Here is a 72,089-nt window from a genome sequence, read left to right as displayed (position 1 = left end):
TAAACTTCACGGGTAGATAGCAGACAAGGTGTAAACTTCACGAGGACATAGCAGACAAGGTGTAAACTTCACAGGGAGTGAACAGACAAGGTGAAAACTTCACGGGGAGTGAACAGACAAGGTGGAAACTTCATGGGGAGGGAACAGAGAAGGTGTAAACTTCACGGGGAGTGAACAGACAAGGTGTAAACTTCACGGTGAGATAGCCGAAAATGTGCGGGGTTCACAGTGAGGTAGCAGACAGGTTGCAGCTATCACGGGAAGATAGCAGACAAGGTGCACAGTAGACAGGGATGGAATAGACAAGGTGCAAATTTCACGGGGAGTGAACAGACAAGGTGTAAACTTCACGGGGAGGGAACAGACAAGGTGTAAACTTCACGGGGAGGGAACAGACAAGGTGTAAACTTCACGGGGAGGGAGCAGACAAGGTGTAAACTTCACGGGGAGTGAACAGACAAGGTGTAAACTTCACGGGGAGGGAGCAGACAAGGTGTAAACTTCACGGGGAGTGGACAGACAAGGTGTAAACTTCACGGGGAGAGAGCAGACAAGGTGTAAACTTCACAGGGAGTGAACAGACAAGGTGTAAACTTCACGGGGAGGGAGCAGACAAGGTGTAAACTTCACGGGGAGTGAACAGACAATGTGTAAACTTCACAGGGAGTGAACAGACAAGGTGTAAACTTCACGGGGAGTGAACAGACTAGGTGTAAACTTCACGTGGAGGGTGCAGACGAGGTGTAAACTTCACAGGGAGTGAACAGACAAGGTGTAAACTTCACGAGGAGTGAGCAGACCAGATGTAAACTTCACAGGGAGTGAACCGACAAGGTGTAAACTTAACGGGGAGGGAACGTACAAGGTGTAAACTTCACGGGGAGATAGCAGACAAGCTGCAACTTGACGGGCAGGTGGTATACAAGGTGCAAACTTCTGAAGAGGTGGCAGAGAAGGTGGAAACGTAGCAGGAAACTAGCAGACAAGGTGTAACCTTCATGGGGAGCCAGCAGACATGGGGCATACTTCACAGGGAGGGAGCAGACAAGGTGTAAACTTTATGGAGAGTGAACAGACAAGGTGTAAATTTCACGGGGAGGGAGCAGACAAGGAATAAACTTCATGGTGAGATAGCCGAAAATGTGCGGGGTTCACGGTGAGGTAGCAGACAGGTTGCAGCTATCACGGGGAGATAGCAGACAAGGTGCACACTAGACAGGGATGGAATAGACAAGGTGCAAATTTCACGGGGTAATAGCAGACAGTGTGCAAACGTCAAGGGGAGGTGGCAGACAAGGTGTAAACTTAGCGGGAAACGAGCTGACAAGATGGAAACCCCATGGGGAGGGAACAGACAAGGTGTAAACTTCACAGGGAGTAAACAGTCAAGGTGTAAACTTCACGGGGAGGGAACAGACAAGGTGTAAACTTCACGGGGAGGGAACAGAGAAGGTGTAAACTTCACAGGGAGAGAACAGACAAGGTGTAAACTCCATGGGGAGGGAACAGACAAGGTGTAAACTTCACAGGGAGAGAACAGACAAGGTGTAAACTCCATGGGGAGGGAACAGACAAGGTGTAAACTTCACAGGGAGAGAACAGACAAGGTGTAAACTTCACAGGGAGAGAACAGACAAGGTGTAAACTCCATGGGGAGCCAGCAGACATGGGGCATACTACACAGGGAGGGAGCAGACAAGGTGTAAACTTGACAAGGATGTTGCTAACAGGATGTAATTTTCACGTGGAGATAGCAGAAAATGTACAGGCTTAACGGTGAGGTTGCAGACATCACGGGGACATAGCAGGCAAGGTGCAAACTAGACTGGCAGGGAGCAGACAAATTTCTCAGGAAGTGGCAGAGAAGGTGTAAACCTCATGGGGATTTAGCAGTTGAGCTGTAAACGTTACAGGGACATAGCAGACAAGGTGTAAACTTCACAGAGAGGGAACCGACAAGGTGTAAATTTCACGGGGAGGGAACAGACAAGGTGTAAATTTCACGGGGAGGGAACAGACAAGGTGTAATCTTCATGGGGAGGGAACAGACAAGGTGTAAACTTCATGGGGAGGGAACAGACAAGGTGTAATCTTCATGGGGAGGGAACAGACAAAGTGTAAACTTCACGGGGAGGGAACAGACAAGGTGTAAAATTCACGGGAAGATAGCAGACAAGCTGCAACTTGACGGGCAGGTAGTAGACAAGGTGCAAACTTCACAGGGAGTGAACAGACAAGGAGCAAACTTCATGGGGAGGGAACAGACAAGGTGTAAACTTCACGGGGAGATAACAAACAAGGTGCAAATTTCAAGGGGAGGTGGCAGACAAGGTGTAAACTTCACGGGGAGGGAACAGACAAGGTGTAAACTTCACGGGGAGATAGCAGACAATGTGTAAACTTCACGGGGAGTGAACAGACAAGGTGTAAACTTCACGGGGAGTGAACAGACAAGGTGTAAACTTCACGAGGAGTGAGCAGACAAGGTGTAAACTTCACGGGGAGTGAACAGACAAGGTGTAAACTTCACGGGGAGTGGACAGACAAGGTGTAAACTTCACAGGGTGTGAACAGACAAGGTGTAAACTTCACGGGGAGTGGACAGACAAGGTGTAAACTTCACGAGGAGTGAGCAGACAAGGTGTAAACTTCACGGGGAGGGAGCAGACAAGGTGTAAACTTCACGGGGAGGGAGCAGACAAGGTGTAAACTTCACTGGGAGAGAACAGACAAGATGTAAACTTAACGGGGAGGGAACGTACAAGGTGTAAAATTCACTGGAAGATAGCAGAGAAGCTGCAACTTGACGGGCAGGTGGTAGACAAGGTGCAAACTTCACAGGAGGTGGCAGAGAAGGTGTAAACGTGGCAGGAAACTAGCAGACAAGGTGTAACCTTCATGGGGAGCCAGCAGACATGGGGCAAACTTCACAGGGAGGGAGCAGACAAGTTGCAAACTTGACAAGGATGTTGCTAACAGGATGTAAATTTCACGTGGAGATAGCAGAAAATTTAGAGGCTTAACGGTGAGGTTGCTGACAGGGTGCAGACATCACTGGGACATAGCAGACAATGTGCAAATTAGACTGGCAGGGAGCAGACAAGGTGTAAACTTCACGGGGAGTGAACAGACAAGTTGCAGGCTTCACGGGGAGATAACAGTCAAGGTGCAAATTTCAAGGGGAGGTGGCAGACAAGGTGTGAACCTAGCAGGAAACTAGCTGACAAAATGGAAACCCCAAGGGGACACAGCAGACATGGCACAAACCACCAGGAGATTGCAGACAAGATGGAAACTTCACAGGTAGGGGGCAGATAATGTGGAGGCTTTATGGTGAGGTTGCAGAAAAGGAGGAAACTTCATCAGCCGAGCGCAGACAAGGGTAAACTTCACTTAGAGAAGGTGTAAACTTCAAGGTGAGGTAGCAGACAAGGAATAAACTTCATGGTGAGATAGCCAAAAATGTGCAGGGTTCACGGTGAGGTAGCAGACAGGTTGCAGCTATTATGGGGAGATAGCAGACAAGGTGTAAAGTAGACAGGGATGGAATAGACAAGGTGCAAATTTCACGGGGTAATAGCAGACAACGTACGAAAGTCAAGGGGAGGTGGCAGACAAGGTGTAAACTTAGCGGGAAACGAGCTGACAAGATGGAAACCCCATGGGGAGACAGGAGACAAAGTGCAAACTTCACAGGGAGTGAAAAGACAAGGAGCAAACTTCACACGGTGTGAACAGACAAGGTGTAAACTTCACGGGGAGGGAACAGACAAGGTGTAAACTTCACGGGGAGGGAACAGACAAGGTGTAAACTTCACGGGGACATAGCAGACAAGGTGTAAACTTCACGGGGAGGGAACAGACAAGGTGTAAACTTCACGGGGAGATAGCAAACAAGGTGTAAACTTCAAGGGGAGATAGCGTGCAAGGTGCAAATTTCACAGGGAGTGAGCAGAGAAGTTGTAAACTTCACGGGGAGTGAACAGACAAGGTGTAAACTTCATAGGGAGTGAACAGACAAGGTGTAAATTTCAAGGGGAGGTGGCAGACAAGGTGTAAACTTCACAGGGAGGGACCAGACAAGGTGTAAACTTCATGGAGAGTGAACAGACAAGGTGTAAAGTTCACGGAGAGGGAACAGACAGGGTGTAATCTTCACAGGGAGTGAGCAGACAATGTGTAACCTTAGCGGGAAACTAGCTGACAAAATGGAAACCCCATGGGGAGACAGCAGACAAGGTGCAAACTTCACAGGGAGTGAACAGACGAGGTGTAAACTTCACAGCGAGTGAACAGACAAGGTGTAAACTTCATGGGGAGGGAACAGACAAAGTGCAATCTTCACAGGGAGTGAACAGACAAGGTGTAAATTTCAAGGGGAGGTGGCAGACAAGGAATAAACTTCATGGTGAGATAGCCGAAAATGTGCGGGGTTCCCGGTGAGGTAGCAGACAGGTTGCAGCTATCACGGGGAGATAGCAGACAAGGTGCAAAGTAGACAGGGATGGAATAGACAAGGTGCAAATTTCACGGGGTAATGGCAGACAATGTGCAAACGTCAAGGGGAGGTAGCAGGCAAGGTGTAAACTTAGCGGGAAACGAGCTGACAATATGGAAACGCCATGGGGAGACAGCAGACATGGGGCAAACCACCAGGAGATTGCAGACAAGATGGAAACTTCACAGGCAGGGGGCAGAAAATGTGCAGGCTTAATGGTGAGATTGCAGAAAAGGAGGAAACTTCATCGGGAGAGCACAGACAAGGTGTAAACTTCAAGGTGAGGTAGCAGACAAGGAATAAAGTTCATGGTGAGATAGCCAAAAATGTGCAGTGTTCCCGGTGAGGTAGCAGACAGGTTGCAGCTATCACGGGGAGATAGCAGACAAGGTGCAAACTAGACAGGGATGGAATAGACAAGGTGCAAATTTCATGGGGTAATAGCAGACAACGTATGAAAGTCAAGGGGAGGTGGCAGACAAGGTGTAAACTTAGCGGGAAACGAGCTGACAAGATGGAAACCCCATGGGGAGACAGGAGACAAGGTGGAAACTTCACGGGGTGTGAACAGACAAGGTGTAAACGTCACGGGGAGTGAATAGACAAGGTGCAAATTTCACGGGATAATAGCAGACAGCGTGCAAACGTCAAGGGGAGGTGGCAGGCAAGGTGTAAACAGCGGGAAACTAGCTGACAAGATGGAAACCCGATGGGGACACAGCAGACATGGGACAAACCACCAGGAGATTGCAGACAAGATGGAAACTTCACAGGTAGGGGGCAGAAAATGTGCAGGCTTTATGGTGAGGTTGCAGAAAAGGAGGAAACTTCATCAGCCGTGCACAGAGAAGGGTAAACTTCACGTAGAGAAGCTGTAAACTTCATGGTGAGGTAGGAGACAAGGAATAAACTTCATGGTGAGATAGCCAAAAATGTGCAGGGTTCACGGTGAGGTAGCAGACAGGTTGCAGCTATTATGGGGAGATAGCAGTCAAGGTGCAAAGTAGACAGGGATGGAATAGACAAGGTGCAAATTTCACGGGGTAATAGCAGACAACGTACGAAAGTCAAGGGGAGGTGGCAGACAAGGTGTAAACTTAGCGGGAAACGAGCTGACAAGATGGAAACCCCATGGGGAGACAGCAGACAAGGTGTAAACTTCACAGGGAGGGAACACACAAGGTGTAAACTTCACGGGGAGGGAACACACAAGGTGTAAACTTCACGGGGAGGGAACAGACAAGGTGTAAACTTCACGGGGAGGGACAGACAAGGTGTAAACGTCACGGGGGGATAACAGACAAGGTGCAAATTTCAAGGGGAGGTGGCAGACAAGGTGTGAACCTAGCAGGAAACTAGCTGACAAAATGGAAACCCGATGGGGACACAGCAGACATGGGACAAACCACCAGAAGATTGCAGACAAGATGGAAACTTCACAGGTAGGGGGCAGAAAATGTGCAGGCTTTATGGTGAGGTTGCAGAAAAGGAGGGAACTTCATCAGCCGAGCGCAGACAAGGGTAAACTTCACGTAGAGATGGTGTAAACATCATGGTGAGGTAGCAGACAAGGAATAAACTTCATGGTGAGATAGCCAAAAATGTGCAGGGTTCACGCTGAGGTAGCAGACAGGTTGCAGCTATGACGGGGAGATAGCAGACAAGGTGCAAAGCAGACAGAAATGGAATAGACAAGGTGCAAATTTCATGGGGTAATAGCAGACAACATACGAAAGTCAAGGGGAGGTGGCAGAAAAGGTGTAAAGTTAGCGGGAAACGAGCTGACAAGATGGAAACCCCATGGGGAGACAGCAGACAAGGTGCAAACTTCACAGGGAGTGAACAGACAAGGAGCAAACTTCACGGGGAGGGAAGAAACAAGGTGTAAACTTCACGGGGAGATAACAGACAAGGTGCAAATTTCACGGGGAGATAGCAGACAATGTGTAAACTTCACGGGGAGTGAACAGACAAGGTGTAAACTTCACGGGGAGTGAACAGACAAGGTGTAAACTTAATGGGGATGGAACAGACAAGGTGTAAACTTCAGTGGGAGTGAGCAGACAAGGTGTAAACTTCACGGGGAGAGAACAGACAAGTTGCAAACTAGTCAGGGATGGAATAAACAAGGTGCAAATTTCAAGGGGAGGTGGCAGACAAGGTGTGAACCTAGCAGGAAACTAGCTGACAAAATGGAAACCCCATGGGGACACAGCAGACATGGCACAAACCACCAGGAGATTGCAGACAAGATGGAAACTTCACAGGTAGGGGGCAGAAAATGTGGAGGCTTTATGGTGAGGTTGCAGAAAAGGAGGAAACTTCATCAGCCGATCACAGACAAGGGTAAACTTCACGTAGAGAAGGTGTAAACTTCATGGTGAGGTAGCAGACAAGGAATAAACTTAATGGTGAGATAGCCAAAAATGTGCAGGGTTCACGGTGAGGTAGCAGACAGGTTGCAGCTATCACGGGGAGATAGCAGACAAGGTGCAAAGTAGACAGGGATGGAATAGACAAGGTGCAAATTTCACGGGGTAATAGCAGACAACGTACGAAAGTCAAGGGGAGGTGGCAGACAAGGTGTAAACTTAGCGGGAAACGAGCTGACAAGATGGAAACCCCATGGGGAGACAGCAGACAAGGTGCAAACTTCACAAGGAGTGAACAGACAAGGTGCAAACTTCACAGGGAGTGAACAGACAAGGTGTAAACTTCACGGGGAGGGAACAGACAAGGTGTCAACTTCACGGGGAGGGAACAGACAAGGTGTAAACTTCACGGGGACATAGCAGACAAGGTGTAAACTTCACGGGGAGTGAACAGACAAGGTGTAACCTTCGTGGGGAGGGAGCAGACAAGGATTAAACTTCACGGTGAGATAGCCGAAAATGTGCGGGGTTCACGGTGAGGTAGCAGACAGGTTGCAGCTATCACGGGGAGATAGCAGACAAGGTACACACTAGACAGGGATGGAATAGACAAGGTGCAAATTTCACGTGGTAATGGCAGACAACGTGCAAAAATCAAGGGGAGGTAGCAGGCAAGGTGTAAACTTAGCGGGAAACTAGCTGACAAGATGGAAACCCCATGGGGAGACAGCAGACAAGGTGCAAACTTCACAGGGAGTGAACAGACAAGGTGCAAACTTCACAGGGAGTGAACAGACAAGGTGTAAACTTCACAGGGAGGGAACAGACAAGGTGTAAACTTCAAGGGGAGGGAACAGAGAAGGTGTAAACTTCACGGGGACGGACAGACAAGGTGTAAACTTCACGGGGAGGAAACAGACAAGGTGTAAACTTCATGGGGAGGCAACAGACAAGGTGCAAATTTCAAGGGGAGGTGGTAGACAAGGTGTGAACTTAGCGGGAAACTAGCTGACAAAATGGAAACCCCATGGGGACACAGCAGACATGGGGCAAACCACCAGGAGATTGCAGACAAGATGGAAACTTCACAGGCAGGGGGCAGAAAATGTGCAGGCTTTATGGTGAGGTTGCAGAAAAGGAGGGAACTTCATCAGCCGAGCGCAGACAAGGGTAAACTTCACGTAGAGAAGGTGTAAACTTCATGGTGAGGTAGCAGACAAGGAATAAACTTCATGGTGAGATAGCCAAAAATGTGCAGCGTTCACGGTGAGGTAGCAGACAGGTTGCAGCTATCACAGGGAGATAGCAGACAAGGTGCAAAGTAGACAGGGATGGAATAGACAAGGTGCAAATTTCACGGGGTAATAGCAGACAACGTACGAAAGTCAAGGGGAGGTGGCAGACAAGGTGTAAACTTAGCGGGAAACGAGCTGACAAGATGGAAACCCCATGGGGAGACAGGAGACAGGGTGCAAACTTCACAAGGAGTGAACAGACAAGGAGTAAACTTCACAGGGAGTGAACAGACAAGGAGCAAACTTCACGGGGAGGGAACAGACAAGGTGTAAACTTCACGGAGAGCGAGCAGATCAAGGTGTAAACTTCATGGGGAGATAGCAGACGAGGTGTAAACTTCATGGGGAGTGAACAGACAAGGTGTAAACTTCACAGGCAGTGAGCAGACATGGTGTAAACTTCACGCGGAGGTAGCAGACAAGGGGTAAACCTCACAGGGAGTGAACAGACAAGGTGTAAACGTCACGAGGAGTGAGCAGACCAGGTGTAAACTTCACGGGGAGATAGCAGACAAGGTGCAAACTAGACAGGGATGGAATAGACAAGGTGCAAACTTCGCGGGGAGGGAACAGACAAGGTGCAAATTTCAAGGGGAGTTGGCAGAGAAGGTGTAAACTTCACAGTGAGGGAACAGCCAAGGTGTAAACTTCACGGATAGGGAACAGACAAGGTGTAAACTTCACGGGGAGTGAGCAGACAAGGTGTAATCTTCACGGGGAGGGAACAGACAAGGTGTAATCTTCACGGGGAGGGAACAGACAATGTGTAAACTTCACGGGGAGAGAACAGACAAGGTGTAAACCTCACAGGGAGTGAACAGACAAGGTGTAAACTTCATGAGGAGTGAACAGACAAGGTGTAAACCTCACAGGGAGTGAACAGACAAGGTGTAAACTTCACGAGGAGTGAACAGACAAGGTGTAAACTTCACAAGGAGTGAACAGACAAGGTGTAAACTTCACGAGGAGTGAACAGACAAGGTGTAAACTTCACGGAGAGGGACAGACAAGGTGTAAACGTCACGGGGGGATAACAGACAAGGTGCAAATTTCAAGGGGAGGTGGCAGATAATGGGTAAACTTCATGGGGAGTTAGCCGAAAATGTGCAGGGTTGACGGTGAGGTGGCAGACAGGTTGCAGCTATCACAGGGAGATAGCAGACAAGGTGCAAACTAGACAGGGATGGAATAGACAAGGTGCAAATTTCACGGGGTAATAGCAGACAGTGTGCAAACATCAAGGGGAGGTGGCAGACAAGGTGTAAACTTAGCGGGAAACGAGCTGACAAGATGGAAACCCCATGGGGAGACAGCAGGCAAGGTGCAAACTTCACAGGGAGTGAACAGACAAGGAGCAAACTTCACGGGGAGTGAACAGACAAGGTGTAAACTTCATCGGGAGATAGCAGACGAGGTGTAAACTTCACGCGGAGATAGCAGACAAGGTGTAAACATCAAGGGGAGGTGGCAGGCAAGCTGTAAACTTAGCGGGAAACTAGCTGACAAGATGGAAACCCCATGGGGAGACAGCAGACAAGGTGCAAACTTCACAGAGAGTGAACAGACAAGCTGTAAACTTCACGGGGAGATAGCAGACAAGGTGTAAACTTCATGGAGAGTGAGCAGACAAGGTGGAAACTTCACGGGGAGAGAACAGACAAGGTGTAAACTTCACGGGGAGAGAACAGACAAGGTGTAAACTTCATGGAGAGTGAGTAGACAAGGTGTAAACTTCAGAGGGAGTGAGCAGACAAGGTGTAAACTTCACGGGGAGAGAACAGACAAGTTGCAGGCTTCATGGGGAGATAACAGTCAAGGTGCAAATTTCAAGGGGAGGTGGCAGACAAGGTGTGAACCTAGCAGGAAACTAGCTGACAAAATGGAAACCCCAAGGGGACACAGCAGACATGGGACAAACCACCAGGAGATTGCAGACAAGATGGAAACTTCACAGGTAGGGGGCAGAAAATGTGCAGGCTTAATGGTGAGGTTGCAGAAAAGGAGGGAACTTCATCAGCCGAGCGCAGACAAGGGTAAACTTCACGTAGAGAAGGTGTAAACTTCATGGTGAGGTAGCAGAAAAGGAATAAACTTCATGGTGAGATAGCCCAAAATGTGCAGGGTTCACGGTGAGGTAGCAGACAGGTTGCAGCTATCACGGGCAGATAGCAGACAAGGTGCAAAGTAGACAGGGATGGAATAGACAAGGTGCAAATTTCACGGGGTAATAGCAGACAACGTACGAAAGTCAAGGGGAGGTGGCAGACAAGGTGTAAACTTAGCGGGAAATGAGCTGACAAGATGGAAACCCCATGGGGAGACAGCAGACAAGGTGCAAACTTCACAGGGAGTGAACAGACAAGGAGCAAACTTCACGGGGAGGGAACAGACAAGGTGTAAACTTCACGGGGAGGGTGCAGACAAGGTGTAAGCTTCACAGGGAGGGAACAGACAAGGTGTAAACTTCACGGGGAGGGAACAGACAAGGTGTAAACTTCATGGGGAGGCAACAGACAAGGTGTAAACATCACGGGGAGAGAGCAGACAAGGTGTAAACTTCACGGATAGGGAACAGACAAGGTGTAAACTTCATTGGGAGGGAACAGACAAGGTGTAAACTTCAAGGGGAGATAGCAGACAAGTTGTAAACTTCACGGGGAGTGGGCAGACAAGGTGTAAACTTCACGGGGAGATAGCAGACAAGGTGTAAACATTACGGGGAGTGAGTAGACAAGTTGCAGGCTTCACGGGGAGATAACAGTCAAGGTGCAAATTTCAAGGGGAGGTGGCAGACAAGGTGTGAACTTAGCGGGAAACTAGCTGACAAGATGGAAACCCCATGGGGAGACAGCAGACAAGGTGCAAACTTCACAGGGAGTGAACAGACAAGGTGTAAACTTCAAGGGGAGGGAACAGACAAGGTGCAAACTTCACAGGCAGTGAACAGACAAGGTGTAAACTTCACGAGGAGTGAACAGACAAGGTGTAAACATCACGAGGAGTAAACAGACAAGGTGTAAACCTCACAGGGAGTGAACAGACAAGGTGTAAACTTCACGAGGAGTGAACAGACAAGGTGTAAACTTCACGAGGAGTGAACAGACAAGGTGTAAACCTCACAGGGAGTGAACAGACAAGGTGTAAACTTCACGAGGAGGGACCAGACAAGGTGTAAACCTCACAGGGAGTGAACAGACAAGGTGTAAACTTCACGAGGAGTGAACAGACAAGGTGTAAACCTCACAGGGAGTGAACAGACAAGGTGTAAACTTCACGAGGAGTGAACACACAAGGTGTAAACCTCACAGGGAGTGAACAGACAAGGTGTAAACTTCACGAGGAGTGAACAGACAAGGTGTAAACCTCACAGGGAGTGAACAGACAAGGTGTAAACTTTACGAGGAGTGAACAGACAAGGTGTAAACCTCACAGGGAGGGAACAGACAAGGTGCAAAACTCACAGGGAGTGAACAGACAAGGCGTAAACTTCACGAGGAGTGAACAGACAAGGTGTAAACCTCACAGGGAGTGAACAGACAAGGTGTAAACTTCATGGGGAGATAGCAGACAACGTGTAAACTTCACGGGGAGTGAACAGACAAGGTGTAAACTTCACGAGGAGTGAGTAGACGAGGTGTAAACTTCAGGGGAGATAGCAGAGAAGGTGCAAACTAGTCAGGGATGGAATAGACAAGGTGTAAATTTCAAGGGGAGTTGGCAGACAAGGTGTGAACCTAGCAGGAAACTAGATGACAAAATGGAAACCCCATGGGGACACAGCAGACATGGCACAAACCACCAGGAGATTGCAGACAAGATGGAAACTTCACAGGTAGGGTGCAGAAAATGTGCAGGCTTTATGGTGAGGTTGCAGAAAAGGAGGGAACTTCATCAGCCGAGCGCAGACAAGGGTAAACTTCACGGGGAGATAACAAACAAGGTGCAAATTTCAAGGGGAGTGAACAGACAAGGAATAAACTTCACGGGGAGTGAACAGACAAGGTGTAAACTTCACGGGCAGTGAGCAGAGAAGGTGTAAACATCACAGGGAGTGAGCAGACAAGGTGTAAACTTCACGGGCAGTGAACAGACAAGGTGTAAACATCACAGGGAGTGAGCAGACAAGGTGTAAACTTCGCGGGGATGGAACAGACAAGTTGCAGGCTTCACGGGGAGATAACAGTCAAGGTGCAAATCTCAAGGGGAGGTGGCAGACAAGGTGTAACCTTAGCGGGAAACTAGCTGACAAGATGGAAACCCCATGGGGAGACAGCAGACAAGGTGCAAACTTCACAGGGAGTGAACAGACAAGGTGTAAACTTCACAGGGAGTGAACAGACAAGGTGTAAACTTCACGGGGGGATAACAGTCAAGGTGCAAATTTCAAGGGGAGGTGGCAGACAAGGGGTAAACTTCACGGGGAGTTAGCCGAAAATGTGAAGGGTTCACGGTGAGGTAGCAGACAGGTTGCAGCTATCACAGGGAGATAGCAGACAAGGTGCAAACTAGACAGGGATGGAATAGACAAGGTGCAAATTTCACGGGGTAATAGCAGACAGTGTGCAAACATCAAGGGGAGGTGGCAGACAAGGTGTAAACTTAGCGGGAAACGAGCTGACAAGATGGAAACCCCATGGGGAGACAGCAGACAAGGTGCAAACTTCACAGGGAGTGAACAGACAAGGAGCAAACTTCACAGGGAGATAACAAACAAGGTGCAAATTTCAAGAGGAGATGGCAGACAAGGTGTAATCTTCACGGGGAGGGAACAGACAAGGTGTAATCTTCACAGGGAGGGAACAGAGAAGGTGTAAACTTCACGGGGAGGGACAGACAAGGTGTAAACGTCACGGGGGGATAACAGACAAGGTGCAAATTTCAAGGGGAGGTGGCTGACAAGGTGTAAACTTCACGGGGAGGGAACAGACTATGTGTAAACTTCACGGGGAGTGAGCAGACCAGGTGTAAACTTCACGGGGATGGAACAGACCAGGAGTAAACTTCACGGGGATGGAACAGACAAGGTGTAAACTTCACAGGGAGGGAGCAGACAAGGTGTAAACCACGGGGAGGGAACAGACAAGGTGTAAACTTCAGTGGGAGTGAGCAGACAAGGTGTAAACTTCATGGTGAGGTAGCAGACAAGGAATAAACTTAATGGTGAGATAGCCAAAAATGTGCAGGGTTCACGGTGAGGTAGCAGACAGGTTGCAGCTATTATGGGGAGATAGCAGACAAGATGTAAAGTAGACAGGGATGGAATAGACAAGGTGCAAATTTCACGGGGTAATAGCAGACAACGTACGAAAGTCAAGGGGAGGTGGCAGACAAGGTGTAAACTTAGCGGGAAACGAGCTGACAAGATGGAAACCCCATGGGGAGACAGCAGACAAGGTGCAAACTTAACAGGGTGTGAACAGACAAGGTGTAAACTTCACAGGGTGTGAACAGACAAGGTGTAAACTTCATGGGGAGGGAACAGACAAGGTGTAAACTTCACGGGGACATAGCAGACAAGGTGTAAACTTCACGGGGAGATAACAAACAAGGTGCAAATTTCAAGGGGAGATGGCAGACAAGGTGTAATCTTCACGGGGAGGGAACAGACAAGGTGTAAACTTCACGGAGAGGGACAGACAAGGTGTAAACGTCACGGGGGGATAACAGACAAGGTGCAAATTTCAAGGGGAGGTGGCAGATAAGGGGTAAACTTCATGGGGAGTTAGCCGAAAATGTGCAGGGTTGACGGTGAGGTGGCAGACAGGTTGCAGCTATCACAGGGAGATAGCAGACAAGGTGCAAACTAGACAGGGATGGAATAGACAAGGTGCAAATTTCACGGGGTAATAGCAGACAGTGTGCAAACATCAAGGGGAGGTGGCAGACAAGGTGTAAACTTAGCGGGAAACGAGCTGACAAGATGGAAACCCCATGGGGAGACAGCAGGCAAGGTGCAAACTTCACAGGGAGTGAACAGACAAGGAGCAAACTTCACGGGGAGTGAACAGACAAGGTGTAAACTTCATCGGGAGATAGCAGACGAGGTGTAAACTTCACGCGGAGATAGCAGACAAGGTGTAAACATCAAGGGGAGGTGACAGGCAAGCTGTAAACTTAGCGGGAAACTAGCTGACAAGATGGAAACCCCATGGGGAGACAGCAGACAAGGTGCAAACTTCACAGAGAGTGAACAGACAAGCTGTAAACTTCACGGGGAGATAGCAGACAAGGTGTAAACTTCATGGAGAGTGAGCAGACAAGGTTGAAACTTCACGGGGAGATAGAAGACAAGGTGTAAACTTCATGGAGAGTGAGCAGACAAGCTGGAAACTTCACGGGGAGAGAACAGACAAGGTGTAAACTTCACGGGGAGATAGCAGACAAGGTGTAAACTTCACGGGGAGATAGAAAACAAGGTGTAAACTTCACAGGGAGGGAACAGACAAGGTGTAAACTTCACGGGGAGGGACAGACAAGGTGTAAACGTCACGGGGGGATAACAGACAAGGTGTAAACATCACGGGGAGGGAACAGACAAGGTGTAAACCACGGGGAGGGAACAGACAAGGTGTAAACTTCAGTGGGAGTGAGCAGACAAGGTGTAAACTTCACGGGGACTGAACAGACAAGTTGCAGGCTTCACGGGGAGATAACAGTCAAGGTGCAAATTTCAAGGGGAGGTGGCAGACAAGGTGTGAACCTAGCAGGAAACTAGCTGACAAAATGGAAACCCCATGGGGACACAGCAGACATGGCACAAACCCCCAGGAGATTGCAGACAAGATGGAAACTTCACAGGTAGGGGGCAGATAATGTGGAGGCTTTATGGTGAGGTTGCAGAAAAGGAGGAAACTTCATCAGCCGAGCGCAGACAGGGGTAAACTTCACTTAGAGAAGGTGTAAACTTCAAGGTGAGGTAGCAGACAAGGAATAAACTTCATGGTGAGATAGCCAAAAATGTGCAGGGTTCACGGTGAGGTAGCAGACAGGTTGCAGCTATTATGGGGAGACAGCAGACAAGGTGCAAAGTAGACAGAGATGGAATAGACAAGGTGCAAATTTCACGGGGTAATAGCAGACAACGTACGAAAGTCAATGGGAGGTGGCAGACAAGGTGTAAACTTAGCGGGAAACGAGCTGACAAGATGGAAACCCCATGGGGAGACAGCAGACAAGGTGCAAACTTCACAGGGAGTGAACAGACAAGTTGTAAACTTCACAGGGAGTGAACAGACAAGGTGTAAACTTCACGGGGAGATAACAAACAAGGTGCAAGTTTCAAGGGGAGATGGCAGACAAGGTGTAAACTTCACGGGGAGGGACAGACAAGGTGTAAACGTCACAGGGAGTGAACAGACAAGGTGTAAACTTCACTGGGAGGGAACAGACAAGGTGTAATCTTCACGGGGAGGGAACCGACAAGGTGTAAACTTCACGGGGAGGGACAGACAAGGTGTAAACGTCACGGGGAGTGAACAGACAAGGTGTAAACTTCACTGGGAGGGAACAGACAAGGTGTAAACTTCATGGGGAGGCAACAGACAAGGTGTAAACATCACGGGGAGAGAACAGACAAGTTGTAAACTTCACGGGTAGGGAACAGACAAGGTGTAAAATTCATGGGGAGATAACAGACAAGGTGCAAATTTAAAGTGGAGGTGGCAGACAAGGTGTAAACTTCACGGGGAGATAGCAGACAAGGTGTAAACATTACGGGGAGTGAGTAGACAAGTTGCAGGCTTCACGGAGAGATAACAGTCAAGGTGCAAATTTCAAGGGGAGGTGGCAGACAAGGTGTGAACTTAGCGAGAAACTAGCTGACAAGATGGAAACCCCATGGGGTGACAGCAGACAAGGTGCAAACTTCACAGGGAGTGAACAGACAAGGTGTAACCTTCATGGGGAGGGAACAGACAAGGTGTAAACTTCACGAGGAGTGAACAGACAAGGTGTAAACCTCACAGGGAGTGAACAGACAAGGTGTAAACTTCATGAGGAGTGAACAGACAAGGTGTAAACCTCACAGGGAGTGAACAGACAAGGTGTAAACTTCACGAGGAGTGAACAGACAAGGTGTAAACCTCACAAGGAGTGAACAGACAAGGTGTAAACTTCATGGGGAGATAGCAGACAACGTGTAAACTTCACGGGGAGTGAACAGACAAGATGTAAACTTCACAGGGAGTGAACAGACAAGGTGTAAACTTCACGGGGAGTGAACAGACATGGTGTAAAGTTCACGAGGTGTGAGCAGACCAGGTGTAAACATCACGGGGAGTGAACAGACAAGGTGTAAACTTCACGGGGATGGAACAGACAAGGTGTAAACCACGGGGAGGGAACAGACAAGGTGTAAACTTCACGGGGAGATAGCAAACAAGGTATAAACTTCACGGGGAGATAGCAAACAAGGTGTAAACTTCACGGGGAGGGAACAGACAAGGTGTAAACATCACGGGGAGTGAGCAGACAAGGTGTAAACTTCACGGGGAGTGAGCAGACAAGGTGTAAACTTCACGAGGAGGGAACAGACAAGGTGTAAACATCACGGGGAGTGAGCAGACAAGGTGTAAACCACGGGGAGGGAACAGACAAGGTGTAAACTTCAGTGTGAGTGAGCAGACAAGTTGTAAACTTCACGGGGAGAGAACGGACAAGTTGCAGGCTTCACGGGGAGATAACAGTCAAGGTGCAAATTTCAAGGGGAGGTGGCAGACAAGGTGTGAACCTAGCAGGAAACTAGCTGACAAAATGGAAACCCCATGGGGACACAGCAGACATGGCACAAACCACCAGGAGATTGCAGACAAGATGGAAACTTCACAGGTAGGGGGCAGATAATGTGGAGGCTTTATGGTGAGGTTGCAGAAAAGGAGGAAACTTCATCAGCCGAGCGCAGACAGGGGTAAACTTCACTTAGAGAAGGTGTAAACTTCAAGGTGAGGTAGCAGACAAGGAATAAACTTCATGGTGAGATAGCCAAAAATGTGCAGGGTTCACGGTGAGGTAGCAGACAGGTTGCAGCTATTATGGGGAGATAGCAGACAAGGTGTAAAGTAGACAGGGATGGAATAGACAAGGTGCAAATTTCACGGGGTAATAGCAGACAACGTACGAAAGTCAAGGGGAGGTGGCAGACAAGGTGTAAACTTAGCGGGAAACGAGCTGACAAGATGGAAACCCCATGGGGAGAGAGCAGACAAGGTGCAAACTTCACGGGGAGGGAACAGACAAGGTGTAAACTTCACGGGGAGATAGCAGACAAGGTGTAAACTTCACAGGGAGGGAACAGACAAGGTGTAAACTTCACGGGGAGATAGTAAACAAGGTATAAACTTCACGGGGAGATAGCAAACAAGGTGTAAGCTTCACGGGGAGGGAACAGACAAGGTGTAAACTTCACGGGGAGATAGCAAACAAGGTATAAACTTCACGGGGAGATAGCAAACAAGGTGTAAACTTCACGGGGAGGGAACAGACAAGGTGTAAACATCACGGGGAGTGAGCAGACAAGGTGTAAACTTCACGGGGAGTGAGCAGACAAGGTGTAAACTTCACGAGGAGGGAACAGACAAGGTGTAAACATCACGGGGAGTGAGCAGACAAGGTGTAAACTTCACGGGGAGTGAGCAGACAAGGTGTAAACCACGGGGAGGGAACAGACAAGGTGTAAACTTCAGTGTGAGTGAGCAGACAAGTTGTAAACTTCACGGGGAGAGAACGGACAAGTTGCAGGCTTCACGGGGAGATAACAGTCAAGGTGCAAATTTCAAGGGGAGGTGGCAGACAAGGTGTGAACCTAGCAGGAAACTAGCTGACAAAATGGAAACCCCATGGGGACACAGCAGACATGGCACAAACCACCAGGAGATTGCAGACAAGATGGAAACTTCACAGGTAGGGGGCAGATAATGTGGAGGCTTTATGGTGAGGTTGCAGAAAAGGAGGGAACTTCATCAGCCGAGCGCAGACAGGGGTAAACTTCACTTAGAGAAGGTGTAAACTTCAAGGTGAGGTAGCAGACAAGGAATAAACTTCATGGTGAGATAGCCAAAAATGTGCAGGGTTCACGGTGAGGTAGCAGACAGGTTGCAGCTATTATGGGGAGATAGCAGACAAGATGTAAAGTAGACAGGGATGGAATAGACAAGGTGCAAATTTCACGGGGTAATAGCAGACAACGTACGAAAGTCAAGGGGAGGTGGCAGACAAGGTGTAAACTTAGCGGGAAACGAGCTGACAAGATGGAAACCCCATGGGGAGACAGCAGACAAGGTGCAAACTTAACAGGGTGTGAACAGACAAGGTGTAAACTTCACAGGGTGTGAACAGACAAGGTGTAAACTTCACGGGGAGGGAACAGACAAGGTGTAAACTTCACGGGGACATAGCAGACAAGGTGTAAACTTCACGGGGAGATAACAAACAAGGTGCAAATTTCAAGGGGAGATGGCAGACAAGGTGTAATCTTCACGGGGAGGGAACAGACAAGGTGTAAACTTCACGGAGAGGGACAGACAAGGTGTAAACGTCACGGGGGGATAACAGACAAGGTGCAAATTTCAAGGGGAGGTGGCAGATAATGGGTAAACTTCATGGGGAGTTAGCCGAAAATGTGCAGGGTTGACGGTGAGGTGGCAGACAGGTTGCAGCTATCACAGGGAGATAGCAGACAAGGTGCAAACTAGACAGGGATGGAATAGACAAGGTGCAAATTTCACGGGGTAATAGCAGACAGTGTGCAAACATCAAGGGGAGGTGGCAGACAAGGTGTAAACTTAGCGGGAAACGAGCTGACAAGATGGAAACCCCATGGGGAGACAGCAGGCAAGGTGCAAACTTCACAGGGAGTGAACAGACAAGGAGCAAACTTCACGGGGAGTGAACAGACAAGATGTAAACTTCATCGGGAGATAGCAGACGAGGTGTAAACTTCACGCGGAGATAGCAGACAAGGTGTAAACATCAAGGGGAGGTGGCAGGCAAGCTGTAAACTTAGCGGGAAACTAGCTGACAAGATGGAAACCCCATGGGGAGACAGCAGACAAGGTGCAAACTTCACAGAGAGTGAACAGACAAGCTGTAAACTTCACGGGGAGATAGCAGACAAGGTGTAAACTTCACGGGGAGATAGCAGACAAGGTGTAAACTTCACGGGGAGATAGAAAACAAGGTGTAAACTTCACAGGGAGGGAACAGACAAGGTGTAAACTTCACGGGGAGGGACAGACAAGGTGTAAACGTCACGGGGGGATAACAGACAAGGTGTAAACATCACGGGGAGGGAACAGACAAGGTGTAAACCACGGGGAGGGAACAGACAAGGTGTAAACTTCAGTGGGAGTGAGCAGACAAGGTGTAAACTTCACGGGGACTGAACAGACAAGTTGCAGGCTGCACGGGGAGATAACAGTCAAGGTGCAAATTTCAAGGGGAGGTGGCAGACAAGGTGTGAACCTAGCAGGAAACTAGCTGACAAAATGGAAACCCCATGGGGACACAGCAGACATGGCACAAACCACCAGGAGATTGCAGACAAGATGGAAACTTCACAGGTAGGGGGCAGAAAATGTGCAGGCTTTATGGTGAGGTTGCAGAAAAGGAGGGAACTTCATCAGCCGAGCGCAGACAAGGATAAACTTCACGTAGAGAAGGTGTAAACTTCATGGTGAGGTAGCAGAAAAGGAATAAACTTCATGGTGAGATAGCCCAAAATGTGCAGGGTTCACGGTGAGGTAGCAGACAGGTTGCAGCTATCACGGGCAGATAGCAGACAAGGTGCAAAGTAGACAGGGATGGAATAGACAAGGTGCAAATTTCACGGGGTAATAGCAGACAACGTACGAAAGTCAAGGGGAGGTGGCAGACAAGGTGTAAACTTAGCGGGAAACGAGCTGACAAGATGGAAACCCCATGAGGAGACAGCAGACAAGGTGCAAACTTCACAGGGAGTGAACAGACAAGTTGTAAACTTCACAGGGAGTGAGCAGACAAGTTGTAAACTTCACAGGGAGTGAGCAGAGAAGGTGTAAACTTCACGGGGATGGAACAGACAAGGTGTAAACCACGGGGAGGGAACAGACAAGGTGTAAACTTCAGTGGGAGTGAGCAGACAAGGTGTAAACTTCACGGGGAGAGAACAAACAAGTTGCAGGCTTCACGGGGAGATAACAGTCAAGGTGCAAATTTCAAGGGGAGGTGGCAGACAAGGTGTGAACCTAGCAGGAAACTAGCTGACAAAATGGAAACCCCATGGGGACACAGCAGACATGGCACAAACCCCCAGGAGATTGCAGACAAGATGGAAACTTCACAGGTAGGGGGCAGATAATGTGGAGGCTTTATGGTGAGGTTGCAGAAAAGGAGGAAACTTCATCAGCCGAGAGCAGACAGGGGTAAACTTCACTTAGAGAAGGTGTAAACTTCAAGGTGAGGTAGCAGACAAGGAATAAACTTCATGGTGAGATAGCCAAAAATGTGCAGGGTTCACGGTGAGGTAGCAGACAGGTTGCAGCTATTATGGGGAGACAGCAGACAAGGTGCAAAGTAGACAGAGATGGAATAGACAAGGTGCAAATTTCACGGGGTAATAGCAGACAACGTACGAAAGTCAAGGGGAGGTGGCAGACAAGGTGTAAACTTAGCGGGAAACGAGCTGACAAGATGGAAACCCCATGAGGAGACAGCAGACAAGGTGCAAACTTCACAGGGAGTGAACAGACAAGTTGTAAACTTCACAGGGAGTGAACAGACAAGGTGTAAACTTCACGGGGAGATAACAAACAAGGTGCAAATTTCAAGGGGAGATGGCAGACAAGGTGTAAACTTCACGGGGAGGGACAGACAAGGTGTAAACGTCACGGGGAGTGAACAGACAAGGTGTAAACTTCACTGGGAGGGAACAGACAAGGTGTAATCTTCACGGGGAGGGAACCGACAAGGTGTAAACTTCACGGGGAGGGACAGACAAGGTGTAAACGTCACGGGGAGTGAACAGACAAGGTGTAAACTTCACTGGGAGGGAACAGACAAGGTGTAAACTTCATGGGGAGGCAACAGACAAGGTGTAAACATCACGGGGAGAGAACAGACAAGTTGTAAACTTCACGGGTAGGGAACAGACAAGGTGTAAAATTCATGGGGAGATAACAGACAAGGTGCAAATTTAAAGTGGAGGTGGCAGACAAGGTGTAAACTTCACGGGGAGATAGCAGACAAGGTGTAAACATTACGGGGAGTGAGTAGACAAGTTGCAGGCTTCACGGAGAGATAACAGTCAAGGTGCAAATTTCAAGGGGAGGTGGCAGACAAGGTGTGAACTTAGCGAGAAACTAGCTGACAAGATGGAAACCCCATGGGGTGCCAGCAGACAAGGTGCAAACTTCACAGGGAGTGAACAGACAAGGTGTAACCTTCATGGGGAGGGAACAGACAAGGTGTAAACTTCACGAGGAGTGAACAGACAAGGTGTAAACCTCACAGGGAGTGAACAGACAAGGTGTAAACTTCATGAGGAGTGAACAGACAAGGTGTAAACCTCACAGGGAGTGAACAGACAAGGTGTAAACTTCACGAGGAGTGAACAGACAAGGTGTAAACCTCACAAGGAGTGAACAGACAAGGTGTAAACTTCATGGGGAGATAGCAGACAACATGTAAACTTCACGGGGAGTGAACAGACAAGGTGTAAACTTCACAGGGAGTGAACAGACAAGGTGTAAACTTCACGGGGAGTGAACAGACATGGTGTAAAGTTCACGAGGTGTGAGCAGACCAGGTGTAAACATCACGGGGAGTGAACAGACAAGGTGTAAACTTCACGGGGATGGAACAGACAAGGTGTAAACCACGGGGAGGGAACAGACAAGGTGTAAACTTCACGGGGAGATAGCAAACAAGGTATAAACTTCACGGGGAGATAGCAAACAAGGTGTAAACTTCACGGGGAGGGAACAGACAAGGTGTAAACATCACGGGGAGTGAGCAGACAAGGTGTAAACTTCACGGGGAGTGAGCAGACAAGGTGTAAACTTCACGAGGAGGGAACAGACAAGGTGTAAACATCACGGGGAGTGAGCAGACAAGGTCTAAACTTCATGGGGAGTGAGCAGACAAGGTGTAAACCACGGGGAGGGAACAGACAAGGTGTAAACTTCAGTGTGAGTGAGCAGACAAGTTGTAAACTTCACGGGGAGAGAACGGACAAGTTGCAGGCTTCACGGGGAGATAACAGTCAAGGTGCAAATTTCAAGGGGAGGTGGCAGACAAGGTGTGAACCTAGCAGGAAACTAGCTGACAAAATGGAAACCCCATGGGGACACAGCAGACATGGCACAAACCACCAGGAGATTGCAGACAAGATGGAAACTTCACAGGTAGGGGGCAGATAATGTGTAGGCTTTATGGTGAGGTTGCAGAAAAGGAGGAATCTTCATCAGCCGAGCGCAGACAGGGGTAAATTTCACTTAGAGAAGGTGTAAACTTCAAGGTGAGGTAGCAGACAAAGAATAAACTTCATGGTGAGATAGCCAAAAATGTGCAGGGTTCACGGTGAGGTAGCAGACAGGTTGCAGCTATCACGGGCAGATAGCAGACAAGGTGCAAAGTAGACAGGGATGGAATAGACAAGGTGCAAATTTCACGGGGTAATAGCAGACAACGTACGAAAGTCAAGGGGAGGTGGCAGACAAGGTGTAAACTTAGCGGGAAACGAGCTGACAAGATGGAAACCCCATGGGGAGACAGCAGACAAGGTGCAAACTTCACAGGGAGTGAACAGACAAGGTGTAAACATCACGGGGAGAGAACAGACAAGTTGTAAACTTCACGGGTAGGGAACAGACAAGGTGTAAAATTCATGGGGAGATAACAGACAAGGAGCAAATTTAAAGTGGAGGTGGCAGACAAGGTGTAAACTTCACGGGGAGATAGCAGACAAGGTGTAAACATTACGGGGAGTGAGTAGACAAGTTGCAGGCTTCACGGAGAGATAACAGTCAAGGTGCAAATTTCAAGGGGAGGTGGCAGACAAGGTGTGAACTTAGCGAGAAACTAGCTGACAAGATGGAAACCCCATGGGGTGACAGCAGACAAGGTGCAAACTTCACAGGGAGTGAACAGACAAGGTGTAACCTTCATGGGGAGGGAACAGACAAGGTGTAAACTTCACGAGGAGTGAACAGACAAGGTGTAAACCTCACAGGGAGTGAACAGACAAGGTGTAAACTTCATGAGGAGTGAACAGACAAGGTGTAAACCTCACAGGGAGTGAACAGACAAGGTGTAAACTTCACGAGGAGTGAACAGACAAGGTGTAAACCTCACAAGGAGTGAACAGACAAGGTGTAAACTTCATGGGGAGATAGCAGACAACGTGTAAACTTCACGGGGAGTGAACAGACAAGATGTAAACTTCACAGGGAGTGAACAGACAAGGTGTAAACTTCACGGGGAGTGAACAGACATGGTGTAAAGTTCACGAGGTGTGAGCAGACCAGGTGTAAACATCACGGGGAGTGAACAGACAAGGTGTAAACTTCACGGGGATGGAACAGACAAGGTGTAAACCACGGGGAGGGAACAGACAAGGTGTAAACTTCACGGGGAGATAGCAAACAAGGTATAAACTTCACGGGGAGATAGCAAACAAGGTGTAAACTTCACGGGGAGGGAACAGACAAGGTGTAAACATCACGGGGAGTGAGCAGACAAGGTGTAAACTTCACGGGGAGTGAGCAGACAAGGTGTAAACTTCACGAGGAGGGAACAGACAAGGTGTAAACATCACGGGGAGTGAGCAGACAAGGTGTAAACCACGGGGAGGGAACAGACAAGGTGTAAACTTCAGTGTGAGTGAGCAGACAAGTTGTAAACTTCACGGGGAGAGAACGGACAAGTTGCAGGCTTCACGGGGAGATAACAGTCAAGGTGCAAATTTCAAGGGGAGGTGGCAGACAAGGTGTGAACCTAGCAGGAAACTAGCTGACAAAATGGAAACCCCATGGGGACACAGCAGACATGGCACAAACCACCAGGAGATTGCAGACAAGATGGAAACTTCACAGGTAGGGGGCAGATAATGTGGAGGCTTTATGGTGAGGTTGCAGAAAAGGAGGAAACTTCATCAGCCGAGCGCAGACAGGGGTAAACTTCACTTAGAGAAGGTGTAAACTTCAAGGTGAGGTAGCAGACAAGGAATAAACTTCATGGTGAGATAGCCAAAAATGTGCAGGGTTCACGGTGAGGTAGCAGACAGGTTGCAGCTATTATGGGGAGATAGCAGACAAGGTGTAAAGTAGACAGGGATGGAATAGACAAGGTGCAAATTTCACGGGGTAATAGCAGACAACGTACGAAAGTCAAGGGGAGGTGGCAGACAAGGTGTAAACTTAGCGGGAAACGAGCTGACAAGATGGAAACCCCATGGGGAGAGAGCAGACAAGGTGCAAACTTCACGGGGAGGGAACAGACAAGGTGTAAACTTCACGGGGAGATAGCAGACAAGGTGTAAACTTCACAGGGAGGGAACAGACAAGGTGTAAACTTCACGGGGAGATAGCAAACAAGGTATAAACTTCACGGGGAGATAGCAAACAAGGTGTAAGCTTCACGGGGAGGGAACAGACAAGGTGTAAACTTCACGGGGAGATAGCAAACAAGGTATAAACTTCACGGGGAGATAGCAAACAAGGTGTAAACTTCACGGGGAGGGAACAGACAAGGTGTAAACATCACGGGGAGTGAGCAGACAAGGTGTAAACTTCACGGGGAGTGAGCAGACAAGGTGTAAACTTCACGAGGAGGGAACAGACAAGGTGTAAACATCACGGGGAGTGAGCAGACAAGGTGTAAACTTCACGGGGAGTGAGCAGACAAGGTGTAAACCACGGGGAGGGAACAGACAAGGTGTAAACTTCAGTGTGAGTGAGCAGACAAGTTGTAAACTTCACGGGGAGAGAACGGACAAGTTGCAGGCTTCACGGGGAGATAACAGTCAAGGTGCAAATTTCAAGGGGAGGTGGCAGACAAGGTGTGAACCTAGCAGGAAACTAGCTGACAAAATGGAAACCCCATGGGGACACAGCAGACATGGCACAAACCACCAGGAGATTGCAGACAAGATGGAAACTTCACAGGTAGGGGGCAGATAATGTGGAGGCTTTATGGTGAGGTTGCAGAAAAGGAGGGAACTTCATCAGCCGAGCGCAGACAGGGGTAAACTTCACTTAGAGAAGGTGTAAACTTCAAGGTGAGGTAGCAGACAAGGAATAAACTTCATGGTGAGATAGCCAAAAATGTGCAGGGTTCACGGTGAGGTAGCAGACAGGTTGCAGCTATTATGGGGAGATAGCAGACAAGATGTAAAGTAGACAGGGATGGAATAGACAAGGTGCAAATTTCACGGGGTAATAGCAGACAACGTACGAAAGTCAAGGGGAGGTGGCAGACAAGGTGTAAACTTAGCGGGAAACGAGCTGACAAGATGGAAACCCCATGGGGAGACAGCAGACAAGGTGCAAACTTCACAGGGAGTGAACAGACAAGGTGTAAACATCACGGGGAGAGAACAGACAAGTTGTAAACTTCACGGGTAGGGAACAGACAAGGTGTAAAATTCATGGGGAGATAACAGACAAGGAGCAAATTTAAAGTGGAGGTGGCAGACAAGGTGTAAACTTCACGGGGAGATAGCAGACAAGGTGTAAACATTACGGGGAGTGAGTAGACAAGTTGCAGGCTTCACGGAGAGATAACAGTCAAGGTGCAAATTTCAAGGGGAGGTGGCAGACAAGGTGTGAACTTAGCGAGAAACTAGCTGACAAGATGGAAACCCCATGGGGTGACAGCAGACAAGGTGCAAACTTCACAGGGAGTGAACAGACAAGGTGTAACCTTCATGGGGAGGGAACAGACAAGGTGTAAACTTCACGAGGAGTGAACAGACAAGGTGTAAACCTCACAGGGAGTGAACAGACAAGGTGTAAACTTCATGAGGAGTGAACAGACAAGGTGTAAACCTCACAGGGAGTGAACAGACAAGGTGTAAACTTCACGAGGAGTGAACAGACAAGGTGTAAACCTCACAAGGAGTGAACAGACAAGGTGTAAACTTCATGGGGAGATAGCAGACAACGTGTAAACTTCACGGGGAGTGAACAGACAAGATGTAAACTTCACAGGGAGTGAACAGACAAGGTGTAAACTTCACGGGGAGTGAACAGACATGGTGTAAAGTTCACGAGGTGTGAGCAGACCAGGTGTAAACATCACGGGGAGTGAACAGACAAGGTGTAAACTTCACGGGGATGGAACAGACAAGGTGTAAACCACGGGGAGGGAACAGACAAGGTGTAAACTTCACGGGGAGATAGCAAACAAGGTATAAACTTCACGGGGAGATAGCAAACAAGGTGTAAACTTCACGGGGAGGGAACAGACAAGGTGTAAACATCACGGGGAGTGAGCAGACAAGGTGTAAACTTCACGGGGAGTGAGCAGACAAGGTGTAAACTTCACGAGGAGGGAACAGACAAGGTGTAAACATCACGGGGAGTGAGCAGACAAGGTGTAAACCACGGGGAGGGAACAGACAAGGTGTAAACTTCAGTGTGAGTGAGCAGACAAGTTGTAAACTTCACGGGGAGAGAACGGACAAGTTGCAGGCTTCACGGGGAGATAACAGTCAAGGTGCAAATTTCAAGGGGAGGTGGCAGACAAGGTGTGAACCTAGCAGGAAACTAGCTGACAAAATGGAAACCCCATGGGGACACAGCAGACATGGCACAAACCACCAGGAGATTGCAGACAAGATGGAAACTTCACAGGTAGGGGGCAGATAATGTGGAGGCTTTATGGTGAGGTTGCAGAAAAGGAGGAAACTTCATCAGCCGAGCGCAGACAGGGGTAAACTTCACTTAGAGAAGGTGTAAACTTCAAGGTGAGGTAGCAGACAAGGAATAAACTTCATGGTGAGATAGCCAAAAATGTGCAGGGTTCACGGTGAGGTAGCAGACAGGTTGCAGCTATTATGGGGAGATAGCAGACAAGGTGTAAAGTAGACAGGGATGGAATAGACAAGGTGCAAATTTCACGGGGTAATAGCAGACAACGTACGAAAGTCAAGGGGAGGTGGCAGACAAGGTGTAAACTTAGCGGGAAACGAGCTGACAAGATGGAAACCCCATGGGGAGAGAGCAGACAAGGTGCAAACTTCACGGGGAGGGAACAGACAAGGTGTAAACTTCACGGGGAGATAGCAGACAAGGTGTAAACTTCACAGGGAGGGAACAGACAAGGTGTAAACTTCACGGGGAGATAGCAAACAAGGTATAAACTTCACGGGGAGATAGCAAACAAGGTGTAAGCTTCACGGGGAGGGAACAGACAAGGTGTAAACTTCACGGGGAGATAGCAAACAAGGTATAAACTTCACGGGGAGATAGCAAACAAGGTGTAAACTTCACGGGGAGGGAACAGACAAGGTGTAAACATCACGGGGAGTGAGCAGACAAGGTGTAAACTTCACGGGGAGTGAGCAGACAAGGTGTAAACTTCACGAGGAGGGAACAGACAAGGTGTAAACATCACGGGGAGTGAGCAGACAAGGTGTAAACTTCACGGGGAGTGAGCAGACAAGGTGTAAACCACGGGGAGGGAACAGACAAGGTGTAAACTTCAGTGTGAGTGAGCAGACAAGTTGTAAACTTCACGGGGAGAGAACGGACAAGTTGCAGGCTTCACGGGGAGATAACAGTCAAGGTGCAAATTTCAAGGGGAGGTGGCAGACAAGGTGTGAACCTAGCAGGAAACTAGCTGACAAAATGGAAACCCCATGGGGACACAGCAGACATGGCACAAACCACCAGGAGATTGCAGACAAGATGGAAACTTCACAGGTAGGGGGCAGATAATGTGGAGGCTTTATGGTGAGGTTGCAGAAAAGGAGGGAACTTCATCAGCCGAGCGCAGACAGGGGTAAACTTCACTTAGAGAAGGTGTAAACTTCAAGGTGAGGTAGCAGACAAGGAATAAACTTCATGGTGAGATAGCCAAAAATGTGCAGGGTTCACGGTGAGGTAGCAGACAGGTTGCAGCTATTATGGGGAGATAGCAGACAAGATGTAAAGTAGACAGGGATGGAATAGACAAGGTGCAAATTTCACGGGGTAATAGCAGACAACGTACGAAAGTCAAGGGGAGGTGGCAGACAAGGTGTAAACTTAGCGGGAAACGAGCTGACAAGATGGAAACCCCATGGGGAGACAGCAGACAAGGTGCAAACTTAACAGGGTGTGAACAGACAAGGTGTAAACTTCACAGGGTGTGAACAGACAAGGTGTAAACTTCACAGGGAGGGAACAGACAAGGTGTAAACTTCACGGGGACATAGCAGACAAGGTGTAAACTTCACGGGGAGATAACAAACAAGGTGCAAATTTCAAGGGGAGATGGCAGACAAGGTGTAATCTTCACGGGGAGGGAACAGACAAGGTGTAAACTTCACGGAGAGGGACAGACAAGGTGTAAACGTCACGGGGGGATAACAGACAAGGTGCAAATTTCAAGGGGAGGTGGCAGATAATGGGTAAACTTCATGGGGAGTTAGCCGAAAATGTGCAGGGTTGACGGTGAGGTGGCAGACAGGTTGCAGCTATCACAGGGAGATAGCAGACAAGGTGCAAACTAGACAGGGATGGAATAGACAAGGTGCAAATTTCACGGGGTAATAGCAGACAGTGTGCAAACATCAAGGGGAGGTGGCAGACAAGGTGTAAACTTAGCGGGAAACGAGCTGACAAGATGGAAACCCCATGGGGAGACAGCAGGCAAGGTGCAAACTTCACAGGGAGTGAACAGACAAGGAGCAAACTTCACGGGGAGTGAACAGACAAGGTGTAAACTTCATCGGGAGATAGCAGACGAGGTGTAAACTTCACGCGGAGATAGCAGACAAGGTGTAAACATCAAGGGGAGGTGGCAGGCAAGCTGTAAACTTAGCGGGAAACTAGCTGACAAGATGGAAACCCCATGGGGAGACAGCAGACAAGGTGCAAACTTCACAGAGAGTGAACAGACAAGCTGTAAACTTCACGGGGAGATAGCAGACAAGGTGTAAACTTCACGGGGAGATAGCAGACAAGGTGTAAACTTCACGGGGAGATAGAAAACAAGGTGTAAACTTCACAGGGAGGGAACAGACAAGGTGTAAACTTCACGGGGAGGGACAGACAAGGTGTAAACGTCACGGGGGGATAACAGACAAGGTGTAAACATCACGGGGAGGGAACAGACAAGGTGTAAACCACGGGGAGGGAACAGACAAGGTGTAAACTTCAGTGGGAGTGAGCAGACAAGGTGTAAACTTCACGGGGACTGAACAGACAAGTTGCAGGCTGCACGGGGAGATAACAGTCAAGGTGCAAATTTCAAGGGGAGGTGGCAGACAAGGTGTGAACCTAGCAGGAAACTAGCTGACAAAATGGAAACCCCATGGGGACACAGCAGACATGGCACAAACCACCAGGAGATTGCAGACAAGATGGAAACTTCACAGGTAGGGGGCAGAAAATGTGCAGGCTTTATGGTGAGGTTGCAGAAAAGGAGGGAACTTCATCAGCCGAGCGCAGACAAGGATAAACTTCACGTAGAGAAGGTGTAAACTTCATGGTGAGGTAGCAGAAAAGGAATAAACTTCATGGTGAGATAGCCCAAAATGTGCAGGGTTCACGGTGAGGTAGCAGACAGGTTGCAGCTATCACGGGCAGATAGCAGACAAGGTGCAAAGTAGACAGGGATGGAATAGACAAGGTGCAAATTTCACGGGGTAATAGCAGACAACGTACGAAAGTCAAGGGGAGGTGGCAGACAAGGTGTAAACTTAGCGGGAAACGAGCTGACAAGATGGAAACCCCATGAGGAGACAGCAGACAAGGTGCAAACTTCACAGGGAGTGAACAGACAAGTTGTAAACTTCACAGGGAGTGAGCAGAGAAGGTGTAAACTTCACGGGGATGGAACAGACAAGGTGTAAACCACGGGGAGGGAACAGACAAGGTGTAAACTTCAGTGGGAGTGAGCAGACAAGGTGTAAACTTCACGGGGAGAGAACAAACAAGTTGCAGGCTTCACGGGGAGATAACAGTCAAGGTGCAAATTTCAAGGGGAGGTGGCAGACAAGGTGTGAACCTAGCAGGAAACTAGCTGACAAAATGGAAACCCCATGGGGACACAGCAGACATGGCACAAACCCCCAGGAGATTGCAGACAAGATGGAAACTTCACAGGTAGGGGGCAGATAATGTGGAGGCTTTATGGTGAGGTTGCAGAAAAGGAGGAAACTTCATCAGCCGAGAGCAGACAGGGGTAAACTTCACTTAGAGAAGGTGTAAACTTCAAGGTGAGGTAGCAGACAAGGAATAAACTTCATGGTGAGATAGCCAAAAATGTGCAGGGTTCACGGTGAGGTAGCAGACAGGTTGCAGCTATTATGGGGAGACAGCAGACAAGGTGCAAAGTAGACAGAGATGGAATAGACAAGGTGCAAATTTCACGGGGTAATAGCAGACAACGTACGAAAGTCAAGGGGAGGTGGCAGACAAGGTGTAAACTTAGCGGGAAACGAGCTGACAAGATGGAAACCCCATGAGGAGACAGCAGACAAGGTGCAAACTTCACAGGGAGTGAACAGACAAGTTGTAAACTTCACAGGGAGTGAACAGACAAGGTGTAAACTTCACGGGGAGATAACAAACAAGGTGCAAATTTCAAGGGGAGATGGCAGACAAGGTGTAAACTTCACGGGGAGGGACAGACAAGGTGTAAACGTCACGGGGAGTGAACAGACAAGGTGTAAACTTCACTGGGAGGGAACAGACAAGGTGTAATCTTCACGGGGAGGGAACCGACAAGGTGTAAACTTCACGGGGAGGGACAGACAAGGTGTAAACGTCACGGGGAGTGAACAGACAAGGTGTAAACTTCACTGGGAGGGAACAGACAAGGTGTAAACTTCATGGGGAGGCAACAGACAAGGTGTAAACATCACGGGGAGAGAACAGACAAGTTGTAAACTTCACGGGTAGGGAACAGACAAGGTGTAAAATTCATGGGGAGATAACAGACAAGGTGCAAATTTAAAGTGGAGGTGGCAGACAAGGTGTAAACTTCACGGGGAGATAGCAGACAAGGTGTAAACATTACGGGGAGTGAGTAGACAAGTTGCAGGCTTCACGGAGAGATAACAGTCAAGGTGCAAATTTCAAGGGGAGGTGGCAGACAAGGTGTGAACTTAGCGAGAAACTAGCTGACAAGATGGAAACCCCATGGGGTGACAGCAGACAAGGTGCAAACTTCACAGGGAGTGAACAGACAAGGTGTAACCTTCATGGGGAGGGAACAGACAAGGTGTAAACTTCACGAGGAGTGAACAGACAAGGTGTAAACCTCACAGGGAGTGAACAGACAAGGTGTAAACTTCATGAGGAGTGAACAGACAAGGTGTAAACCTCACAGGGAGTGAACAGACAAGGTGTAAACTTCACGAGGAGTGAACAGACAAGGTGTAAACCTCACAAGGAGTGAACAGACAAGGTGTAAACTTCATGGGGAGATAGCAGACAACATGTAAACTTCACGGGGAGTGAACAGACAAGGTGTAAACTTCACAGGGAGTGAACAGACAAGGTGTAAACTTCACGGGGAGTGAACAGACATGGTGTAAAGTTCACGAGGTGTGAGCAGACCAGGTGTAAACATCACGGGGAGTGAACAGACAAGGTGTAAACTTCACGGGGATGGAACAGACAAGGTGTAAACCACGGGGAGGGAACAGACAAGGTGTAAACTTCACGGGGAGATAGCAAACAAGGTATAAACTTCACGGGGAGATAGCAAACAAGGTGTAAACTTCACGGGGAGGGAACAGACAAGGTGTAAACATCACGGGGAGTGAGCAGACAAGGTGTAAACTTCACGGGGAGTGAGCAGACAAGGTGTAAACTTCACGAGGAGGGAACAGACAAGGTGTAAACATCACGGGGAGTGAGCAGACAAGGTCTAAACTTCATGGGGAGTGAGCAGACAAGGTGTAAACCACGGGGAGGGAACAGACAAGGTGTAAACTTCAGTGTGAGTGAGCAGACAAGTTGTAAACTTCACGGGGAGAGAACGGACAAGTTGCAGGCTTCACGGGGAGATAACAGTCAAGGTGCAAATTTCAAGGGGAGGTGGCAGACAAGGTGTGAACCTAGCAGGAAACTAGCTGACAAAATGGAAACCCCATGGGGACACAGCAGACATGGCACAAACCACCAGGAGATTGCAGACAAGATGGAAACTTCACAGGTAGGGGGCAGATAATGTGGAGGCTTTATGGTGAGGTTGCAGAAAAGGAGGGAACTTCATCAGCCGAGCGCAGACAGGGGTAAACTTCACTTAGAGAAGGTGTAAACTTCAAGGTGAGGTAGCAGACAAGGAATAAACTTCATGGTGAGATAGCCAAAAATGTGCAGGGTTCACGGTGAGGTAGCAGACAGGTTGCAGCTATTATGGGGAGATAGCAGACAAGATGTAAAGTAGACAGGGATGGAATAGACAAGGTGCAAATTTCATGGGGTAATAGCAGACAACGTACGAAAGTCAAGGGGAGGTGGCAGACAAGGTGTAAACTTAGCGGGAAACGAGCTGACAAGATGGAAACCCCATGGGGAGACAGCAGACAAGGTGCAAACTTAACAGGGTGTGAACAGACAAGGTGTAAACTTCACAGGGTGTGAACAGACAAGGTGTAAACTTCATGGGGAGGGAACAGACAAGGTGTAAACTTCACGGGGACATAGCAGACAAGGTGTAAACTTCACGGGGAGATAACAAACAAGGTGCAAATTTCAAGGGGAGATGGCAGACAAGGTGTAATCTTCACGGGGAGGGAACAGACAAGGTGTAAACTTCACGGAGAGGGACAGACAAGGTGTAAACGTCACGGGGGGATAACAGACAAGGTGCAAATTTCAAGGGGAGGTGGCAGATAAGGGGTAAACTTCACGGGGAGTTAGCCGAAAATGTGCAGGGTTGACGGTGAGGTGGCAGACAGGTTGCAGCTATCACAGGGAGATAGCAGACAAGGTGCAAACTAGACAGGGATGGAATAGACAAGGTGCAAATTTCACGGGGTAATAGCAGACAGTGTGCAAACATCAAGGGGAGGTGGCAGACAAGGTGTAAACTTAGCGGGAAACGAGCTGACAAGATGGAAACCCCATGGGGAGACAGCAGGCAAGGTGCAAACTTCACAGGGAGTGAACAGACAAGGAGCAAACTTCACGGGGAGTGAACAGACAAGGTGTAAACTTCATCGGGAGATAGCAGACGAGGTGTAAACTTCACGCGGAGATAGCAGACAAGGTGTAAACATCAAGGGGAGGTGGCAGGCAAGCTGTAAACTTAGCGGGAAACTAGCTGACAAGATGGAAACCCCATGGGGAGACAGCAGACAAGGTGCAAACTTCACAGAGAGTGAACAGACAAGCTGTAAACTTCACGGGGAGATAGCAGACAAGGTGTAAACTTCATGGAGAGTGAGCAGACAAGCTGGAAACTTCACGGGGAGATAGAAGACAAGGTGTAAACTTCATGGAGAGTGAGCAGACAAGGTGGAAACTTCACGGGGAGAGAACAGACAAGGTGTAAACTTCACGGGGAGATAGCAGACAAGGTGTAAACTTCACGGGGAGTGAGCAGACAAGGTGTAAACTTCACGAGGAGGGAACAGACAAGGTGTAAACATCACGGGGAGTGAGCAGACAAGGTGTAAACTTCATGGGGAGTGAGCAGACAAGGTGTAAACCACGGGGAGGGAACAGACAAGGTGTAAACTTCAGTGTGAGTGAGCAGACAAGTTGTAAACTTCACGGGGAGAGAACGGACAAGTTGCAGGCTTCACGGGGAGATAACAGTCAAGGTGCAAATTTCAAGGGGAGGTGGCAGACAAGGTGTGAACCTAGCAGGAAACTAGCTGACAAAATGGAAACCCCATGGGGACACAGCAGACATGGCACAAACCACCAGGAGATTGCAGACAAGATGGAAACTTCACAGGTAGGGGGCAGATAATGTGGAGGCTTTATGGTGAGGTTGCAGAAAAGGAGGGAACTTCATCAGCCGAGCGCAGACAGGGGTAAACTTCACTTAGAGAAGGTGTAAACTTCAAGGTGAGGTAGCAGACAAGGAATAAACTTCATGGTGAGATAGCCAAAAATGTGCAGGGTTCACGGTGAGGTAGCAGACAGGTTGCAGCTATTATGGGGAGATAGCAGACAAGATGTAAAGTAGACAGGGATGGAATAGACAAGGTGCAAATTTCACGGGGTAATAGCAGACAACGTACGAAAGTCAAGGGGAGGTGGCAGACAAGGTGTAAACTTAGCGGGAAACGAGCTGACAAGATGGAAACCCCATGGGGAGACAGCAGACAAGGTGCAAACTTAACAGGGTGTGAACAGACAAGGTGTAAACTTCACAGGGTGTGAACAGACAAGGTGTAAACTTCATGGGGAGGGAACAGACAAGGTGTAAACTTCACGGGGACATAGCAGACAAGGTGTAAACTTCACGGGGAGATAACAAACAAGGTGCAAATTTCAAGGGGAGATGGCAGACAAGGTGTAATCTTCACGGGGAGGGAACAGACAAGGTGTAAACTTCACGGAGAGGGACAGACAAGGTGTAAACGTCACGGGGGGATAACAGACAAGGTGCAAATTTCAAGGGGAGGTGGCAGATAAGGGGTAAACTTCACGGGGAGTTAGCCGAAAATGTGCAGGGTTGACGGTGAGGTGGCAGACAGGTTGCAGCTATCACAGGGAGATAGCAGACAAGGTGCAAACTAGACAGGGATGGAATAGACAAGGTGCAAATTTCACGGGGTAATAGCAGACAGTGTGCAAACATCAAGGGGAGGTGGCAGACAAGGTGTAAACTTAGCGGGAAACGAGCTGACAAGATGGAAACCCCATGGGGAGACAGCAGGCAAGGTGCAAACTTCACAGGGAGTGAACAGACAAGGAGCAAACTTCACGGGGAGTGAACAGACAAGGTGTAAACTTCATCGGGAGATAGCAGACGAGGTGTAAACTTCACGCGGAGATAGCAGACAAGGTGTAAACATCAAGGGGAGGTGGCAGGCAAGCTGTAAACTTAGCGGGAAACTAGCTGACAAGATGGAAACCCCATGGGGAGACAGCAGACAAGGTGCAAACTTCACAGAGAGTGAACAGACAAGCTGTAAACTTCACGGGGAGATAGCAGACAAGGTGTAAACTTCATGGAGAGTGAGCAGACAAGGTGGAAACTTCACGGGGAGAGAACAGACAAGGTGTAAACTTCACGGGGAGATAGCAGACAAGGTGTAAACTTCACGGGGAGATAGAAAACAAGGTGTAAACTTCACAGGGAGGGAACAGACAAGGTGTAAACTTCACGGGGAGGGACAGACAAGGTGTAAACGTCACGGGGGGTTAACAGACAAGGTGTAAACATCACGGGGAGGGAACAGACAAGGTGTAAACCACGGGGAGGGAACAGACAAGGTGTAAACTTCAGTGGGAGTGAGCAGACAAGGTGTAAACTTCACGGGGACTGAACAGACAAGTTGCAGGCTTCACGGGGAGATAACAGTCAAGGTGCAAATTTCAAGGGGAGGTGGCAGACAAGGTGTGAACCTAGCAGGAAACTAGCTGACAAAATGGAAACCCCATGGGGACACAGCAGACATGGCACAAACCACCAGGAGATTGCAGACAAGATGGAAACTTCACAGGTAGGGGGCAGAAAATGTGCAGGCTTTATGGTGAGGTTGCAGAAAAGGAGGGAACTTCATCAGCCGAGCGCAGACAAGGATAAACTTCACGTAGAGAAGGTGTAAACTTCATGGTGAGGTAGCAGAAAAGGAATAAACTTCATGGTGAGATAGCCCAAAATGTGCAGGGTTCACGGTGAGGTAGCAGACAGGTTGCAGCTATCACGGGCAGATAGCAGACAAGGTGCAAAGTAGACAGGGATGGAATAGACAAGGTGCAAATTTCACGGGGTAATAGCAGACAACGTACGAAAGTCAAGGGGAGGTGGCAGACAAGGTGTAAACTTAGCGGGAAACGAGCTGACAAGATGGAAACCCCATGAGGAGACAGCAGACAAGGTGCAAACTTCACAGGGAGTGAACAGACAAGTTGTAAACTTCACAGGGAGTGAGCAGAGAAGGTGTAAACTTCACGGGGATGGAACAGACAAGGTGTAAACCACGGGGAGAGAACAAACAAGTTGCAGGCTTCACGGGGAGATAACAGTCAAGGTGCAAATTTCAAGGGGAGGTGGCAGACAAGGTGTGAACCTAGCAGGAAACTAGCTGACAAAATGGAAACCCCAAGGGGACACAGCAGACATGGCACAAACCACCAGGAGATTGCAGACAAGATGGAAACTTCACAGGTAGGGGGCAGATAATGTGGAGGCTTTATGGTGAGGTTGCAGAAAAGGAGGAAACTTCATCAGCCGAGAGCAGACAGGGGTAAACTTCACTTAGAGAAGGTGTAAACTTCAAGGTGAGGTAGCAGACAAGGAATAAACTTCATGGTGAGATAGCCAAAAATGTGCAGGGTTCACGGTGAGGTAGCAGACAGGTTGCAGCTATTATGGGGAGACAGCAGACAAGGTGCAAAGTAGACAGAGATGGAATAGACAAGGTGCAAATTTCACGGGGTAATAGCAGACAACGTACGAAAGTCAAGGGGAGGTGGCAGACAAGGTGTAAACTTAGCGGGAAACGAGCTGACAAGATGGAAACCCAATGAGGAGACAGCAGACAAGGTGCAAACTTCACAGGGAGTGAACAGACAAGTTGTAAACTTCACAGGGAGTGAACAGACAAGGTGTAAACTTCACGGGGAGATAACAAACAAGGTGCAAATTTCAAGGGGAGATGGCAGACAAGGTGTAAACTTCACGGGGAGGGACAGACAAGGTGTAAACGTCACGGGGAGTGAACAGACAAGGTGTAAACTTCACTGGGAGGGAACAGACAAGGTGTAATCTTCACGGGGAGGGAACCGACAAGGTGTAAACTTCACGGGGAGGGACAGACAAGGTGTAAACGTCACGGGGAGTGAACAGACAAGGTGTAAACTTCACTGGGAGGGAACAGACAAGGTGTAAACTTCATGGGGAGGCAACAGACAAGGTGTAAACATCACGGGGAGAGAACAGACAAGTTGTAAACTTCACGGGTAGGGAACAGACAAGGTGTAAAATTCATGGGGAGATAACAGACAAGGTGCAAATTTAAAGTGGAGGTGGCAGACAAGGTGTAAACTTCACGGGGAGATAGCAGACAAGGTGTAAACATTACGGGGAGTGAGTAGACAAGTTGCAGGCTTCACGGAGAGATAACAGTCAAGGTGCAAATTTCAAGGGGAGGTGGCAGACAAGGTGTGAACTTAGCGAGAAACTAGCTGACAAGATGGAAACCCCATGGGGTGACAGCAGACAAGGTGCAAACTTCACAGGGAGTGAACAGACAAGGTGTAACCTTCATGGGGAGGGAACAGACAAGGTGTAAACTTCACGAGGAGTGAACAGACAAGGTGTAAACCTCACAGGGAGTGAACAGACAAGGTGTAAACTTCATGAGGAGTGAACAGACAAGGTGTAAACCTCACAGGGAGTGAACAGACAAGGTGTAAACTTCACGAGGAGTGAACAGACAAGGTGTAAACCTCACAAGGAGTGAACAGACAAGGTGTAAACTTCATGGGGAGATAGCAGACAAGGTGTAAACTTCAGGGGAGATAGCAGACAAGTTGCAAACTAGTCAGGGATGGAATAAACAAGGTGCAAATTTCAAGGGGAGGTGGCAGACAAGGTGTGAACCTAGCAGGAAACTAGCTGACAAAATGGAAACCCCATGGGGACACAGCAGACATGTGACAAACCACCAGGAGATTGCAGACAAGATGGAAACTTCACAGGTTGGGGGCAGAAAATGTGCAGGCTTTATGGTGAGGTTGCAGAAAAGGAGGGAACTTCATCAGCCGAGCGCAGACAAGGGTAAACTTCACGGGGAGATAACAAACAAGTTGCAAATTTCAAGGGGAGGTGACAGACAAGGTTTAATCTTCACGGGGAGGGAACAGACAAGGTGTAAACATCACGGGGAGATAGCAGACAAGGTGTAAACTTCACAGGGAGTGAACAGACAAGGTGTAAACTTCACGGGGAGTGAACAGACATGGTGTAAAGTTCACGAGGTGTGAGCAGACCAGGTGTAAACATCACGGGGAGTGAACAGACAAGGTGTAAACATCACGGGGAGATAGCAGACAAGGTGCAAACTTCACGGGGAGGGAACAGACAAGGTGTAAACTTCACGGGGAGATAGCAGACAAGGTGTAAACTTCACAGGGAGGGAACAGACAAGGTGTAAACTTCACGGGGAGATAGCAAACAAGGTATAAACTTCACGGGGAGATAGCAAACAAGGTGTAAGCTTCACGGGGAGGGAACAGACAAGGTGTAAACTTCACGGGGAGATAGCAAACAAGGTATAAACTTCACGGGGAGATAGCAAACAAGGTGTAAACTTCACGGGGAGGGAACAGACAAGGTGTAAACATCACGGGGAGTGAGCAGACAAGGTGTAAACTTCACGGGGAGTGAGCAGACAAGGTGTAAACTTCACGAGGAGGGAACAGACAAGGTGTAAACATCACGGGGAGTGAGCAGACAAGGTGTAAACTTCACGGGGAGTGAGCAGAGAAGGTGTAAACCACGGGGAGGGAACAGACAAGGTGTAAACTTCAGTGTGAGTGAGCAGACAAGTTGTAAACTTCACGGGGAGAGAACGGACAAGTTGCAGGCTTCACGGGGAGATAACAGTCAAGGTGCAAATTTCAAGGGGAGGTGGCAGACAAGGTGTGAACCTAGCAGGAAACTAGCTGACAAAATGGAAACCCCATGGGGACACAGCAGACATGGCACAAACCACCAGGAGATTGCAGACAAGATGGAAACTTCACAGGTAGGGGGCAGATAATGTGGAGGCTTTATGGTGAGGTTGCAGAAAAGGAGGAAACTTCATCAGCCGAGCGCAGACAGGGGTAAACTTCACTTAGAGAAGGTGTAAACTTCAAGGTGAGGTAGCAGACAAGGAATAAACTTCATGGTGAGATAGCCAAAAATGTGCAGGGTTCACGGTGAGGTAGCAGACAGGTTGCAGCTATTATGGGGAGATAGCAGACAAGGTGTAAAGTAGACAGGGATGGAATAGACAAGGTGCAAATTTCACGGGGTAATAGCAGACAACGTACGAAAGTCAAGGGGAGGTGGCAGACAAGGTGTAAACTTAGCGGGAAACGAGCTGACAAGATGGAAACCCCATGGGGAGAGAGCAGACAAGGTGCAAACTTCACGGGGAGGGAACAGACAAGGTGTAAACTTCACGGGGAGATAGCAGACAAGGTGTAAACTTCACAGGGAGGGAACAGACAAGGTGTAAACTTCACGGGGAGATAGCAAACAAGGTATAAACTTCACGGGGAGATAGCAAACAAGGTGTAAGCTTCACGGGGAGGGAACAGACAAGGTGTAAACTTCACGGGGAGATAGCAAACAAGGTATAAACTTCACGGGGAGATAGCAAACAAGGTGTAAACTTCACGGGGAGGGAACAGACAAGGTGTAAACATCACGGGGAGTGAGCAGACAAGGTGTAAACTTCACGGGGAGTGAGCAGACAAGGTGTAAACTTCACGAGGAGGGAACAGACAAGGTGTAAACATCACGGGGAGTGAGCAGACAAGGTGTAAACTTCACGGGGAGTGAGCAGTCAAGGTGTAAACCACGGGGAGGGAACAGACAAGGTGTAAACTTCAGTGTGCGTGAGCAGACAAGTTGTAAACTTTACGGGGAGAGAACGGACAAGTTGCAGGCTTCACGGGGAGATAACAGTCAAGGTGCAAATTTCAAGGGGAGGTGGCAGACAAGGTGTGAACCTAGCAGGAAACTAGCTGACAAAATGGAAACCCCATGGGGACACAGCAGACATGGCACAAACCACCAGGAGATTGCAGACAAGATGGAAACTTCACAGGTAGGGGGCAGATAATGTGGAGGCTTTATGGTGAGGTTGCAGAAAAGGAGGAAACTTCATCAGCCGAGCGCAGACAGGGGTAAACTTCACTTAGAGAAGGTGTAAACTTCAAGGTGAGGTAGCAGACAAGGAATAAACTTCATGGTGAGATAGCCAAAAATGTGCAGGGTTCACGGTGAGGTAGCAGACAGGTTGCAGCTATTATGGGGAGATAGCAGACAAGGTGTAAAGTAGACAGGGATGGAATAGACAAGGTGCAAATTTCACGGGGTAATAGCAGACAACGTACGAAAGTCAAGGGGAGGTGGCAGACAAGGTGTAAACTTAGCGGGAAACGAGCTGACAAGATGGAAACCCCATGGGGAGAGAGCAGACAAGGTGCAAACTTCACGGGGAGGGAACAGACAAGGTGTAAACTTCACGGGGAGATAGCAGACAAGGTGTAAACTTCACAGGGAGGGAACAGACAAGGTGTAAACTTCACGGGGAGATAGCAAACAAGGTATAAACTTCACGGGGAGATAGCAAACAAGGTGTAAGCTTCACGGGGAGGGAACAGACAAGGTGTAAACTTCACGGGGAGATAGCAAACAAGGTATAAACTTCACGGGGAGATAGCAAACAAGGTGTAAACTTCACGGGGAGGGAACAGACAAGGTGTAAACATCACGGGGAGTGAGCAGACAAGGTGTAAACTTCACGGGGAGTGAGCAGACAAGGTGTAAACTTCACGAGGAGGGAACAGACAAGGTGTAAACATCACGGGGAGTGAGCAGACAAGGTGTAAACTTCACGGGGAGTGAGCAGAGAAGGTGTAAACCACGGGGAGGGAACAGACAAGGTGTAAACTTCAGTGTGAGTGAGCAGACAAGTTGTAAACTTCACGGGGAGAGAACGGACAAGTTGCAGGCTTCACGGGGAGATAACAGTCAAGGTGCAAATTTCAAGGGGAGGTGGCAGACAAGGTGTGAACCTAGCAGGAAACTAGCTGACAAAATGGAAACCCCATGGGGACACAGCAGACATGGCACAAACCACCAGGAGATTGCAGACAAGATGGAAACTTCACAGGTAGGGGGCAGATAATGTGGAGGCTTTATGGTGAGGTTGCAGAAAAGGAGGAAACTTCATCAGCCGAGCGCAGACAGGGGTAAACTTCACTTAGAGAAGGTGTAAACTTCAAGGTGAGGTAGCAGACAAGGAATAAACTTCATGGTGAGATAGCCAAAAATGTGCAGGGTTCACGGTGAGGTAGCAGACAGGTTGCAGCTATTATGGGGAGATAGCAGACAAGGTGTAAAGTAGACAGGGATGGAATAGACAAGGTGCAAATTTCACGGGGTAATAGCAGACAACGTACGAAAGTCAAGGGGAGGTGGCAGACAAGGTGTAAACTTAGCGGGAAACGAGCTGACAAGATGGAAACCCCATGGGGAGAGAGCAGACAAGGTGCAAACTTCACGGGGAGGGAACAGACAAGGTGTAAACTTCACGGGGAGATAGCAGACAAGGTGTAAACTTCACAGGGAGGGAACAGACAAGGTGTAAACTTCACGGGGAGATAGCAAACAAGGTATAAACTTCACGGGGAGATAGCAAACAAGGTGTAAGCTTCACGGGGAGGGAACAGACAAGGTGTAAACTTCACGGGGAGATAGCAAACAAGGTATAAACTTCACGGGGAGATAGCAAACAAGGTGTAAACTTCACGGGGAGGGAACAGACAAGGTGTAAACATCACGGGGAGTGAGCAGACAAGGTGTAAACTTCACGGGGAGTGAGCAGACAAGGTGTAAACTTCACGAGGAGGGAACAGACAAGGTGTAAACATCACGGGGAGTGAGCAGACAAGGTGTAAACTTCACGGGGAGTGAGCAGTCAAGGTGTAAACCACGGGGAGGGAACAGACAAGGTGTAAACTTCAGTGTGCGTGAGCAGACAAGTTGTAAACTTTACGGGGAGAGAACGGACAAGTTGCAGGCTTCACGGGGAGATAACAGTCAAGGTGCAAATTTCAAGGGGAGGTGGCAGACAAGGTGTGAACCTAGCAGGAAACTAGCTGACAAAATGGAAACCCCATGGGGACACAGCAGACATGGCACAAACCACCAGGAGATTGCAGACAAGATGGAAACTTCACAGGTAGGGGGCAGATAATGTGGAGGCTTTATGGTGAGGTTGCAGAAAAGGAGGAAACTTCATCAGCCGAGCGCAGACAGGGGTAAACTTCACTTAGAGAAGGTGTAAACTTCAAGGTGAGGTAGCAGACAAGGAATAAACTTCATGGTGAGATAGCCAAAAATGTGCAGGGTTCACGGTGAGGTAGCAGACAGGTTGCAGCTATTATGGGGAGATAGCAGACAAGGTGTAAAGTAGACAGGGATGGAATAGACAAGGTGCAAATTTCACGGGGTAATAGCAGACAACGTACGAAAGTCAAGGGGAGGTGGCAGACAAGGTGTAAACTTAGCGGGAAACGAGCTGACAAGATGGAAACCCCATGGGGAGAGAGCAGACAAGGTGCAAACTTCACGGGGAGGGAACAGACAAGGTGTAAACTTCACGGGGAGATAGCAGACAAGGTGTAAACTTCACAGGGAGGGAACAGACAAGGTGTAAACTTCACGGGGAGATAGCAAACAAGGTATAAACTTCACGGGGAGATAGCAAACAAGGTGTAAGCTTCACGGGGAGGGAACAGACAAGGTGTAAACTTCACGGGGAGATAGCAAACAAGGTATAAACTTCACGGGGAGATAGCAAACAAGGTGTAAACTTCACGGGGAGGGAACAGACAAGGTGTAAACATCACGGGGAGTGAGCAGACAAGGTGTAAACTTCACGGGGAGTGAGCAGACAAGGTGTAAACTTCACGAGGAGGGAACAGACAAGGTGTAAACATCACGGGGAGTGAGCAGACAAGGTGTAAACTTCACGGGGAGTGAGCAGTCAAGGTGTAAACCACGGGGAGGGAACAGACAAGGTGTAAACTTCAGTGTGCGTGAGCAGACAAGTTGTAAACTTCACGGGGAGAGAACGGACAAGTTGCAGGCTTCACGGGGAGATAACAGTCAAGGTGCAAATTTCAAGGGGAGGTGGCAGACAAGGTGTGAACCTAGCAGGAAACTAGCTGACAAAATGGAAACCCCATGGGGACACAGCAGACATGGCACAAACCACCAGGAGATTGCAGACAAGATGGAAACTTCACAGGTAGGGGGCAGATAATGTGGAGGCTTTATGGTGAGGTTGCAGAAAAGGAGGAAACTTCATCAGCCGAGCGCAGACAGGGGTAAACTTCACTTAGAGAAGGTGTAAACTTCAAGGTGAGGTAGCAGACAAGGAATAAACTTCATGGTGAGATAGCCAAAAATGTGCAGGGTTCACGGTGAGGTAGCAGACAGGTTGCAGCTATTATGGGGAGATAGCAGACAAGGTGTAAAGTAGACAGAGATGGAATAGACAAGGTGCAAATTTCACGGGGTAATAGCAGACAACGTACGAAAGTCAAGGGGAGGTGGCAGACAAAGTGTAAACTTAGCGGGAAACGAGCTGACAAGATGGAAACCCCATGGGGAGACAGCAGACAAGGTGCAAACTTCACAGGGAGGGAACACACAAGGTGTAAACTTCATGGGGAGGGGACAGACAAGGTGTAAACTTCACAGGGAGTGAACAGACAAGGAGCAAACTTCACGGGGAGGGAACAGACAAGGTGTAAACTTCACGGGGAGATAGCAGACAAGGTGTAAACTTCACGGGGAGATAACAAACAAGGTGCAAATTTCAAGGGGAGATGGCAGACAAGGTGTAATCTTCACGGGGAGGGAACAGACAAGGTGTAAACTTCACGGGGAGATAGCAAACAAGGTGTAAGCTTCACAGCGAGGGAACCGACAAGGTGTAAACTTCACGGGGAGGGAAAGACAAGGTGTAAACGTCACGGGGAGTGAACAGACAAGGTGTAAACTTCACTGGGAGGGAACAGAGAAGGTGTAAACTTCATGGGGAGGCAACAGACAAGGTGTAAACATCACGGGGAGAGAGCAGACAAGTTGTAAACTTCACGGGTAGGGAACAGACAAGGTGTAAAATTCATGGGGAGATAACAGACAAGGTGCAAATTTAAAGTGGAGGTGGCAGACAAGGTTTAAACTTCACGGGGAGATAGCAGACAAGGTGTAAACATTACGGGGAGTGAGTAGACAAGTTGCAGGCTTCACGGGGAGATAACAGTCAAGGTGCAAATTTCAAGGGGAGGTGGCAGTCAAGGTGTGAACTTAGCGGGAAACTAGCTGACAAGATGGAAACCCCATGGGGAGACAGCAGACAAGGTGCAAACTTCACAGGGAGTGAACAGACAAGGTGTAACCTTCATGGGGAGGGAACAGACAAGGTGTAAACTTCACGAGGAGTGAACAGACAAGGTGTAAACCTCACAGGGAGTGAACAGACAAGGTGTAAACTTCATGAGGAGTGAACAGACAAGGTGTAAACCTCACAGGGAGTGAACAGACAAGGTGTAAACTTCACGAGGAGTGAACAGACAAGGTGTAAACCTCACAAGGAGTGAACAGACAAGGTGTAAACTTCATGGGGAGATAGCAGACAAGTTGCAAACTAGTCAGGGATGGAATAAACAAGGTGCAAATTTCAAGGGGAGGTGGCAGACAAGGTGTGAACCTAGCAGGAAACTAGCTGACAAAATGGAAACCCCATGGGGACACAGCAGACATGGCACAAACCACCAGGAGATTGCAGACAAGATGGAAACTTCACAGGTTGGGGGCAGAAAATGTGCAGGCTTTATGGTGAGGTTGCAGAAAAGGAGGGAACTTCATCAGCCGAGCGCAGACAAGGGTAAACTTCACGGGGAGATAACAAACAAGTTGCAAATTTCAAGGGGAGGTGACAGACAAGGTGTAATCTTCACGGGGAGGGAACAGACAAGGTGTAAACATCACGGGGAGATAGCAGACAAGGTGTAAACTTCACAGGGAGTGAACAGACAAGGAGTAAACATCACGGGGAGTGAACAGACATGGTGTAAAGTTCACGAGGAGTGAGCAGACCAGGTGTAAACTTCACGGGTAGGGAGCAGACAAGGTGTAAACTTCATGGGGAGATAGCAGACAAGGTGTAAACATTACGGGGAGTGAGTAGACAAGTTGCAGGCTTCACGGGGAGATAACAGTCAAGGTGCAAATTTCAAGGGGAGGTGGCAGACAAGGTGTAAACTTAGCGGGAAACTAGCTGACAAGATGGAAACCCCATGGGGTGACAGCAGACAAGGTGTAAACTTCATGGGGAGAGAGCAGACAAGGTGTAAACATCATGGGGAGATAACAGACAAGTTGCAAACTAGACAGGGATGGAACAGACAAGGTGTAAACTTCGCGGGGAGGGAACAGACAAGGTGCAAATTTCAAGGGGAGGTGGCAGACAAGGTGTAAACTTCACGGGGAGGGAACAGACAAGGTGTAAACTTCACGGGGAGGGAACAGACAAGGGGTAAACTTCACGGGGAGTGAACAGACAAGGTGAAAACTTCATGGGGAGAGCACAGACAAGTTGTAAACTTCATGGGGAGATCACAGACAAGGTACAAATTTCAAGGGGAGGTGGCAGACAAGGTGTAAACTTTACAGGGAGATAGCAGACGAGGTGTAAACATCAGAGGGAGATAGCAGACAATGTGTAAACTTCACGGGGAGTGAACAGACAAGGTGTAAACTTCACGAGGAGTGAGCAGAAGAGGTGTAAACTTCACGGGGAGATAACAGACAAGGTGTAAACTTCATGGGGAGATAGCAGACAAGGTGTAAACTTCACAGGGAGGGACTAGACTAGGTGTAAACTTCACGGAGAGTGAACAGACAAGGTGTAAAGTTCACGGAGAGGGAACAGACAAGGTGTGAACTTCACGGGGAGGGAACAGACAAGGTGTAATCTTCACAGGGAGGGAACAGAGAAGGTGTAAATTTCATAGGGAGTGAGCAGACAAGGTGTAAACTTCACGGGGAGTGAGTAGACAAGGTGTGAACTTCAGGGGGAGTGAGCAGACAAGGTGTAAACTTCAGGGGGAGTGAACAGACAAGTTGCAGGCTTCACGGGGAGATAACAGTCAAGGTGCAAATTTCAAGGGGAGGTGGTAGACAAGGTGTAAAATTAACCGGAAACTAGCTGACAAAATGGAAACCGCATGGGGAGGCAGCAGACATGGTGCAAACCACCAGGAGATTGCAGAAAAGATGGAAACTTCACAGGCAGGGGGTAGAAAATGTGCAGGCTTAATGGTGAGGTTGCAGAAAAGGAGGAAACTTCATCGGGAGAGCTCAGACAAGGATAAACTTCACGTAGAGAAGGTGTAAACTTCATGGTGAGGTAGCAGACAAGGAATAAACTTCACGGTGAGTTAGCCGAAAATGTGCAGGGTTCACGGTGAGGTGGCAGACAGGTTGAAGCTATCACAGGGAGATAGCAGACAAGGTGCAAACTAGACAGGGATGGAATAGACAAGGTGCAAATTTCATGGGGTAATAGCAGACAGTGTGCAAACGTCAAGGGGAGGTGGCAGGCAAGGTGTAAACTTAGCTGGAAACTAGATGAGAAGATGGAAACCCCATGGGGAGACAGCAGACAAGGTGCAAACTTCACAGGGAGTGAACAGACAAGGTGCAAACTTCACAGGGAGTGAACAGACAAGGTGTAAACTTCACTGGGAGGGAACAGACAAGGTGTAAACTTCATGGGGAGGCAACAGACAAGGTGTAAACATCACGGGGAGAGAGCAGACAAGTTGTAAACTTCACGGGTAGGGAACAGACAAGGTGTAAAATTCATGGGGAGATAACAGACAAGGTGCAAATTTAAAGTGGAGGTGGCAGACAAGGTGTAAACTTCACGGGGAGATAGCAGACAAGGTGTAAACATTACGGGGAGTGAGTAGACAAGTTGCAGGCTTCACGGGGAGATAACAGTCAAGGTGCAAATTTCAAGGGGAGGTGGCAGACAAGGTGTGAACTTAGCGGGAAACTAGCTGACAAGATGGAAACCCCATGGGGAGACAGCAGGCAAGGTGCAAACTTCACAGGGAGTGAACAGACAAGGTGTAACCTTCATGGGGAGGGATCAGACAAGGTGTAAACTTCACGAGGAGTGAACAGACAAGGTGTAAACCTCACAGGGAGTGAACAGACAAGGTGTAAACTTCATGAGGAGTGAACAGACAAGGTGTAAACTTCACGAGGAGTGAACAGACAAGGTGTAAACCTCACAAGGAGTGAACAGACAAGGTGTAAACTTCATGGGGAGATAGCAGACAACGTGTAAACTTCACGGGGAGTGAACAGACAAGGTGTAAACTTCACGAGGAGTGAGTAGACAAGGTGTAAACTTCAGGGGAGATAGCAGACAAGTTGCAAACTAGTCAGGGATGGAATAAACAAGGTGCAAATTTCAAGGGGAGGTGGCAGACAAGGTGTGAACCTAGCAGGAAACTAGCTGACAAAATGGAAACCCCATGGGGACACAGCAGACATGTGACAAACCACCAGGAGATTGCAGACAAGATGGAAACTTCACAGGTTGGGGGCAGAAAATGTGCAGGCTTTATGGTGAGGTTGCAGAAAAGGAGGGAACTTCATCAGCCGAGCGCAGACAAGGGTAAACTTCACGGGGAGATAACAAACAAGTTGCAAATTTCAAGGGGAGGTGACAGACAAGGTGTAATCTTCACGGGGAGGGAACAGACAAGGTGTAAACATCACGGGGAGATAGCAGACAAGGTGTAAACTTCACAGGGAGTGAACAGACAAGGAGTAAACATCACGGGGAGTGAACAGACATGGTGTAAAGTTCACGAGGAGTGAGCAGACCAGGTGTAAACTTCACGGGTAGGGAGCAGACAAGGTGTAAACTTCATGGGGAGATAGCAGACAAGGTGTAAACATTACGGGGAGTGAGTAGACAAGTTGCAGGCTTCACGGGGAGATAACAGTCAAGGTGCAAATTTCAAGGGGAGGTGGCAGACAAGGTGTAAACTTAGCGGGAAACTAGCTGACAAGATGGAAACCCCATGGGGAGACAGCAGACAAGGTGTAAACATCATGGGGAGATAACAGACAAGTTGCAAACTAGACAGGGATGGAACAGACAAGGTGTAAACTTCGCGGGGAGGGAACAGACAAGGTGCAAATTTCAAGGGGAGGTGGCAGACAAGGTGTAAACTTCACGGGGAGGGAACAGACAAGGTGTAAACTTCATGGGGAGGGAACAGACAAGGGGTAAACTTCACGGGGAGTGAACAGACAAGGTGAAAACTTCATGGGGAGAGAACAGACAAGGTGTAAACTTCATGGGGAGATAACAGACAAGGTACAAATTTCAAGGGGAGGTGGCAGACAAGGTGTAAACTTTACAGGGAGATAGCAGACAAGGTGTAAACATCAGAGGGAGATAGCAGACAATGTGTAAACTTCACGGGGAGTGAACAGACAAGGTGTAAACTTCACGAGGAGTGAGCAGAAGAGGTGTAAACTTCACGGGGAGATAACAGACAAGGTGTAAACTTCATGGGGAGATAGCAGACAAGGTGTAAACTTCATGGGGAGGGAACAGACAAGGTCTAAACATCACGGGGAGTGAGCAGACAAGGTGTAAACTTCACAGGGAGGGACTAGACTAGGTGTAAACTTCACGGAGAGTGAACAGACAAGGTGTAAAGTTGACGGAGAGGGAACAGACAAGGTGTGAACTTCACGGGGAGGGAACAGTCAAGGTGTAATCTTCACAGGGAGGGAACAGAGAAGGTGTAAATTTCATAGGGAGTGAGCAGACAAGGTGTAAACATCACGGGGAGTGAGTAGACAAGATGTGAACTTCAGGGGGAGTGAGCAGACAAGGTGTAAACTTCAGGGGGAGTGAACAGACAAGTTGCAGGCTTCACGGGGAGATAACAGTCAAGGTGCAAATTTCAAGGGGAGGTGGTAGACAAGGTGTAAAATTAACCGGAAACTAGCTGACAAAATGGAAACCGCATGGGGAGGCAGCAGACATGGTGCAAACCACCAGGAGATTGCAGAAAAGATGGAAAATTCACAGGCAGGGGGCAGAAAATGTGCAGGCTTAATGGTGAGGTTGCAGAAAAGGAGGAAACTTCATCGGGAGAGCTCAGACAAGGATAAACTTCACGTAGAGAAGGTGTAAACTTCATGGTGAGGTAGCAGACAAGGAATAAACTTCACGGTGAGTTAGCCGAAAATGTGCAGGGTTCACGGTGAGGTGGCAGACAGGTTGAAGCTATCACAGGGAGATAGCAGACAAGGTGCAAACTAGACAGTGATGGAATAGACAAGGTGCAAATTTCATGGGGTAATAGCAGACAGTGTGCAAACGTCAAGGGGAGGTGGCAGGCAAGGTGTAAACTTAGCTGGAAACTAGCTGAGAAGGTGGAAACCCCATGGGGAGACAGCAGACAAGGTGCAAACTTCAGAGGGAGTGAACAGACAAGGTGCAAACTTCACAGGGAGTGAACAGACAAGGTGTAAACTTCATGGGGAGGAAACAGACAAGGTGTAAACTTGACGGGGAGAGAGCAGACAAGGTGTAAACTGCGCGGGGAGGGAACAGAGAAGGTGCAAATTTCAAGGGGAGGTGGCAGACAAGGTGTAAACTTCACGGAGAGTGAGCGGACAAGGTGTAAACTTCAAGGGGAGACAGCAGACAAGGTGCAAACTTCACAGTGTTGTGAACAGACAAGGTGTAAACTTCATGGGGAGTGAACAGACAAGGTGTAAACTTCACAGGCAGTTAGCAGACAAGGTGTAAACTTCACGGGGAGATAGCAGACGAGGTGTAAACTTTACGGGGAGTGAACAGACAAGGTGTAAACATCACGAGGAGTGAACAGACAAGGTGTAAACTTCATGGGGAGGAAACAGACAAGGTGTAAACTTCACGGGGAGATAGCAGACAAGGTGTAAACTTCACGGAGAGTGAACAGACAAGGTGTAAACTTCACGGAGAGTGAGCAGACAAGGTGTAAACTTCATCGGGAGATAGCAGACGAGGTGTAAACTTCACGCGGAGATAGCAGACAAGGTGTAAACATCAAGGGGAGGTGGCAGGCAAGCTGTAAACTTAGCGGGAAACTAGCTGACAAGATGGAAACCCCATGGGGAGACAGCAGACAAGGTGCAAACTTCACAGAGAGTGAACAGACAAGCTGTAAACTTCACGGGGAGATAGCAGACAAGGTGTAAACTTCATGGGGAGTGAACAGACAAGGTGTAAACTTCACGGGGAGGGAACAGACAAGGTGTAAACTTCACGGGGAGAGAACAGACAAGGTGTAAACTTCATGGAGAGTGAGTAGACAAGGTGTAAACTTCAGAGGGAGTGAGCAGACAAGGTGTAAACTTCACGGGGAGAGAACAGACAAGTTGCAGGCTTCACGGGGAGATAACAGTCAAGGTGCAAATTTCAAGGGGAGGTGGCAGACAAGGTGTGAACCTAGCAGGAAACTAGCTGACAAAATGGAAACCCCAAGGGGACACAGCAGACATGGGACAAACCACCAGGAGATTGCAGACAAGATGGAAACTTCACAGGTAGGGGGCAGAAAATGTGCAGGCTTTATGGTGAGGTTGCAGAAAAGGAGGGAACTTCATCAGCCGAGCGCAGACAAGGATAAACTTCACGTAGAGAAGGTGTAAACTTCATGGTGAGGTAGCAGAAAAGGAATAAACTTCATGGTGAGATAGCCCAAAATGTGCAGGGTTCACGGTGAGGTAGCAGACAGGTTGCAGCTATCACGGGCAGATAGCAGACAAGGTGCAAAGTAGACAGGGATGGAATAGACAAGGTGCAAATTTCACGGGGTAATAGCAGACAACGTACGAAAGTCAAGGGGAGGTGGCAGACAAGGTGTAAACTTAGCGGGAAATGAGCTGACAAGATGGAAACCCCATGGGGAGACAGCAGACAAGGTGCAAACTTCACAGGGAGTGAACAGACAAGGTGTAAACTTCACGGGGATGGAACAGACAAGGTGTAAACTTCACGGGGAGGGTGCAGACAAGGTGTAAGCTTCACAGGGAGGGAACAGACAAGGTGTAAACTTCACGGGGAGATAGCAGACAAGTTGTAAACTTCACGGGGAGTGAGCAGACAAGGTGTAAACTTCACGGGGAGGCAACAGACAAGGTGTAAACATTACGGGGAGTGAGTAGACAAGTTGCAGGCTTCACGGGGAGATAACAGGCAAGGTGTAAACTTCACTGGGAGGGAACAGACAAGGTGTAAACATCATGGGGAGGCAACAGACAAGGTGTAAACATCACGGGGAGAGAGCAGACAAGGTGTAAACTTCACGGGGAGGGAACAGACAAGGTGTAAACTTCACGGGGACATAGCAGACAAGGTGTAAACTTCACGGGGAGATAACAAACAAGGTGCAAATTTCAAGGGGAGATGGCAGACAAGGTGTAATCTTCACGGGGAGGGAACAGACAAGGTGTAAACTTCACGGGGAGATAGCAAACAAGGTGTAAGCTTCACAGCGAGGGAACCGACAAGGTGTAAACTTCACGGGGAGGGACAGACAAGGTGTAAACGTCACGGGGAGTGAACAGACAAGGTGTAAACTTCACTGGGAGGGAACAGACAAGGTGTAAACTTCATGGGGAGGCAACAGACAAGGTGTAAACATCACGGGGAGAGAGCAGACAAGTTGTAAACCACGGGTAGGGAACAGACAAGGTGTAAAATTCATGGGGAGATAACAGACAAGGTGCAAATTTAAAGTGGAGGTGGCAGACAAGGTGTAAACTTCACGGGGAGATAGCAGACAAGGTGTAAACATTACGGGGAGTGAGTAGACAAGTTGCAGGCTTCACGGGGAGATAACAGTCAATGTGCAAATTTCAAGGGGAGGTGGCAGACAAGGTGTAAAATTAGCGGGAAACTAGCTGACAAGATGGAAACCCCATGGGGTGACAGCAGACAAGGTGCAAACTTCACAGGGAGTGAACAGACAAGGTGTAACCTTCATGGGGAGGGAACAGACAAGGAGCAAACTTCATGGGGAGGGGACAGACAAGGTGTGAACTTCACGGGGAGATAGCAAACAAGGTATAAACTTCACGGGGAGATAGCAAACAAGGTGTAAGCTTCACGGGGAGGGAACAGACAAGGTGTAAACTTCACGGGGAGATAGCAAACAAGGTGTAAACTTCACGGGGAGATAGCAAACAAGGTATAAACGTCACGGGGAGATAGCAAACAAGGTGTAAACTTCACGGGGAGGGAACAGACAAGGTGTAAACATCACGGGGAGTGAGCAGACAAGGTGTAAACTTCACGGGGAGTGAGCAGACAAGGTGTAAACTTCACGAGGAGGGAACAGACAAGGTGTAAACATCACGGGGAGTGAGCAGACAAGGTGTAAACTTCACGGGGAGTGAGCAGACAAGGTGTAAACCACGGGGAGGGAACAGACAAGGTGTAAACTTCAGTGTGAGTGAGCACACAAGTTGTAAACTTCACGGGGAGAGAACGGACAAGTTGCAGGCTTCACGGGGAGATAACAGTTAAGGTGCAAATTTCAAGGGGAGGTGGCAGACAAGGTGTGAACCTAGCAGGAAACTAGCTGACAAAATGGAAACCCCATGGGGACACAGCAGACATGGCACAAACCACCAGGAGATTGCAGACAAGATGGAAACTTCACAGGTAGGGGGCAGATAATGTGGAGGCTTTATGGTGAGGTTGCAGAAAAGCAGGAAACTTCATCAGCCGAGCGCAGACAGGGGTAAACTTCACTTAGAGAAGGTGTAAACTTCAAGGTGAGGTAGCAGACAAGGAATAAACTTCATGGTGAGATAGCCAAAAATGTGCAGGGTTCACGGTGAGGTGGCAGACAGGTTGCAGCTATTATGGGGAGATAGCAGACAAGGTGTAAAGTAGACAGAGATGGAATAGACAAGGTGCAAATTTCATGGGGTAATAGCAGACAACGTACGAAAGTCAAGGGGAGGTGGCAGACAAGGTGTAAACTTAGCGGGAAACGAGCTGACAAGATGGAAACCCCATGGGGAGACAGCAGACAAGGTGCAAACTTCACAGGGAGGGAACACACAAGGTGTAAACTTCATGGGGAGGGGACAGACAAGGTGTAAACTTCACAGGGAGTGAACAGACAAGGAGCAAACTTCACGGGGAGATAGCAGACAAGGTGTAAACTTTACGGGGAGATAACAAACAAGGTGCAAATTTCAAGGGGAGATGGCAGACAAGGTGTAATCTTCACGGGGAGGGAACAGACAAGGTGTAAACTTCACGGGGAGATAGCAAACAAGGTGTAAGCTTCACAGCGAGGGAACCGACAAGGTGTAAACTTCACGGGGAGGGACAGACAAGGTGTAAACGTCACGGGGAGTGAACAGACAAGGTGTAAACTTCACTGGGAGGGAACAGACAAGGTGTAAACTTCATGGGGAGGCAACAGACAAGGTGTAAACATCACGGGGAGAGAGCAGACAAGTTGTAAACTTCACGGGTAGGGAACAGACAAGGTGTAAAATTCATGGGGAGATAACAGACAAGGTGCAAATTTAAAGTGGAGGTGGCAGACAAGGTGTAAACTTCACGGGGAGATAGCAGACAAGGTGTAAACATTACGGGGAGTGAGTAGACAAGTTGCAGGCTTCACGGGGAGATAACAGTCAAGGTGCAAATTTCAAGGGGAGGTGGCAGACAAGGTGTGAACTTAGCGGGAAACTAGCTGACAAGATGGAAACCCCATGGGGAGACAGCAGACAAGGTGCAAACTTCACAGGGAGTGAACAGACAAGGTGTAAACTTCACGAGGAGTGAGCAGACCAGGTGTAAACTTCACGGGTAGGGAGCAGACAAGGTGTAAACTTCATGGGGAGATAGCAGACAAGGTGTAAACATTACGGGGAGTGAGTAGACAAGTTGCAGGCTTCACGGGGAGATAACAGTCAAGGTGCAAATTTCAAGGGGAGGTGGCAGACAAGGTGTAAACTTAGCGGGAAACTAGCTGACAAGATGGAAACCCCATGGGGAGACAGCAGACAAGGTGTAAACTTCATGGGGAGAGAGCAGACAAGGTGTAAACATCATGGGGAGATAACAGACAAGTTGCAAACTAGACAGGGATGGAACAGACAAGGTGTAAACTTTGCGGGGAGGGAACAGACAAGGTGCAAATTTCAAGGGGAGGTGGCAGACAAGGTGTAAACTTCACGGGGAGGGAACAGACAAGGTGTAAACTTCATGGGGAGGGAACAGACAAGGGGTAAACTTCACGGGGAGTGAACAGACAAGGTGAAAACTTCATGGGGAGAGAACAGACAAGGTGTAAACTTCATGGGGAGATAACAGACAAGGTACAAATTTCAAGGGGAGGTGGCAGACAAGGTGTAAACTTTACAGGGAGATAGCAGACAAGGTGTAAACATCAGAGGGAGATAGCAGACAATGTGTAAACTTCACGGGGAGTGAACAGACAAGGTGTAAACTTCACGAGGAGTGAGCAGAAGAGGTGTAAACTTCACGGGGAGATAACAGACAAGGTGTAAACTTCATGGGGAGATAGCAGACAAGGTGTAAACTTCATGGGGAGGGAACAGACAAGGTCTAAACATCACGGGGAGTGAGCAGACAAGGTGTAAACTTCACAGGGAGGGACTAGACTAGGTGTAAACTTCACGGAGAGTGAACAGACAAGGTGTAAAGTTGACGGAGAGGGAACAGACAAGGTGTGAACTTCACGGGGAGGGAACAGTCAAGGTGTAATCTTCACAGGGAGGGAACAGAGAAGGTGTAAATTTCATAGGGAGTGAGCAGACAAGGTGTAAACATCACGGGGAGTGAGTAGACAAGATGTGAACTTCAGGGGGAGTGAGCAGACAAGGTGTAAACTTCAGGGGGAGTGAACAGACAAGTTGCAGGCTTCACGGGGAGATAACAGTCAAGGTGCAAATTTCAAGGGGAGGTGGTAGACAAGGTGTAAAATTAACCGGAAACTAGCTGACAAAATGGAAACCGCATGGGGAGGCAGCAGACATGGTGCAAACCACCAGGAGATTGCAGAAAAGATGGAAACTTCACAGGCAGGGGGCAGAAAATGTGCAGGCTTAATGGTGAGGTTGCAGAAAAGGAGGAAACTTCATCGGGAGAGCTCAGACAAGGATAAACTTCACGTAGAGAAGGTGTAAACTTCATGGTGAGGTAGCAGACAAGGAATAAACTTCACGGTGAGTTAGCCGAAAATGTGCAGGGTTCACAGTGAGGTGGCAGACAGGTTGAAGCTATCACAGGGAGATAGCAGACAAGGTGCAAACTAGACAGTGATGGAATAGACAAGGTGCAAATTTCATGGGGTAATAGCAGACAGTGTGCAAACGTCAAGGGGAGGTGGCAGGCAAGGTGTAAACTTAGCTGGAAACTAGCTGAGAAGGTGGAAACCCCATGGGGAGACAGCAGACAAGGTGCAAACTTCAGAGGGAGTGAACAGACAAGGTGCAAACTTCACAGGGAGTGAACAGACAAGGTGTAAACTTCATGGGGAGGAAACAGACAAGGTGTAAACTTGACGGGGAGAGAGCAGACAAGGTGTAAACTGCGCGGGGAGGGAACAGAGAAGGTGCAAATTTCAAGGGGAGGTGGCAGACAAGGTGTAAACTTCACGGAGAGTGAGCGGACAAGGTGTAAACTTCAAGGGGAGACAGCAGACAAGGTGCAAACTTCACAGTGTTGTGAACAGACAAGGTGTAAACTTCATGGGGAGTGAACAGACAAGGTGTAAACTTCACAGGCAGTTAGCAGACAAGGTGTAAACTTCACGGGGAGATAGCAGACGAGGTGTAAACTTTACGGGGAGTGAACAGACAAGGTGTAAACATCACGAGGAGTGAACAGACAAGGTGTAAACTTCATGGGGAGGAAACAGACAAGGTGTAAACTTCACGGGGAGATAGCAGACAAGGTGTAAACTTCACGGAGAGTGAACAGACAAGGTGTAAACTTCACGGAGAGTGAGCAGACAAGGTGTAAACTTCATCGGGAGATAGCAGACGAGGTGTAAACTTCACGCGGAGATAGCAGACAAGGTGTAAACATCAAGGGGAGGTGGCAGGCAAGCTGTAAACTTAGCGGGAAACTAGCTGACAAGATGGAAACCCCATGGGGAGACAGCAGACAAGGTGCAAACTTCACAGAGAGTGAACAGACAAGCTGTAAACTTCACGGGGAGATAGCAGACAAGGTGTAAACTTCATGGGGAGTGAACAGACAAGGTGTAAACTTCACGGGGAGGGAACAGACAAGGTGTAAACTTCACGGGGAGAGAACAGACAAGGTGTAAACTTCATGGAGAGTGAGTAGACAAGGTGTAAACTTCAGAGGGAGTGAGCAGACAAGGTGTAAACTTCACGGGGAGAGAACAGACAAGTTGCAGGCTTCACGGGGAGATAACAGTCAAGGTGCAAATTTCAAGGGGAGGTGGCAGACAAGGTGTGAACCTAGCAGGAAACTAGCTGACAAAATGGAAACCCCAAGGGGACACAGCAGACATGGGACAAACCACCAGGAGATTGCAGACAAGATGGAAACTTCACAGGTAGGGGGCAGAAAATGTGCAGGCTTTATGGTGAGGTTGCAGAAAAGGAGGGAACTTCATCAGCCGAGCGCAGACAAGGATAAACTTCACGTAGAGAAGGTGTAAACTTCATGGTGAGGTAGCAGAAAAGGAATAAACTTCATGGTGAGATAGCCCAAAATGTGCAGGGTTCACGGTGAGGTAGCAGACAGGTTGCAGCTATCACGGGCAGATAGCAGACAAGGTACAAAGTAGACAGGGATGGAATAGACAAGGTGCAAATTTCACGGGGTAATAGCAGACAACGTACGAAAGTCAAGGGGAGGTGGCAGACAAGGTGTAAACTTAGCGGGAAATGAGCTGACAAGATGGAAACCCCATGGGGAGACAGCAGACAAGGTGCAAACTTCACAGGGAGTGAACAGACAAGGTGTAAACTTCACGGGGATGGAACAGACAAGGTGTAAACTTCACGGGGAGGGTGCAGACAAGGTGTAAGCTTCACAGGGAGGGAACAGACAAGGTGTAAACTTCACGGGGAGATAGCAGACAAGTTGTAAACTTCACGGGGAGTGAGCAGACAAGGTGTAAACTTCACGGGGAGGCAACAGACAAGGTGTAAACATTACGGGGAGTGAGTAGACAAGTTGCAGGCTTCACGGGGAGATAACAGGCAAGGTGTAAACTTCACTGGGAGGGAACAGACAAGGTGTAAACATCATGGGGAGGCAACAGACAAGGTGTAAACATCACGGGGAGAGAGCAGACAAGGTGTAAACTTCACGGATAGGGAACAGACAAGGTGTAAACTTCATTGGGAGGGAACAGACAAGGTGTAAACTTCAAGGGGAGATAGCAGACAAGTTGTAAACTTCACGGGGAGTGAGCAGACAAGGTGTAAACTTCACGGGGAGATAGCAGACAAGGTGTAAACATTACGGGGAGTGAGTAGACAAGTTGCAGGCTTCACGGGGACATAACAGTCAAGGTGCAAATTTCAAGGGGAGGTGGCAGACAAGGTGTGAACTTAGCGGGAAACTAGCTGACAAGATGGAAACCCCATGGGGAGACAGCAGACAAGGTGCAAACTTCACAGGGAGTGAACAGACAAGGTGTAAACTTCAAGGGGAGGGAACAGACAAGGTGCAAACTTCACAGGGAGTGAACAGACAAGGAGCAAACTTCACGAGGAGTGAACAGACAAGGTGTAAACATCACGAGGAGTGAACAGACAAGGTGTAAACATCACGAGGAGTGAACAGACAAGGTGTAAACCTCACAGGGAGTGAACAGACAAGGTGTAAACTTCACGAGGAGTGAACAGACAAGGTGTAAACCTCACAGGGAGTGAACAGACAAGGTGTAAACTTCACGAGGAGGGAACAGACAAGGTGTAAACTTCACGAGGAGTGAATAGACAAGGTGTAAACCTCACAGGGAGTGAACAGACAAGGTGCAAACTTCACGGGGAGTGAACAGACAAGGTGTAAACTTCACGGGGATGGAACAGACAAGGTGTAAACTTCACAGGGAGGGAGCAGACAAGGTGTAAACTTCATGGTGAGGTAGCAGACAAGGAATAAACTTAATGGTGAGATAGCCAAAAATGTGCAGGGTTCACGGTGAGGTAGCAGACAGGTTTCAGCTATCACGGGCAGATAGCAGACAAGATGTAAAGTAGACAGGGATGGAATAGACAAGGTGCAAATTTCACGGGGTAATAGCAGACAACGTACGAAAGTCAAGGGGAGGTGGCAGACAAGGTGTAAACTTCACGGGGAGTTAGCCGAAAATGTGCAGGGTTGACGGTGAGGTGGCAGACAGGTTGCAGCTATCACAGGGAGATAGCCGACAAGGTGCAAACTAGACAGGGATGGAATAGACAAGGTGCAAATTTCACGGGGTAATAGCAGACAGTGTGCAAACATCAAGGGGAGGTGGCAGACAAGGTGTAAACTTAGCGGGAAACGAGCTGACAAGATGGAAACCCCATGGGGAGACAGCAGACAAGGTGCAAACTTCACAGGGAGTGAACAGACAAGGTGTAAACTTCACAGGGAGTGAACAGACAAGGAGCAAACTTCACGGGGAGGGAACAGACAAGGTGTAAACTTCACGGGGAGATAGCAGACAAGGTGTAAACTTCATGGGGAGGGAGCAGACAAGGTGTAAACTTCACGGGGAGATAACAAACAAGGTGCAAATTTCAAGGGGAGGGAACAGACAAGGTGTAAACTTCACGGGGAGGGACAGACAAGGTGTAAACGTCACGGGGGGATAACAGACAAGGTGTAAACATCACGGGGAGGGAACAGACAAGGTGTAAACTTCACAGGGAGGGAACAGACAAGGGGTAAACATCACGGGGAGTGAGCAGACAAGGTGTAAACTTCACGGGGATGGAACAGACAAGGTGTAAACCACGGGGAGGGAACAGACAAGGTGTAAACTTCAGTGGGAGTGAGCAGACAAGGTGTAAACTTCACGGGGACTGAACAGACAAGTTGCAGGCTTCACGGGGAGATAACAGAGAAGGTGCAAATTTCAAGGGGAGGTGGCAGACAAGGTGTGAACCTAGCAGGAAACTAGCTGACAAAATGGAAACCCCATGGGGACACAGCAGACATGGCACAAACCACCAGGAGATTGCAGACAAGATGGAAACTTCACAGGTAGGGGGCAGATAATGTGGAGGCTTTATGGTGAGGTTGCAGAAAAGGAGGAATCTTCATCAGCCGAGCGCAGACAGGGGTAAATTTCACTTAGAGAAGGTGTAAACTTCAAGGTGAGGTAGCAGACAAAGAATAAACTTCATGGTGAGATAGCCAAAAATGTGCAGGGTTCACGGTGAGGTAGCAGACAGGTTGCAGCTATCACGGGCAGATAGCAGACAAGGTGCAAAGTAGACAGGGATGGAATAGACAAGGTGCAAATTTCACGGGGTAATAGCAGACAACGTACGAAAGTCAAGGGGAGGTGGCAGACAAGGTGTAAACTTAGCGGGAAACGAGCTGACAAGATGGAAACCCCATGGGGAGACAGCAGACAAGGTGCAAACTTCACAGGGAGTGAACAGACAAGGTGTAAACATCACGGGGAGAGAACAGACAAGTTGTAAACTTCACGGGTAGGGAACAGACAAGGTGTAAAATTCATGGGGAGATAACAGACAAGGTGCAAATTTAAAGTGGAGGTGGCAGACAAGGTGTAAACTTCACGGGGAGATAGCAGACAAGGTGTAAACATTACGGGGAGTGAGTAGACAAGTTGCAGGCTTCACGGGGAGATAACAGTCAAGGTGCAAATTTCAAGGCGAGGTGGCAGACAAGGTGTGAACTTAGCGGGAAACTAGCTGACAAGATGGAAACCCCATGGGGAGACAGCAGACAAGGTGCAAACTTCACAGGGAGTGAACAGACAAGGTGTAAACTTCACGAGGAGTGAACAGACAAGGTGTAAACCTCACAGGGAGTGAACAGACAAGGTGTAAACTTCATGAGGAGTGAACAGACAAGGTGTAAACCTCACAGGGAGTGAACAGACAAGGTGTAAACTTCACAAGGAGTGAACAGACAAGGTGTAAACTTCATGGGGAGATAGCAGACAACGTGTAAACTTCACGGGGAGTGAACAGACAAGGTGTAAACTTCACAAGGAGTGAACAGACAAGGTGTAAACTTCATGGGGAGATAGCAGACAACGTGTAAACTTCACGGGGAGTGAACAGACAAGGTGTAAACTTCACGAGGAGTGAGTAGACAAGGTGTAAACTTCAGGGGAGATAGCAGACAAGTTGCAAACTAGTCAGGGATGGAATAAACAAGGTGCAAATTTCAAGGGGAGGTGGCAGACAAGGTGTGAACCTAGCAGGAAACTAGCTGACAAAATGGAAACCCCATGGGGACACAGCAGACATGGCACAAACCACCAGGAGATTGCAGACAAGATGGAAACTTCACAGGTAGGGGGCAGATAATGTGGAGGCTTTATGGTGAGGTTGCAGAAAAGGAGGGAACTTCATCAGCCGAGCGCAGACAGGGGTAAACTTCACGTAGAGAAGGTGTAAACTTCAAGGTGAGGTAGCAGACAAGGAATAAACTTCATGGTGAGATAGCCAAAAATGTGCAGGGTTCACGGTGAGGTAGCAGACAGGTTGCAGCTATTATGGGGAGATAGCAGTCAAGGTGCAAAGTAGACAGAGATGGAATAGACAAGGTGCAAATTTCACGGGGTAATAGCAGACAACGTACGAAAGTCAAGGGGAGGTGGCAGACAAGGTGTAAACTTAGCGGGAAACGAGCTGACAAGATGGAAACCCCATGGGGAGACAGCAGACAAGGTGCAAACTTCACAGGGAGTGAACAGAGAAGGAGCAAACTTCATGGGGAGGGGACAGACAAGGTGTAAACTTCACAGGGTGTGAACAGACAAGGTGTAAACTTCACGGGGAGGGAACAGACAAGGTGTAAACTTCACGGGGACATAGCAGACAAGGTGTAAACCTCACAGGGTGTGAACAGACAAGGTGTAAACTTCACAGGGTATGAACAGACAAGGTGTAAACTTCACGGGGAGGGAACAGACAAGGTGTAAACTTCACGGGGACATAGCAGACAAGGTGTAAACTTCACGCGGAGATAACAAACAAGGTGCAAATTTCAAGGGGAGATGGCAGACAAGGTGTAATCTTCACGGGGAGGGAACAGACAAGGTGTAAACTTCACGGGGAGATAGCAAACAAGGTGTAAGCTTCACAGCGAGGGAACCGACAAGGTGTAAACTTCACGGGGAGGGACAGACAAGGTGTAAACGTCACGGGGAGTGAACAGACAAGGTGTAAACTTCACTGGGAGGGAACAGACAAGGTGTAAACTTCATGGGGAGGCAACAGACAAGGTGTAAACATCACGGGGAGAGAGCAGACAAGTTGTAAACTTCACGGGTAGGGAACAGACAAGGTGTAAAATTCATGGGGAGATAACAGACAAGGTGCAAATTTAAAGTGGAGGTGGCAGACAAGGTGTAAACTTCACGGGGAGATAGCAGACAAGGTGTAAACATTACGGGGAGTGAGTAGACAAGTTGCAGGCTTCACGGGGAGATAACAGTCAAGGTGCAAATTTCAAGGGGAGGTGGCAGACAAGGTGTAAAATTAGCGGGAAACTAGCTGACAAGATGGAAACCCCATGGGGTGACAGCAGACAAGGTGCAAACTTCACAGGGAGTGAACAGACAAGGTGTAACCTTCATGGGGAGGGAACAGACAAGGAGCAAACTTCATGGGGAGGGGACAGACAAGGTGTGAACTTCACGGGGAGATAGCAAACAAGGTATAAACTTCACGGGGAGATAGCAAACAAGGTGTAAGCTTCACGGGGAGGGAACAGACAAGGTGTAAACTTCACGGGGAGATAGCAAACAAGGTGTAAACTTCACGGGGAGATAGCAAACAAGGTATAAACGTCACGGGGAGATAGCAAACAAGGTGTAAACTTCACGGGGAGGGAACAGACAAGGTGTAAACATCACGGGGAGTGAGCAGACAAGGTGTAAACTTCACGGGGAGTGAGCAGACAAGGTGTAAACTTCACGAGGAGGGAACAGACAAGGTGTAAACATCACGGGGAGTGAGCAGACAAGGTGTAAACTTCACGGGGAGTGAGCAGACAAGGTGTAAACCACGGGGAGGGAACAGACAAGGTGTAAACTTCAGTGTGAGTGAGCACACAAGTTGTAAACTTCACGGGGAGAGAACGGACAAGTTGCAGGCTTCACGGGGAGATAACAGTTAAGGTGCAAATTTCAAGGGGAGGTGGCAGACAAGGTGTGAACCTAGCAGGAAACTAGCTGACAAAATGGAAACCCCATGGGGACACAGCAGACATGGCACAAACCACCAGGAGATTGCAGACAAGATGGAAACTTCACAGGTAGGGGGCAGATAATGTGGAGGCTTTATGGTGAGGTTGCAGAAAAGGAGGAAACTTCATCAGCCGAGCGCAGACAGGGGTAAACTTCACTTAGAGAAGGTGTAAACTTCAAGGTGAGGTAGCAGACAAGGAATAAACTTCATGGTGAGATAGCCAAAAATGTGCAGGGTTCACGGTGAGGTGGCAGACAGGTTGCAGCTATTATGAGGAGATAGCAGACAAGGTGTAAAGTAGACAGAGATGGAATAGACAAGGTGCAAATTTCATGGGGTAATAGCAGACAACGTACGAAAGTCAAGGGAAGGTGGCAGACAAGGTGTAAACTTAGCGGGAAACGAGCTGACAAGATGGAAACCCCATGGGGAGACAGCAGACAAGGTGCAAACTTCACAGGGAGGGAACACACAAGGTGTAAACTTCATGGGGAGGGGACAGACAAGGTGTAAACTTCACAGGGAGTGAACAGACAAGGAGCAAACTTCACGGGGAGATAGCAGACAAGGTGTAAACTTTACGGGGAGATAACAAACAAGGTGCAAATTTCAAGGGGAGATGGCAGACAAGGTGTAATCTTCACGGGGAGGGAACAGACAAGGTGTAAACTTCACGGGGAGATAGCAAACAAGGTGTAAGCTTCACAGCGAGGGAACCGACAAGGTGTAAACTTCACGGGGAGGGACAGACAAGGTGTAAACGTCACGGGGAGTGAACAGACAAGGTGTAAACTTCACTGGGAGGGAACAGACAAGGTGTAAACTTCATGGGGAGGCAACAGACAAGGTGTAAACATCACGGGGAGGAGCAGACAAGTTGTAAACTTCACGGGTAGGGAACAGACAAGGTGTAAAATTCATGGGGAGATAACAGACAAGGTGCAAATTTAAAGTGGAGGTGGCAGACAAGGTGTAAACTTCACGGGGAGATAGCAGACAAGGTGTAAACATTACGGGGAGTGAGTAGACAAGTTGCAGGCTTCACGGGGAGATAACAGACAAGGTGCAAACTTCACAGGGAGTGAACAGACAAGGTGTAAACTTCACGAGGAGTGAACAGACAAGGTGTAAACCTCACAGGGAGTGAACAGACAAGGTGTAAACTTCACGAGGAGTGAACAGACAAGGTGTAAACCTCACAGGGAGTGAACAGACAAGGTGTAAACTTCACGAGGAGTGAACAGACAAGGTGTAAACCTCACAAGGAGTGAACAGACAAGGTGTAAACTTCACGAGGAGTGAACAGACAAGGTGTAAACCTCACTGGGAGTGAACAGACAAGGTGTAAACCTCACAGGGAGTGAACAGACAAGGCGTAAACCTCACAGGGAGTGAACAGACAAGGTGTAAACTTCATGGGGAGATAGCAGACAACGTGTAAACTTCACGGGGAGTGAACAGACAAGGTGTAAACTTCACGGGGAGTGAACAGACAAGGTGTAAACTTCACGAGGAGTGAGTAGACAAGGTGTAAACTTCAGGAGAGATAGCAGACAAGGTGCAAACTAGTCAGGGATGGAATAAACAAGGTGCAAATTTCAAGGGGAGGTGGCAGACAAGGTGTGAACCTAGCAGGAAACTAGCTGACAAAATGGAAACCCCATGGGGACACAGCAGACATGTGACAAACCACCAGGAGATTGCAGACAAGATGGAAACTTCACAGGTAGGGGGCAGAAAATGTGCAGGCTTTATGGTGAGGTTGCAGAAAAGGAGGGAACTTCATCAGCCGAGCGCAGACAAGGATAAACTTCACGGGGAGATAACAAACAAGGTGCAAATTTCAAGGGGAGGTGGCAGACAAGGAGTAATCTTCACGGGGAGGGAACAGACAAGGTGTAAACATCACGGGGAGATAGCAGACAAGGTGTAAACTTCACAGGGAGGGAACAGACAAGGTGTAAACTTCACGGGGGATAACAGACAAGGTGCAAATTTCAAGGGGAGGTGGCAGACCAGGTGTAAACTTCACTGGGAGGGAACAGACAAGGTGTAAACTTCACAGGGAGTGAGCAGACAAGGTGTGAACTTCACGGGTAGGGAGCAGACAAGGTGTAAACTTCATGGGGAGAGAGCAGACAAGGTGTAAACATCATGGGGAGATAACAGACAAGTTGCAAACTAGACAGGGATGGAACAGACAAGGTGTAAACTTCACGGGGAGGGAACAGACAAGGTGTAAACATCACGGGGAGTGAGCAGACAAGTTGTAAACTTCACGGGGAGAGAACGGACAAGTTGCAGGCTTCACGGGGAGATAACAGTCAAGGTGCAAATTTCAAGGGGAGGTGGCAGACAAGGTGTGAACTTAGCGGGAAACTAGCTGACAAGATGGAAACCCCATGGGGAGACAGCAGACAAGGTGCAAACTTCACAGGGAGTGAACAGACAAGGTGTAAACTTCACGGGTAGGGAACAGACAAGGTGTAAAATTCATGGGGAGATAACAGACAAGGTGCAAATTTAAAGTGGAGGTGGCAGACAAGGTGTAAACTTCACGGGGAGATAGCAGACAAGGTGTAAACATTACGGGGAGTGAGTAGACAAGTTGCAGGCTTCACGGGGAGATAACAGTCAAGGTGCAAATTTCAAGGGGAGGTGGCAGACAAGGTGTAAAATTAGCGGGAAACTAGCTGACAAGATGGAAACCCCATGGGGTGACAGCAGACAAGGTGCAAACTTCACAGGGAGTGAACAGACAAGGTGTAACCTTCATGGGGAGGGAACAGACAAGGAGCAAACTTCATGGGGAGGGGACAGACAAGGTGTGAACTTCACGGGGAGATAGCAAACAAGGTATAAACTTCACGGGGAGATAGCAAACAAGGTGTAAGCTTCACGGGGAGGGAACAGACAAGGTGTAAACTTCACGGGGAGATAGCAAACAAGGTGTAAACTTCACGGGGAGATAGCAAACAAGGTATAAACGTCACGGGGAGATAGCAAACAAGGTGTAAACTTCACGGGGAGGGAACAGACAAGGTGTAAACATCACGGGGAGTGAGCAGACAAGGTGTAAACTTCACGGGGAGTGAGCAGACAAGGTGTAAACTTCACGAGGAGGGAACAGACAAGGTGTAAACATCACGGGGAGTGAGCAGACAAGGTGTAAACTTCACGGGGAGTGAGCAGACAAGGTGTAAACCACGGGGAGGGAACAGACAAGGTGTAAACTTCAGTGTGAGTGAGCACACAAGTTGTAAACTTCACGGGGAGAGAACGGACAAGTTGCAGGCTTCACGGGGAGATAACAGTTAAGGTGCAAATTTCAAGGGGAGGTGGCAGACAAGGTGTGAACCTAGCAGGAAACTAGCTGACAAAATGGAAACCCCATGGGGACACAGCAGACATGGCACAAACCACCAGGAGATTGCAGACAAGATGGAAACTTCACAGGTAGGGGGCAGATAATGTGGAGGCTTTATGGTGAGGTTGCAGAAAAGGAGGAAACTTCATCAGCCGAGCGCAGACAGGGGTAAACTTCACTTAGAGAAGGTGTAAACTTCAAGGTGAGGTAGCAGACAAGGAATAAACTTCATGGTGAGATAGCCAAAAATGTGCAGGGTTCACGGTGAGGTGGCAGACAGGTTGCAGCTATTATGGGGAGATAGCAGACAAGGTGTAAAGTAGACAGAGATGGAATAGACAAGGTGCAAATTTCATGGGGTAATAGCAGACAACGTACGAAAGTCAAGGGGAGGTGGCAGACAAGGTGTAAACTTAGCGGGAAACGAGCTGACAAGATGGAAACCCCATGGGGAGACAGCAGACAAGGTGCAAACTTCACAGGGAGGGAACACACAAGGTGTAAACTTCATGGGGAGGGGACAGACAAGGTGTAAACTTCACAGGGAGTGAACAGACAAGGAGCAAACTTCACGGGGAGATAGCAGACAAGGTGTAAACTTTACGGGGAGATAACAAACAAGGTGCAAATTTCAAGGGGAGATGGCAGACAAGGTGTAATCTTCACGGGGAGGGAACAGACAAGGTGTAAACTTCACGGGGAGATAGCAAACAAGGTGTAAGCTTCACAGCGAGGGAACCGACAAGGTGTAAACTTCACGGGGAGGGACAGACAAGGTGTAAACGTCACGGGGAGTGAACAGACAAGGTGTAAACTTCACTGGGAGGGAACAGACAAGGTGTAAACTTCATGGGGAGGCAACAGACAAGGTGTAAACATCACGGGGAGGAGCAGACAAGTTGTAAACTTCACGGGTAGGGAACAGACAAGGTGTAAAATTCATGGGGAGATAACAGACAAGGTGCAAATTTAAAGTGGAGGTGGCAGACAAGGTGTAAACTTCACGGGGAGATAGCAGACAAGGTGTAAACATTACGGGGAGTGAGTAGACAAGTTGCAGGCTTCACGGGGAGATAACAGACAAGGTGCAAACTTCACAGGGAGTGAACAGACAAGGTGTAAACTTCACGAGGAGTGAACAGACAAGGTGTAAACCTCACAGGGAGTGAACAGACAAGGTGTAAACTTCACGAGGAGTGAACAGACAAGGTGTAAACCTCACAGGGAGTGAACAGACAAGGTGTAAACTTCACGAGGAGTGAACAGACAAGGTGTAAACCTCACAAGGAGTGAACAGACAAGGTGTAAACTTCACGAGGAGTGAACAGACAAGGTGTAAACCTCACTGGGAGTGAACAGACAAGGTGTAAACCTCACAGGGAGTGAACAGACAAGGCGTAAACCTCACAGGGAGTGAACAGACAAGGTGTAAACTTCATGGGGAGATAGCAGACAACGTGTAAACTTCACGGGGAGTGAACAGACAAGGTGTAAACTTCACGGGGAGTGAACAGACAAGGTGTAAACTTCACGAGGAGTGAGTAGACAAGGTGTAAACTTCAGGAGAGATAGCAGACAAGGTGCAAACTAGTCAGGGATGGAATAAACAAGGTGCAAATTTCAAGGGGAGGTGGCAGACAAGGTGTGAACCTAGCAGGAAACTAGCTGACAAAATGGAAACCCCATGGGGACACAGCAGACATGTGACAAACCACCAGGAGATTGCAGACAAGATGGAAACTTCACAGGTAGGGGGCAGAAAATGTGCAGGCTTTATGGTGAGGTTGCAGAAAAGGAGGGAACTTCATCAGCCGAGCGCAGACAAGGATAAACTTCACGGGGAGATAACAAACAAGGTGCAAATTTCAAGGGGAGGTGGCAGACAAGGAGTAATCTTCACGGGGAGGGAACAGACAAGGTGTAAACATCACGGGGAGATAGCAGACAAGGTGTAAACTTCACAGGGAGGGAACAGACAAGGTGTAAACTTCACGGGGGATAACAGACAAGGTGCAAATTTCAAGGGGAGGTGGTAGACCAGGTGTAAACTTCACTGGGAGGGAACAGACAAGGTGTAAACTTCACAGGGAGTGAGCAGACAAGGTGTGAACTTCACGGGTAGGGAGCAGACAAGGTGTAAACTTCATGGGGAGAGAGCAGACAAGGTGTAAACATCATGGGGAGATAACAGACAAGTTGCAAACTAGACAGGGATGGAACAGACAAGGTGTAAACTTCACGGGGAGGGAACAGACAAGGTGTAAACATCACGGGGAGTGAGCAGACAAGTTGTAAACTTCACGGGGAGAGAACGGACAAGTTGCAGGCTTCACGGGGAGATAACAGTCAAGGTGCAAATTTCAAGGGGAGGTGGCAGACAAGGTGTGAACTTAGCGGGAAACTAGCTGACAAGATGGAAACCCCATGGGGAGACAGCAGACAAGGTGCAAACTTCACAGGGAGTGAACAGACAAGGTGTAAACTTCACGGGGAGGGAACAGACAAGGTGTAAACCTCACAGGGAGTGAACAGACAAGGTGTAAACTTCACGAGGAGTGAACAGACAAGGTGTAAACCTCACAGGGAGTGAACAGACAAGGTGTAAACTTCACGAGGAGTGAACAGACAAGGTGTAAACCTCACAAGGAGTGAACAGACAAGGTGTAAACTTCACGAGGAGTGAACAGACAAGGTGTAAACCTCACTGGGAGTGAACAGACAAGGTGCAAACCTCACAGGGAGTGAACAGACAAGGCGTAAACTTCACGAGGAGTGAACAGACAAGGTGTAAACCTCACAGGGAGTGAACAGACAAGGTGTAAACTTCATGGGGAGATAGCAGACAACGTGTAAACTTCACGGGGAGTGAACAGACAAGGTGTAAACTTCACGAGGAGTGAACAGACAAGGTGTAAACCTCACAGGGAGTGAACAGACAAGGTGTAAACTTCATGGGGAGATAGCAGACAACGTGTAAACTTCACGGGGAGTGAACAGACAAGGTGTAAACTTCACGAGGAGTGAGTAGACAAGGTGTAAACTTCAGGAGAGATAGCAGACAAGGTGCAAACTAGTCAGGGATGGAATAAGCAACGTGCAAATTTCAAGGGGAGGTGGCAGACAAGGTGTGAACCTATCAGGAAACTAGCTGACAAAATGGAAACCCCATGGGGACACAGCAGACATGGGACAAACCACCAGGAGATTGCAGACAAGATGGAAACTTCACAGGTAGGGGGCAGAAAATGTGCAGGCTTTATGGTGAGGTTGCAGAAAAGGAGGGAACTTCATCAGCCGAGCGCAGACAAGGGTAAACTTCACGGGGAGATAACAAACAAGGTGCAAATTTCAAGGGGAGGTGACAGACAAGGTGTGAACTTAGCGGGAAACTAGCTGACAAGATGGAAACCCCATGGGGAGACAGCAAACAAGGTGTAAACTTCATGGGGAGAGAGCAGACAAGGTGTAAACATCATGGGGAGATAACAGACAAGTTGCAAACTAGACAGGGATGGAACAGACAAGGTGTAAACTTCGCGGGGAGGGAACAGACAAGGTGCAAATTTCAAGGGGAGGTGGCAGACAAGGTGTAAACTTCACGGGGAGGTAACAGACAAGGTGTAAACTTCACGGGGAGGGAACAGACAAGGGGTAAACTTCACGGGGAGTGAACAGACAAAGTGAAAACTTCATGGGGAGAGAACAGACAAGGTGTAAACTTCATGGGGAGATAACAGACAAGGTACAAATTTCAAGGGGAGGTGGCAGACAAGGTGTAAACTTTACAGGGAGATAGCAGACAAGGTGTAAACATCAGAGGGAGATAGCAGACAATGTGTAAACTTCACGGGGAGTGAACAGACAAGGTGTAAACTTCACGAGGAGTGAGCAGAAGAGGTGTAAACTTCACGGGGAGATAACAGACAAGGTGTAAACTTCATGGGGAGTGAGCAGACAAGGTGTAAACTTCACGGAGAGTGAACAGACAAGGTGTAAAGTTCACGGAGAGGGAACAGACAAGGTGTGAACTTCACGGGGAGGGAACAGAGAAGGTGTAATCTTCACAGGGAGGGAACAGAGAAGGTGTAAATTTCATAGGGAGTGAGCAGACAAGGTGTAAACATCACGGGGAGTGAGTAGACAAGGTGTGAACTTCAGGGGGAGTGAGCAGACAAGGTGTAAACTTCAGGGGGAGTGAACAGACAAGTTGCAGGCTTCACGGGGAGATAACAGTCAAGGTGCAAATTTCAAGGGGAGGTGGTAGACAAGGTGTAAAATTAACCGGAAACTAGCTGACAAAATGGAAACCGCATGGGGAGGCAGCAGACATGGTGCAAACCACCAGGAGATTGCAGAAAAGATGGAAACTTCACAGGCAGGGGGCAGAAAATGTGCAGGCTTAATGGTGAGGTTGCAGAAAAGGAGGAAACTTCATCGGGAGAGCTCAGACAAGGATAAACTTCACGTAGAGAAGGTGTAAACTTCATGGTGAGGTAGCAGACAAGGAATAAACTTCACGGTGAGTTAGCCGAAAATGTGCAGGGTTCACGGTGAGGTGGCAGACAGGTTGAAGCTATCACAGGGAGATAGCAGACAAGGTGCAAACTAGACAGGGAGGGACTAGACTAGGTGTAAACTTCACGGAGAGTGAACAGACAAGGTGTAAAGTTCACGGAGAGGGAACAGACAAGGTGTGAACTTCACAGGGAGGGAACAGAGAAGGTGTAAATTTCATAGGGAGTGAGCAGACAAGGTGTAAACATCACGGGGAGTGAGTAGACAAGGTGTGAACTTCAGGGGGAGTGAGCAGACAAGGTGTAAACTTCAGGGGGAGTGAACAGACAAGTTGCAGGCTTCACGGGGAGATAACAGTCAAGGTGCAAATTTCAAGGGGAGGTGGCAGACAAGGTGTGAACCTAGCAGGAAACTAGCTGACAAAATGGAAACCCCATGGGGACACAGCAGACATGGCACAAACCACCAGGAGATTGCAGACAAGATGGAAACTTCACAGGTAGGGGGCAGAAAATGTGCAGGCTTTATGGTGAGGTTGCAGAAAAGGAGGGAACTTCATCAGCCGAGCGCAGACAAGGGTAAACTTCACGGGGAGATAACAAACAAGGTGCAAATTTCAAGGGGAGGTGGCAGACAAGGAGTAATCTTCACGGGGAGGGAACAGACAAGGTGTAAACATCACGGGGAGATAGCAGACAAGGTGTAAACTTCACAGGGAGGGAACAGACAAGGTGTAAACTTCACGGGGGATAACAGACAAGGTGCAAATTTCAAGGGGAGGTGGCAGACCAGGTGTAAACTTCACTGGGAGGGAACAGACAAGGTGTAAACTTCACAGGGAGATAGCAGACAAGGTGTAAACATCATGGGGAGATAACAGACAAGTTGCAAACTAGACAGGGATGGAACAGACAAGGTGTAAACTTCACGGGGAGGGAACAGACAAGGTGTAAACATCACGGGGAGTGAGCAGACAAGTTGTAAACTTCACGGGGAGAGAACGGACAAGTTGCAGGCTTCACGGGGAGATAACAGTCAAGGTGCAAATTTCAAGGGGAGGTGGCAGACAAGGTGTGAACTTAGCGGGAAACTAGCTGACAAGATGGAAACCCCATGGGGAGACAGCAGACAAGGTGCAAACTTCACAGGGAGTGAACAGACAAGGTGTAAACTTCACGGGGAGGGAACAGACAAGGTGTAAACCTCACAGGGAGTGAACAGACAAGGTGTAAACTTCACGAGGAGTGAACAGACAAGGTGTAAACCTCACAGGGAGTGAACAGACAAGGTGTAAACTTCACGAGGAGTGAACAGACAAGGTGTAAACCTCACAAGGAGTGAACAGACAAGGTGTAAACTTCACGAGGAGTGAACAGACAAGGTGTAAACCTCACTGGGAGTGAACAGACAAGGTGCAA

This window comes from Hypanus sabinus, chromosome 9 (assembly GCF_030144855.1).
Source record: "Hypanus sabinus isolate sHypSab1 chromosome 9, sHypSab1.hap1, whole genome shotgun sequence".
NCBI classification, from domain to species: Eukaryota; Metazoa; Chordata; class Chondrichthyes; order Myliobatiformes; family Dasyatidae; genus Hypanus; species Hypanus sabinus.
Note: the sequence above shows the minus strand (reverse complement) of the source record.